This window comes from Bos indicus x Bos taurus, chromosome X (genome assembly GCF_003369695.1).
Source record: "Bos indicus x Bos taurus breed Angus x Brahman F1 hybrid chromosome X, Bos_hybrid_MaternalHap_v2.0, whole genome shotgun sequence".
Taxonomy (NCBI): Eukaryota; Metazoa; Chordata; class Mammalia; order Artiodactyla; family Bovidae; genus Bos; species Bos indicus x Bos taurus.
Window position 1 is genome coordinate 90,599,266 of NC_040105.1, and position 72,089 is coordinate 90,671,354.

Here is a 72,089-nt window from a genome sequence, read left to right on the forward strand (position 1 = left end):
ACCACTAGTGCCACCTGGGAAGCCCCTAAAAGCAGTATGACATATTGTAAAGAGCAAGTCGTGGGTTCTTGTGTGGGTTTCCCTGCTTATTAGCTGGGTAATCTTGGGAAAGTTAAATTGTCAGAGTCAGTTTCATTATCTGCAAAATGGTGATGGTAATCATTTCTTCCTGTGGGATAAAAGTGAGAAAATCTATATGTCATTGCAGGAAAAGGAGAATGCACAACATGAGGACTTATGGGGTGCTTCAGGATTTGGACTTATGTGATTTTGGAGAATTCTGAAAGAGATGGGAATACCAGACCACCTGACCTGCCTCTTGAGGAACCTGTATGCAGGTCAGGAAGCAACAGTTAGAACTGAACATGGAACAACAGACTGGTTCCAAATAGGAAAAGGAATATATCAAGGCTGTATACTGTCACCCTGCTTATTTAACTTATATGCAGAGTACATCATGAGAAATGCTGGGCTAGAGGAAGCACAAGCTGGAATCAGGATTGCCGGGGAAAATATCAGTAACTTCAGATATGCAGATGACACCACCGTTATGGCAGAAAGTGAAGAAGAACTAAAGAGCCTCTTGATGAAAGTGAAAGAGGAGAGTGAAAAAGTTGGCTTAAAGCTCAACATACAAAAACTAAGATCATGGCATCTGGTCCCATCACTTCATGGGAAATACATGGGGAAACAGTGGAAACAGTGTCAGACTTTATTTTGGGGGGCTCCAAAATCACTGCAGATGGTGATTGCATCCATGAAATTAGAAGACACTTACTTCTTGGAAGGAAAGTTATGACCAACCTAGATAGCATATTAAAAAGCAGAGACATTACTTTGTCAACAAAGGTCCGTCTAGTCAAGGCTATGGTTTTTCCAGTAGTCATGTATGGATGTGAGAGTTGGACTATAAAGAAAGCTGAGCACAGAAGAATTGATGCTTTTGAACTGTGGTGTCGGAGAAGACTCTTGAAAGTGCCTTGGACTGCAAGGAGATCCAACCAGTCCATCCTAAAGGAGATCAGTCCTGGGTGTTCATTGGTAGGACTGATGTTGAAGCTGAAGCTCCAATACTTTGGCTACCTGATGCGAGGAGCTGACTCATTTAAAAAGACCCTGATGCTGGGAAAGATTGAAGGCAGGAGGAGAAGGGGATGACAGAGGATGAGATTGTTGGATGGCATCAACAACTCAGTGGACATGGGTTTGGGTGGACTCCGGGAGCTGGTGATGGATAGGGAGGCCTGGTGTGCTGTGGTACATGGGGTCACAGACTTGGACATGACTGAGCGACTAAACTGAACTGAACTGATTTTGGAGAAGGTTTAAGGAAGTGTGACTCCTCTGTCCATGGGATTCTCCATGCAAGACTACTGGAGTGGATTGCTATGCCCTCCACCAGGGGATCTCCTGACCCAGGGATGAAACCCAGGTCTCCTGCATTGCAGGCAGATTCTTTACCATCTGAGCCACCAGAGAAGAGCCTACACTAAGGAAGTGGGGCTTTGCATGGTTTGGAGGCTGTCAGGAAGCAGGAGTAATTCTATAACTGGGTATCTCAATAAATCATCTAAAATGAGAGAAGATTAAAGATGTAGTTAAAGAAGCAGCAGTCACTCATATTAGCCAGAATTGGGGGGTGGTGGTCATTTCTGAGGTTTAGATAATGTTCATATCTTGTTTTTGCTCAGATCAGATTATGCAGTGGCCTTTTCAGTCTAAAGCTCTCCTACTGAGCTATTTTGGCCCTCACAGTGGTCTTTCTTGGCTTTGATCCATCATGGTCACAGGGTGGCCTTGTTTGATTTTGATGTTCTGTGAGGTTGTTTCGCAGAAGAACAGCAAGCCTTAGCTGATAGTATGAGGCTGAGTCCTAGCTGTCAGGGGCTACTTGTTTTTTCTTAGTGCTTCCCTTATAGCCAAGGGCAGATGAAGTTGGGTTGCAGGACATTAATCAATGATAGCCAGAGTTTTTCTTTTGCCAAGATTTTGCTCATCAGGAGGTTGCCTGGAGAATGTAGTCTATAGCAGGTATGCTGCTGTTGCTAAGTCGCTTCAGTTGTGTCCAATTCTGTACGACCCTATAGATGGCAGCCCACCAGGCTCCTCTGTCCATGGGCTTCTCCAGGCAAGAATGCTGGAGTGGGTTGCCATGCATGCAAGAAGTATTTGCTATAGTATAAAATTCCCCTTGACTAGTTAAGAGAAAATCAAGAGTAATGTGATTGCTTATAACAGCTCTGGACACTGAATTTTGACCAGGTTGTTGGGATTTCAGAGTTGAGTTTATATAATTTAAGATTTTTTTTCTAGGGTCAGAATCAAATTTTGGACTATCTTTGCTGGTTTCTAATGTGGGAATCACAGCTCCAACAGTATACATGAAGAGGCAATCAGTTATCCCTTCTGGGAGTTCTCCAAAGTGGCTGGTATATGCTTTATTTTGGAGGTGACTGGGTAATTTGGAGGCAATTTAAAAATTATTTATAGAGAAACATAATTTTCTGGAGGAGTGGTAATTTCAAATATCTGAAAATATCTAAAATTAGAGTGAATACACAAGTTAAGTTAGTGTGATGTCTGATGTCCACATATGAAGTACTACCCTAGTGAGGCACAGACTGTATTGGGAGCAAAACTGACACCTGCAACAATAGCAGAGAGCCCATTTTGTCTCCTTCTAACTTTATAGAGCTTTTTTTTTCTTTTGAGTCAGGTTAAGCAGTTCTTGCAAAATAGGCCAAAGTTTCTCTGAAGGTATTATATCAGTCTTTGTAGTTAAATATTAGTATGTTTCTTTTAACTTGAAATTTGTTCAACATAGAAAGATATTTACATTTGAATATTTTATTTATGCTGAAGATAAACTCTATTTTTAATTTGTCAGATTATTTTTAATTCTAAGTTTTGGAGACAGAGTTCTCATAATATTTCAACAATTAAAAGTTGGAGAAAATTTGACAGACTTACTTATTCTTCCTGCCTTTTCTTTTATAGAGTGAATGGGCAAATCCTTTTGTTACTTAATGTCCATTTTAGAAAACCCAAAGATAGTTTAGACATAAAAGACATTTTAATAGTTTTATCATTCTGCATTTGGGAAAGGGAAAATTAAAAATAGTTGTTAGAAGTGACAAGGTATAAGAAGACATAAATATCTAAAACCAAAAATATTTATAGTTAGCATGGTAGAATTACCTAGTGATAAACAACATCTATTAGGAAATTATTTTTTTTTAAGAAGAGGAATCTTTATAAAATGATTTCAAATTACGTCACAAAGCTCTGAGAATTAACAATAATTTGGGGACAAAAAGGAACCTCTACTAATTTGGGCACAGAAAAACTTAATCATTCTACCAAAAAAAAAGAGTCAAATTCTGCTTTTACTCTTTTGATACATTATTCATGCAGCAATTTAGAGCAAGGAATTGATTAATACAAGTATATATATATGCATTTATGCATATTCAGATACATAAATGTGAAAATATGTAATAATCTCAAGCTTTTAACTATAGCTTTAAATATAATTACTTTAGTGTGTTAAATTAAACATCATATTAAGCAACTGACAGCTTCTTAAACTGGAGCCTATTATACAGAGTGAAGTAAGCCAGAAAGAAAAACACCAATACAGTATACTAATGCATATAGAGGGAATTTAGAAAGATGGTAACGATAACCCTGTGTACGAGACAGCAAAAGAGACACTGATGTATAGAACAGTCTTATGGACTCTGTGGGAGAGAGAGAGGGTGGGAAGATTTGGGAGAATGGCATTGAAACATGTTAAATATCATGTATGAAACGAGATGCCAGTCCAGGTTCAATGCACGATACTGGATGCTTGGGGCTAGGGCACTGGGATGACCCAGAGGGATGGTATGGGGAGGGAAGAGGGAGGAGGGTTCAGGATGGGGAACACATGTATACCTGTGGCGGATTCATTTTGATATTTGGCAAAACTAATACAATTTTGTAAAGTTTAAAAATAAAATAAAATTGTAGTTGGAAAAAAAAAAGCAAAATGAAAATAATATCCATTATCTTTTATACATGCTTCTATTTCTCTGTAATTTCTGTATTTAGTACAACTAAACATATATATTAATTCTTACCCTTTAAAAAATATTTGTTTATCTTATTTTTGGCTCTGCTGGGTCTTTGTTGCTGCATGCAGGCTTTCTGGTTGCTACCATCGAGGGCTACTTTTGGTTTTAGGGTGCGCAGGCTCAGTACCTGCAGCTCACAGCCCTTAATTCTTATCTTTAACCAAAGTAGAGAACTTTTCTTTCTTCAAACATTAGAGAAAACTAGAGAACAGAAAATAAAAAGCTATTTAGCTATCTTTTCTCCATGAGCAAATTATTTCATATCATTTTAAAGTTTTAGGGGGCAAAAAAAAAAATGTATAAAATATCATCCAAAAGGTTTTGTATGTTTTGTTAGTTGATTTCTATCAAACATAAGAATATAACTATATTTGTATCTGGCTTATTTATTTATTTATTTTGGAACTGTCCAGACATCCAAAGATTATTTACAATGAACCCAGGTCTAAGGTTTTAAAATTAGCTAAGAATCTGGACCGTCTAGTCAAGGCTATGGTTTTTCCAGTGGTCATATATGGATGTGAGAGTTGGACTGTGAAGAAAGCTGAGCGCGGAAGAATTGATGCTTTTGAACTATGGTGTTGGAGAAGACTCTTGAGAGTGCCTTGGACTGCAAGGAGATCCAACCAGTCCATCCTAAAGGAGATCGGTCCTGGGTGTTCTTTGGAAGGAATGATGCTCAAGCTGAAACTCCAATACTTTGGCCACCTCATGGGAAGAGTTGACTCATTGGAAAAGACCCTGATGCTGGGAGGGATTGGGGGCAGGAGGAGAAGGGGATGACAGAAGATGAGATGGCTGGATGGCATCACCAACTCGATGGACATGAGTTTGGGTGAACTCCAGGAGTTGGTGATGGACAGGGAGGCCTGGTGTGCTTCGATATATGGGGTTGTGAAGAGTCGGACATGACTGAGCGACTGAACTGAACTGAACTGAACTGGAGAAACGGGAAATACAATTTAGCTAAGACACTGAACTCTTACAATACACATCTTTTTAAGAATTTCATAAAATTAAAGTTTTGAAAAGATATCTATTATTTTCATTCTGTTTAGTTGAATACAACTTTATACATATAATTTTAATTTAAACAAGTTATGGAAACAATACTAACTTATTTAACTTATAAAACCAATGTAAAAAATTTTGAAAATTAGAAAGTTTAGTTATGAGACATTTAAACCTGGCTTTGAATAAACCAAGATGGTGTGCTAAAGATATAAAATCATACCAAAATTCTTCTTTTATTTTGAAAATAAAGCGTCTTCTTATTTTCTTATAAACTATAGCAACAAGGCTATTAAGCTTTTCAGTGCACACAAAAAGTAACATGGTTTAATACATTAAAATTTTCTTTTAGACAAATCTGTGTTTATTTGAACTAAATATTCCTAGGGTATATGTGAAACAACTAAATTGTTTTGTGATAAATTAATATTTCAAGTTTCACCAAATAGGAGAAAGAGAGAGAGAGGAACAGAAAAAATAAAAATGAGAGGGTCAGCCACAGTCAATGTATAATTATCAACCATAAAGGGTTAGTTATGTTTCCTGTGCAAGAATAAGGTAGAAAGTTCACATACAGAAATACAGATTTTGAGGTATACACATACAAAAAGAGTAGCATGTAGCTGGTTTTGACATAACATGGGCTCTGGATAAGTTTATCAAACTGTATAATTTAAAAGCCAGCATTTTTTAATCTTCCAAATATGGAAACTGAAGAGGTGATTCCTACATTAAACAAACTGTTCTCTCTTTTAGACAAAAGACACATTCTCCTCCTGAGTTTCTTTTGCTTTTTGCTCTAAAGAACCTCTCCTGTTCATGTCCAAAACTCCCCAAAGAAACCACTGCAGTTTTAAATCATCCCTGGTGAAATTGTGCCAGTTAAGGGGCTAAGTGTACAAATTAGCATTACGGGGAGAAAGCATGAAGGAAGCAGGTCTTGAGCCTGGAAGAGGTGCATTTTTAGACCGAGAAAACCCTATGAGGGCTCAACAGTCTATAAAGATGGTGGTGGTGAACTTCATGCATTCAGAGTTTGGCCAAAGGCCAGTCACTACCAGTGAGGGGCCAGACGAAATCCCCTGACACTGGGTAGATGAAACTGACCAAAGCAGGTCTCAGGGACACAAAGACAAGATTGAGAAACCTTTATAATGCTTTGAAACGATGTGTGTGTGCGCTCGGTCATTTCAGCTGTGTCCGACTCTTTGCGACCCCATTGACGGTAGCCCTCCAGGCTCCTCTGTCCATGGGATTTTCATGGGAAGAATACTGGAGGGGGTTGCCATTTCCTACTCCAGGGATCTTCCTGACCCAAGGATCGGACCTGCTTCTGCTGTCTCCTGCATTGCAGGTGGATTCTTTACCACTGAGCCACAGGGGAAGCCCTTTGAAACGATCAACTGAGATAAAGTTTGTCAGAAAGACACTGGTCTGAGGAGACCTGAACTCCTCAGTCCCTGGAGCCAGCTCAAGGACAAGTTCATTGAATTTGTGCCATCCTTTCCTCACAGATTTTTCCTCTTATAAACAAACAACGCTAAGACACTTAGACAAGCAGACAAGTAGGAGCATGTGTTAGAAGGCTAGAAAACAATTTTACCGGGGAACAATACAAATCTGAACAGATAACCAAAAATATCCCAAGGGATCATTCATGGAAAAGCAAAACAAACCCAAAGCTGAACGACTTCAATGAACTATCAGAGCACAATTCAGCACAAACTTACCTCCCAGATATGGGTAGGCTGGCACCTCAAACAGGTAGACAGGAGTCTCAGATGCAGTAACTATTACTAAGTGGCAGATCTGGGTCCAAGGCAGCCCTCAGCTGAAGGCTTCAGCTGAATACTGGTGAACCCTCATTTCCGTTGGTGTCCTCTAGCCAAAGACCGCCGGAGCACACCTGGAGTTGAACAAGTAGGACTTACTTCTCTTTGCCTCCAGGGAAAATGCATACCTTGTGGGACAGTAGGGTGTTGCCCTTTGATCCCTGGTTGGCGAGCTGGAGTGCCACAGACCACATGGTTGCCTCAAAAAAGAAAAAGAAAAAACCAACAAAACAAAACAAACAAATAACGCCCTACCCACAGACAAACAAACAAACAAAAAACAAAAATGTGATAGCTAGGTCATGTCTGAAGTGGTTCCTAGGCTAAACAACTCAGGGATCCAGTTGCCTAGTGAATCTGCGTTAACTGATTTTTGTGTAGACAGCACTGCTTTGCTGCCTCTGGAGCTGGCCTGAGGCAGAGGCTTATAGGCTTCAGTGGGTTCTTTTCCAGTGGGCCATTTCCACCTGAGAGTAATTTCTCCAACCCCCATCTCTGACATATTCTCTAATAGCTTGTAGTACACAATTTAGCTCTTTCTCATATTTTTTGTCTGCAGCAACCCCCATGGGTAATGGAAAGAACACCAGACTTGGACTTGAAAGAACTGCATTTGAATCCTAGCTCTTCCTGTGCCAGCTGTGGGCTTTAGACACCTCAATTTGCTCATGTGCAAAATGCGTGTGTGTGCTCAGTCACTTCAGTCCTGTCTGACTTTTTGAGACCCCATTGGCTATAGCCCGCCAGGCTCCTCTGTCCATGGGATTTCCCAGGCAAGAATACTGGAGTGGATTGCCATTTCCTCCTCCAGGGGTTCTTCCTGCCCCAAGGATCTAACTTGGGTCTCCTGTGACTCCTGCATTATAGGTGGATTCTTTACCCCTGAGCCACCAGGGAAGCCTGTAAAATGGGTGTAACAACCCTAACTTATGTGCTGTGGGATTAACAGTGTTTACTTTCATGAAAGAGGAGTAGGGTGATATATTAGTTAACATCAAGGTTCCTCTTAAGAAAGGTATAGTCCTTTGTAAGGAAAATACTTGGATATGTCAGTTTCGGGGAAGGAGAAACTGATGGAAAGGACTGGAAGAGAACACATATGTGGCTAAATTGCTCTTTGTAAGAAATAAACATGAATAAATATTTGGACGTGGGAGAGAAGAAAAAAGAGGAAGTGAGAGAAGGGAGAAAGGAACAAGAGTGGATGCATAGCAGGAGGATGGAATTTGCAAAGAAATTCCAAGTAGCAGTGTAGTCAAGGACTTTTAAATACAGAAATGTTTAGTTATCACTTTTTAATTGTTTGTATCACTGTATGTCCCATCCATCTACCCAACCTTGATAAATTTGGTTACTTGTACAAATCCTTTATGGGAGTGGTTTTTCACAGAAATCCAGAAAGAAAAACAGCATTCCCAATCTGCTGTGACAAAAAATAGAAAGCAAGGAGTTGCTGGAAAGCAATAGAAAGCAAGAAGATGAATTGCGGATGAAGCAAAGTTCATTAGGAGCCCAAATTCAGAACCAGAATTGGCCATGGGATTTTGAGCTCCCTTAGAATTCACAGAAATCTTGGGGAAGACACTGATAAAGGGGCTTTCCTGATAAAGGGTAGTATGGGAGCTGTAGCCAATTTTATCTGAGTTTGAAAGGACAGGCCGATCCTCTGTTGATAATGGCTTCCATGCACACATAGGGCAGGCCAAGCATAGGTAGATGCTCACTGTTAGTTGTGTCTGAGTCTCCATTTGGTTAATATCTCTAATATGTTTTCCAGATGAACCTGTAAATCCCCTCAGGCAAGGCCTGTGTCCAGAAATCCTCCTATTACTCTGTATTCCCCAGGATACAGGAGAGACGGGAGATCAACAGGAGAAAGGTTAGGCCTTAAGTACTGACAACAAACACTATTATTATTATTGTGCTGTGTCCTAAGCTGAGGTGTGATGTGAATCCAAACCCCTAATCCCTGCATTGTGCAGCCCACCTCGGGATCAATCACATCTAGCCTTGCTCCAAATGATCTTCCCTAGCACCAGGCATGGCTCAGGGGGTCTGGTAAGGCTCACAAGATGAAGGAATTGGAGGACAGAATGCAGAGTAGAAGATGTGTCTATAGGGAACTGTGATTTATTTTTTGAGGTCTCCCTAGCAAGTTCCCTGGCTCCCTCCCCAGAAGCCAGCTTGACTTGCCATGGAAGATTGCTCTGGCTTATATGGTTGCCAGAATTAGCAAATAAAAATATAGGGCACCCAGTTAAATCTGACTTTCCAATAGATAAACAGTGAACACATTCTTTAGTATAAGTATATCCCAAATAGTAATTGGGAACATAGTTACCCTAAAAAATTTTTTGTGGTTTATCTGAAATTCAAATTTAACTAGGCATCGAGTAGTTTATCTGGCACGCTTACTTGCCTGGCATGATATGTTAGACAGTAGAGGAAAGTAGGGTGGGGAGCTTTCGGAATTTCTTATTCAGCAGATTCAGCATTGGGAAATTGACACAGGCTGTTTTGCACAGCCTTTGAGGGAACTGCTTCAAGGATCATGCTTATGGCCATGCATGGGTGTGAGTGCTGATGTAGGTTGACCAGCTTGTCTCAGTTTGTCTGGAGTTTACCCAAGGTTAGCATGGAAATTTCCACATATTGGGAAACCTCTTGCTTTTTGGCAAATGAAGACAGTTGGCCATCCTGGTGAGGATGATACCTACGGGAGCACATGGCTGAATTATTGAGTGAATCTCAATATTTCTTCTCAGCGTAGTTCCTTGAGTCCATTTAAAAGATGAACAGGTTCCAGGGAAGTCTAGGAATCCTGGATCTGAAAGGTGTTGGTTCTAGAGATCATTTAAGTTCAGACTTTGTTTGCTTAATGCTTATTAAACACTTCCAAAAATACTCTGTCACCTCTCCTGGTTATTATTGTTATTATTACACCTTAGCATAAGCACTGTGGTAATTATTTGATGTTCATTGTCTTGTGTAATCTTTTCAATAACTCATTATTATTACTGTACCTTTTTGGAATGAAAAATTGGAAACCCAGAGAGGTTGAATTGCCCAAAGTCACAGAACTGGTATTTAGTGGAGCTGCTACTAAAGCCCAGGTGTGTCTGACTTCAGAGTCTATGTTATTAATCAGCTCTCTATGATTACAGAGCTCTGATCATCTGGAAGGCCTCCTTGGTATCTTGCTAAAATCCTTCATGCTGCAATTCTACTACTTCCTTCTTGTTTAGTTATTAACAGAGAGAGGACTGCTACTCCCAGGACTAGCCACGTTCTCCAAACTGAGATTTAACTGGGACAGCCAGCCCACCCCCAGCATCCTCCAGCTAACTTCATGATCCTTTTTGGAAGAAATTTGAGGACAGCTGGGGATCTCTTGCCCCAGAATGAAGAGCCCTATTGGCTGGCTCTCTAGGCTTGTAATATAGGCTCAGTGGCACTTTCTAAGCCAGCTCCTTGGAGGGTGTCTCCATGGGCTGAGCATTGGACAGAGCTTCTGTGGCTGGGCAGCTGCAGTATAGCCAGGGTAGAGAGGACAAACCAGGGAGGATTTGCTTTCCTTCCTGAAGATTTGTGCTGCAGGGAGGAAGCAGAGGCTAAAGGAAGCTGCTGCCACTCTATCTTTTGAAACTCTTCCAAGAACTGCTGGATTCAGCCTGCGGAAATAATTGCAGCGCTTTAGAAAATTTGAAGGATTTTCAAGGATAACCCAAGGAGCATGTAAAACCCTCTTTGGATGGTCCTCTGGGGAAATTGCTTCTTAGACTTTATGGTTTTGGACTAACTGTACTTAAAAAAAGAACCTGGTTCCCTCCAAGGGCGAGGGTATCTACATCCTAGGAAGGGGCAAGTCAGGATGGAGGAGTACATTAACCCCTCGCTGCTGGGGATGCACGCATATCTATGGCTGATTCATGTTGATGTAGGGCAAAAACCAGCACAAGGAAATGGCAACCCACTCCAGTACTCTTGCCTGGAAAATTCCGTGGATGGAGGAGCCTGGTAGGCTTCAGTCCATGGGGTCGCAAAGAGTTGGACACGACTGAGCGACTTCACGAAAAATACAAAAATTAAAACAAAAACAAAAACCCTCCCTGCTTTGGGGACTGGGGGAGGGGCAGAAGCTCCACAGAGCCTGTACACAGCCTCAGCTCCAGGGCCCTGTGCCCCTGGGCCCTCCCAGTTGTCACAGAAAATCCCACAGCAATGGAGTTCCTAAGTGGGTGGGGGGTGTGTGAGAGTGGTTGGGAGGTGGGGGCTCCCCATGGCTCAGTGCCTGCCACGTGCTACTCAGTGGCAGGAGGAGCCCATGCTGATGGGGAAAGCAGCTGCCCAGGCTCAGCCAGGGATGGGGAGGAGGAGGTGGAAAGCAAGCCTCAGCTGGGGCAGGTGGGTCTCCCTGTGTAAGGCATCTTCTTTAAGTTCTGGCCCCATGATCTGTGCTTACCTGGAGTATATAGGAAGCACAGATCCCTGGTGGCTCAGACAGTGAAGAAGCTGCCTGCAATGCTGGAGACCCCAGTTGGATCCCTGGGTCAAGAAGATCCCCTGGAGGAGGGCATGGCAATCCACTCCAGTATTCTTGCCTGGAGAATCCTAGGGACAGAGGAGCCTGGCGGGCTATAGTGCATGGGGTCGCAAAGAGTTGGACACAACTGAGTGCCTAACACTTTCACTCTTTGCAGAATACGTTCTTAGCAGGGATAACTGAGGCTCCCCTTCCTCTCCATCCTGGATGCTGGCACAGTTCCTTAAGGAAGGCATCCCAGCCTCGAGGGTAGACAATGTTCTCCATAGGAGTGAGGCTTTGGGTTGAGGTATTAGTACGGCCCACCTCTGTTTTTTACAGGTGGTGTTGACTCCTTTGAACAAGCCAAGCAGCCAGGGCTGAAGGGCTTAGCCTGGCTTCTCTGAAGGGGCAGTCAACTTTGATGATGATGATGAGGATAGAGGGGGCATAATCATATTTCTGGCATCCTGGGCAGCAGCTTTGAAAAGAGGAAGCCTGAGAATCTGCCTGAGGGGGTGGCTTCCACGGCAGGCATAGGCCTCACTGTTCTTGGGGCCAGCAGCAAGGCAAGGAGGGGCCTTGTTCCTCTGGAAGGTGAGGGAGTGGCCTCTTGGCCTGAGGAACTTTCTCTCATTCAAGGGCTCACATCTTCTCTTCCCATGGGGAGCAGGCAAGAGCAATCCTCCTCTCTCCTCCAGCTGTGCAGAAGGGGTTCCTGGGGGTCATCTCCTGTGGCTGGAGCCAGCCCGTGTTTCAGAATAGGTCAGTGTTTTGGAAACACAGGCAGCTTGGGTGTGTGGGGGGAGTGGGGGCTGGCCAGCTTGTCATGGTGAGGACTTCTCTCTTGTGATCTCTTAGCATCAATGGAGCAGACTCAAGAGGCCTGCAGACTGCTGTCCCTCAATCTACCTGAAGCACATTTCAAATGAGATTTTCAACTGAAACACTAAGGCATGCATATAATTACAATTGTCCCTTGGTATTTGCGGGTGACTGGTTCTAGGACCCGTACAGATACCTAAATTTGTGAATGCCCCAGTCCTACAGTCAGCCCTCAGCCCCTAGTATCCACGGTTTCCACACCCATGTATTCAACCATTCACAGTGGTTGAATCCAAGGTTGTGAACCCGAGGATACCAAAGGCTGATTGTGCAAATTCCCATCACACAAAAATGCAGAGTGAAAAGTCTCCTTCTTACTCTTATCAGATTTTGTGAATCCTCCCAGGAATAGCAGAGATCGCTCTTGAAAATGTTCTCTTTCTTCTTTTTCCTGAGTTTGTTTCAAATTAACCATAAGGACTCCTCTTTTCTAACCTCAAGTTTAACCATACACAAAGTAGAGAAAATAGTATAATGAACCTCCATGTCCCCATCACTCAGCTTCAGTAGTTTTCAGCATTTAGCCAATGTTATTTTATCTCACTATAATTTTGTGAGGGAGGAAAAAAGTCCCAAGCATCATGACATTTCATCTGTAAGTATCTGGCTATGCATCTCTAACTGCTAAAAGATTCTTTCCCAAAACATAATTACCATGCTATTAGGGTCTTCCCTAGTGGCTCAGTGGTAAAGAATCCACCCGCAATGCAGGAGGCACTAGTTCAATCCTTGGGTCAGAAAGATTTCCTGGAGGAGGGCATGGCAACCCATTCCAGTATTCTTGCCTGGAGAATCCCCATGGACTGAGGAGCCTGGCGGGCTACAGTCCATGTGGTCACAAAGAGTTGGACATGGCTGAGCGACTACACAACAACCATGCTATTATCACACCTAACAAGTATAAGAAAGCTCTTAGTATTAACCAATCCCCAGTGATTGATTTTGAATCCCACTGATCTACAAAGTTCACATAACTTGCCCTGCCTCGAGTTCTAATGTGGGCCCTCTGCTTAGCCTGAGAAGTACAAAGGGTTGGAGACTCCGGCCATAGCAGCCGGAAACCTGTCCATGTTCCCCCTGGTTGTTCTTATTCAGGCCAGAGGCTTTCCGTGCAGACATCTTTTTGGAGCAAAACAATTTTCCAAGCAACTTCTCAGGTTATCAGAGTTTGGAGAGGCATTCTCTAGAAGTGGCTCTGTCCTTTGCTTCCTGGGTGGTGTTGGGAGAGCTGTGTCTGTACCCCATCAGCAAACTGTAGCAAATAACATTCATCCTCAGAAGTTAGGTGAGTATCTGATAGCCAAGGATAGTAGTAGTGTTTCTGCTGCACTCAGAGATTGTATCAAACGTACAGCACTCTGCAGGGACCACCGTACCAAGACTGGGTGAGTTTTCATGTTCATGAAGGTGGATTATGTGGACAACTGATTTCTGCATGTCGCTAGTAGCTGTTTGATGCTCCCCAGGCACTCATTTCCTGAGTTTATTCATCTGACTGTTCTGGCTTCCAGACTACCCCTCACTGTATCCTAAGCCATGGGCATCTCCCCATCACAAATGCACATCCAGCTCACCGCTCCCCCCCCAATTTCCTCCCACTCCATGCCAGCTCAATGTATGTGACATCTCTGGCCCTCAGTTCTCTTGGCCAGAAAGGGAAGGTCAAGCCAACTGGCATGAAGTTGGGTATGGAAAGTTCTAGTTGCAGGTGCTTTGGTTGTTGTTTAGTCGCTCAGTTGTGTCTGGCTCTTTACGACACTATGGACTGTAGCCTGCCAGACTCCTCTGTCCATGGAATTTCCCAGGCAAGAATACTGAAATGGGTTGCCATTTTTTTCTCCAGGAGATCTTCCTGATCCAGAGATCGAACCTGCATCTCTTGCAGGAGAAAGGCGAATTCTTTACTGCTGAGCCACCAGGGAAGCCCAGCCACAAGTGCATAGGATATATTGCCTGCCAAGCAGCCTCGGTGCCAGGGCCAGAAAAGCTGTAAGAATAAGCCACTTGCCTTTTAAAATTGGGTCTGGGAAGACATTATCTTGGGGAGAAGCAAAGCCTCAGCTCCAGAAGCCCCAGTGTTAGTAGGTGAGTTCAAGCTTTCACTGATACTGTGCCTTCTCTGTTCCCCTTTATGATCTTTTATGTGGACACGGAGAAGTGGCTCACCAGATTGGGTACTTGAGCCCTTATTTACTTTCCTGGGAGAAATTCACTGGAATTCCCTGAATTTCATAGTTTGGTTTGCATAATGGAGAAAATAGAACACTCTTGTCCCGTGGCTTTCAAGAATCTGGTTCTGTGTGATCACACAGCAGAGGGGGGATGTTTTATCTAAGCATTTGGAGTTATTTGCAAGAAAGCTGCATGACCAAAACAAGCGATGATCAAGGAGGCCCAGATCTTTGGAGGTAGCATCAGAAGTACATGAAGCAAACTGTTCGTGAGTTTCATACAATCCTATATTGTTCCCACAGGCACCCAGTGCAGGCAGTAGGCTACCACCAAGAAGACTGGTATTGCCCTCTAGGGGAATCCCTGGGCACTGCCAGGGATCCAGCTGGACTCTGGAGAATATTTTGTCTGCAGAACCACTGGAAACAGAATCACAGAAATATGTGGAGTTGGATAGATTAAAAAAAAAAAAAAAAGCCCACTTGGGGACGGAGGGGAAAAAACCCTATAAGAGCTGTGGGAAAGACTCAGAAGACTGGTGAGTGGCAGCTGAGGTAGAGTGTCAAGCCCTACACAGCCACCGTGACATACTAGATCCTGGAGAGCTGGGAACCTTAAGGCGCTGGGGACAGTGAACATGACACAGTCACCCGGCTGAGCCCGTTTACCATCCCAGGCGTAAGAACAAGGGAGACACAGGAAGACGTGCTCCATCAAGGAATGTGGTGAGTGAAAGAGAGAGACAGAGAGAAGCAGTGACAGAGCTGGAGAAACAGAGACGCTGAGAGATTGAGACCTGGGGAGAAGACAAAATGAATAGTGAGGCAAGAGAGTTGAAGGAAAGAGGAGAAATGTGTATTAAGGGGAATATAGTTGAAAAATTGGTCTCTGTGAGTTTATCAGGAGCACATCTTTTCTTCCCAATAGCTTAGCAGTCCCCAGGGCTGCTGGTAGGAGTCCGGGAACAGATTTGTGAGACGCCCAGGCTGAGTGATTTCCCTTGCATGTAGAAGTGTCTCACCTATTCAAGCTGTGAAAAACCATCTCCCTCATCATATCAATCAGATTGATGTTTGGACACAGCTCCTGCCATCTGAGAAGCGAAGGGCACGCATTTGGTGACTTCTTCTTTTTGGACCTCCTTCTCCTCCAGAGCCATTCTCTTGACAACATCCATCCAGAAGTTAATTGTTGGCACAGTCCCACAGCAGGCAGAGTCCATGGCTGGAGAACAGGGCTGGTGAGGTCAGAGATCCTGGGACCGTCTGCCATCAGTCGTATGACCTTAGTCTGGCCTGCTCCAGAAAACCACTATTATACGGTTCTGCCAAAGGAGCAGCATTTACAGGGATCCTTTCTTCTTGGGGCTGGTATAAGAGCAGAGGCTCTAAAGTTCTAGATTCTCTGCTCAACTATAGCAGGACTCAGGAACTTGGGGTACCCACAGGGGCATCTGCAGAAGACTCACCCATTTCCTAACAGCAGAGCCCAAGCCAGAAACGTGACCAAGGTCTCAACTCAAAGAGAAAACTGTAAGACACAATTTTGCCTCTCTCCCCTCATAGAAAGATTCTAGGCTCTGCTCAGTACCTCCTTCCTTTCCTTTCTTACCCCAAGGCAAAGCCATGGGGAAAATAAGGAAGGGAGGGCATACCTTACTTCCCTGGAGTTGTAGGGTAATCCTCCACTTATATGTCAACCAGTTTCCTCAAAGGCCATCCATGGGAGGATGCAGACCTCAAAGTCAAGAGAGTTGTGTCTTTCTGAGGCTCCTGAAGGGCTAGGGAACACAAACAAGCAGTTTGATAGACACTGGTTAAGATTCAGTTCTTTTAGAAAACCTTCCATACGTGAATCCCACCTAGTCCTGGGCACTCAAATACTTTCACAGTCTTTAGAAATAATAAATATTAGGTTTTGCATATTATTATTTCCTTGATTTGGCTATTTTTCATCATGCTTCTTTCTTTGAGGCAAGGACCATATTTCTTTCCCCTTCCCTCCACCCTCACTGACAACCATGGCTTTACCTCAACCCACTCCTTGCCTCTCATCACCCTGGATACAGCTCTCTCATGACACTCTATTCTCAGGGTGGGGTATTGACTACCTATTTCCCAGATTGTGTTCTTCTGTCAAAGTCAGTTACCTTCCATGGAAATCACCCACATCCCCAACTCTCACCTTTCCTTTAGTGTGTTCTGTGAACCTGCACAGCATGTCTTCTTGCCCCCTCCCTGGATCTCCGTTACTCTGTCTATAAAATGATTACAATTCTAGCTTTCTCCAGCTTGGTCAAAATCTGTTCGAGGAATCAACAGCTTGTGTTTTGTCCTCATTCAGTTAAAACCAAGAAGGATTTGGAGGAAATTATTTTTAAAAGCCAATTTTTTTCTCTATTGTGTTTCTAAAACTGGAATGGGAGGAATTGGGAGAAGTGCTTATTTTCTAAAGAGTGGTGGGGGAGGGTAAAGGTGGGTAGGGTCAAGGGCAGCTAGGTGTGAGGGGTGGTGTTGGGGCAGAGTTAGAAGGACTAGGAGATCACATCTAGGGTTTTGACCCTGACTGCCTCACCAGGGCTACCACCTTCATGGCCTCCGACACTTATGCTGCCACATCTCATACCAAAATAGACCCAAGGATCAGTTGGAGGCTTGCAGGACCTCTTTCTTTTATTTCCACCCCCAAACCACATTTCCAGATGTCTCTGCAGCAAAGCAAAATTCCACATAGGCAAGCCTTAGGGGAAGAGGGAAAGAAAAAAAGAAAAAGAGACAATTGGCACTGAAAAGCAGAAAGAGAAGATGGAGGTCTTAGAGAAGGGAGTATCCTGAGGAGGTGGGGACAAGGGGAGGAGAAGGGGAGGAGGAGAGGAGGAGGAAAGTGGGCCTGTCCCTTTAAGGGGGTTGGCTGTCAATCAGAAAGCCCTTTTCATTGCAGGAGAAGAGGACAAAGATACTCAGAGAGAAAAAGTAAAGGACCGAAGAAGGAGACTGGAGAGACCAGGATCCTTCCAGCTGAACAAACAGACTAGCCAGCCGGCTACCGTTGGAGTCAGAGTCCCAAAGACATGGGTGAGTTTCAAAAACTTTAGATTGGAAGATTCAAGCCAGAGCATAGGAATTTGCAAGAACTTTGGGGTTCAGAGTTTCTAATGGTTGAAATGAATTGTGTTCTGGCACTTGTTTTCTTTTTCATTCCTTAGCACGCAATTAGATTAACTCCTTGTCTGCTGTACTGAGAATGATGCTTTATTGCCAAAGAACTCCAGCAACACATGGAGAGTCCCACAGGTCCTTGGAGAGAGTGTCTGGAGGGCTGGATGTGGTCATGTGTCCTCCTACCCCCTTCCTTCCCTCTGCCTTCTCTTTTGCCCTGGTCCCCATGTACTGGTAATGGCCTGGTCAGCTGACATCCTTGGTTCTGCTGGAGGCAACTAATGTTGGCTGGCTCTCAGCTGTACAAAATGACTGCTTGCTTGAAACAAAATTTGGACCCTGTGGGGCATCAGAATGAAATTGGGTGACATGGATTCAGGCTTCGTCATGGCTGAGGAGGCCAATCTCAAGTTCAGGAAATGAAAATAAAGTCCTCAATGGCTTTACCATAAGGAAGAGATATGGGTACTGCTGTGTGTGTGTGCGCCGCACGCACCCGTTTGGGTGACCATATCTAGTAAATATTACAGTCTTAGCCTTCCTGAGGGCATGACTCAGATTCTAAATCCCTGCTATGACAAGGAGGCTACTGGGACCTTAGGGCTCTTGCTGACTTGGTTGAGTCCTGAGGGCATCTCCGTAGAGAGAAGCTACATGGTCTGGTCTCCTGTAGTGTCCACTCAGTGTGAGATGTACAGAGCACAAGGATTTTTGTCCATACAGGAGGCCACAGAAACATGTAGACATTGCTCACATTTGGCAAAACAAGAGCAACAGCTTGAATGTGTCCTAAATGAAATGAGAATCAACTGTCCTGTGCGTTCACCATCAAATGTATTACCCAGAAGGTTCCAAAAGCATCTATGGAGATGGGTTTTCAATTATATTAGGCTAGTGTCAGTTTTTAGGTTGTTTCATCCTGAAACACTGAAAGAGCTCTTGAGGCATGTATTCAGGCAAGATAATTAAGAAGGCATGAGCACTGGACTAGAAGTGAACATAATGAGGTTCAAATCCCAGATCTGCTACTTATGAACTTCGTGACATTGGGTAGGTTGCTATGAATTATTACGTCATCATCTCGAAAATAGGGATAATGATAATTGCTTTGTCTACTTTCAGAGTTATAAAAATAAAAAAATAATATGTGGGAGTACTTTGAAAATGGGCAAACTCTATAACGGTTATAAATAATAATAATACTAATTATTATACAATGATGCATGTACAGGCTGTCTCTTATTCTTCCTGAAATGATTGAGCTTTCTTTGCATGTACTTGGAGCACTTGGGCAAGAATTGTCCAGTTGAGTGGGGCCAGATGAGAGGTGAATATTGCAAGAACTCAATTCCTGTCCTAGGTAATGTCAAGAACCTTACCTGAAGTCAGGGCAGCTGATTGGGTAGGTTGTGAATGAAAAACAGAGAGGGAGTAAGGAAGGATGCTGAATATTACTTCCTCAGGGAGTAAAAGCCCTGAGGAAAAGGCAGGAAAAATCAGGTGACCATAGGGACATTTTCCTGTTACAGAGGCGGATAATTTCCTCCAGGGAAGATTATTGCAGATGAGGGCACAGTCGAAGCTGTATATGGGATCTCTTATTCTGAGGGTGAGCCATACTTGGGCTAGGTGCGCATGATGGAGTGGCCATTATGTTTTCAGTTATGCAATAGCAAAGTACTGATATTTCAAATACTTTGTAAGTAATAGACCATCTCTAGCAAGGTACTGGACTGCTACTGCTTCTGACAGGGAGTGTGTTGCTGTTTAACTACTGCACTAGACAAATTATATCATAGAATCTGGGATTGGACTGGAAGGAACTTTAGAAGCTGTCTGAGCTAATTCTCAGTGCAGAATTCCCTTCTCCAATGTTCCTACAGCTTCTTCTTCATCATCCCCAGGAACAGGAAGCTCACTACCTCCACCACAGAGAATCAAGTAAGAGGAACAGGGAATTCTGTAGTGTTCACACAAGAGATTTACAAGGGACATGATAGTTCATTAAACCTCTTCCTGATTTGGGAGAGGGATGTTCCAAATGAGTCTTTCGGATAACAATGGAACTGGAAAAGAGCCAAAGAGCAGTAGCTGATTATTCTCTGCTTAGCAACACAATGGCATTACTGAACAGCAAAATATTGGCTCTTGCAAAGCCTGATGTCTGAGAACAGTGGCTGTTACCCTGGTAACCAGACTATGATGCCTCCCTCCAAAGGTGGCTGTTTGCTGAGCAGTGTAGTTTTGGCTGGCTCACAGTGTGAGTGCAACCCAGGCAAAAAGTGTGAAGGCAGAGCAGGGGTCCAGGTTTTTACAAAATGCCTGAAGACTAACTGAATCCCATCATGATGGCAAGAAGTCTGCAAGAGTGCCAGGAGCTAAAAAGAAAGCAGATGAAACCAGCACATTTATGTACTTTTCCTAGAGACACTGACTAAAACTGACTAAAACGATCATATGTACCCTTCCCCACCCCACTCCTCACCTCGGCCCGGCAGAGCCAGAGGAGAACCAGGCAGATTGGAAGGTCTGCTCTGCTTCAAGGGCCTTTTGCCCTGGGTTTCTTCTAGGAAAGCCAGAAATTTACTCAATAACCTGACAACTAGAACTACGCTCTCAAATCTCTCTGAGTAGTAAATAGACCTAAGAAACCCTTGAGAAATGGGTAGGAGGGAAAATACAGTCTCCAAACCCATGAAAGCAGAACCCTAGCCAATGGCATCTTTTCCCCTTGTTGTGTGTTACCTTGAAGCCTTGAAAACCATCCCCAGGGTTCTTGGTGTTGAAAGAAAGCAACAGTAGAAATGCCCTCCTTGCCCACAGAACTTCAGGTCCAGAAAACTTCAAGTTAGGGCAGTAAACTGATTGGGAAAGATAACAGCAGCCTTGGCAGGTGAATAGAGTACCTTTCCTTTCCCTTCCCACTGTCAGGGCCTGCCCAGTGTCAAACTCTCATCAAAAACTCCTTGGTTATTTTAAAATGGTCCTAAAGGTGATCACTCAGCTCTGCACTGGCCTCTGAGCTTTCTGCCAGGCCAGGCTCTGGAAAGGAGTCAGTGACATCCCAAGGAAGAGAACAAGGTTCCCTAGATCAGCTTCACACCGCAACCAAGGGAAGAGCAGGAATTGGTGGGAGACTGGGCTAAGGAAGGAAGTATGGAAACTCTTGTCTCTCAGTTTAGTGCCAGTTGCTTCTCTTTCATTTTCCCAGAAGTGGGCAAAGTGAGGACAACATGTCAGGGAGAGAGTTTAACAATCCAGTCTCTACCCCAGCCTCCCAATGTTTGGGTACAAGTTGGCATACATCAATGCACGTGTGCACCCATGCATGTGTGCATGTGTGAGTGTGTGTGTTTGGGGGAGGAGTAGGGAATATAGGAAACAAAGTGGTCCAGATGCTGTTGCCATGGTAATAATAATATCTTTTCAAAGAGGAGGCTGTGTTTCATTTTTATTTAATTATGTCTGCATGACTTGACTATCTAGCAAGCTTGGATTTTCATGCCTCAGTGGCTACAGAGCCCCTTTCCAGCACTTGAACATGGTATAAGTGCTGATTTCATGTAGGAAAGACAAGATTACAAGCAGGGCTTTGTCTGATTTGGATAAAGCCAGAAGCAAAAGTCTTTGTCTCTGGCACGTCCTGATGATTGTTGTTTTACTCCTAGAACCCACCCATTCATCCCCATCCATTCCTGGTACCAGTCACGGCTGCTCTAGCATCTTGGCCCTGTCAACTGCGATAGGTCCTGATCAAGTGAGCCTCTGTTCATGGGGTGAGGTTAAGGGGTGGGTTCTGGGAGGAGGGTAAAACTGTAGCTCAGATTAGAGACTTAGAGAGATGGGGCCAGTTTTTCACTCAATGAGCCTGCCTGTTGTTTAGCTCTATTGTATAGGGTTCTTCTATCTCTCCCTTTGTCAGCTGGATTCAAGGGACAGGCTGGGATTTGTGCAAGGCACAATTGGTCTCTTTCTATCATCCCTTTTGATCAAAGACCTTCCTTTCCTCCCTTTGATGGGTTCCCAGATTCAAACTGAATTTCCATCATGGAGCTTGTCCTTGAGGCATGCCCAGGGCATGGGAAAGGAGGGAGGGCTTGGGAGCTCTTGGCTCCTGCTTAAAGAGACAGCATCAGAATCAAGCCAGTACAACCCAGTATCTATTTCTGGATAGACAGAAATATGGACGAGAGTCACAGCAGTCCTGTTGATCCTTGTCAGATTCCTGTGAAGAGCATTAATGAGAAGGACTTGAAGTTCTATCACAGATTGATTAGTTTTGGGAGTTCACAGATACATCTAGCCAACACTGAATATTTCCCCTTTGCTTACATTTTGCCCACAGGGCTTGGTTATACACATTTTAATACTAGATTGTAGGTAGCTTTGGTCTTTGATTTGCCGATATGTTTGTTCTCCCCAAGACTGAAAGGTTTCTGAAGGAAGGGACTAGGCCTTATAGTTCCCTTTTGTTTCCCACAGTATCTAGGTTATTGCCATATGCTTAATAATTGTACTGAATTCAATGAATGGAAAGGAAAACCCTGGGGAAGGTCATTATTTTTCTGTATGATCTCTCATCAAAGTCAGGTGGTTTAGGGACTTCCCTGGCAGTCCAGTGGTTAAGACTTTGCCTTCCAATGCAGGGGGCACAAGTTCAATTCCTGGTCAGGGAGCTAAGATTCCACATCCCTAAGAGCCAAAATCTCCAAGAAAACATAAAATAGAAGCAATATATTATAACCAATTCAGTAACGACTTTAAAAATGATCTATATAAGAATCTTTAGAAAAGGTCAGATGGTTTAATTCAATTCAGTTGCATTGGGTAATATTATTGCTATATAGTTCTTTTCTGCCAACTCCACCATGTTGCAGTCAATACTTAGCCTGGAAATATAAGAATGTTTCCTGAGAGGCCAAGGAGGTTCTACAGAATCCCTCATGGCCTTCCTGAATCAAACCGGTAACTTTTCAACCATGAAGTCTTCTGAAATGGAGACCTTTTGGCTTTAGGTTATTGTTCACACAACCCCAAATTAAAGGGAACCCAATGAACCTTCCTCAGAATGTTTTGATTGTAAACTCCTTTGATGACACAATTTCTTGCATGTTCTGAGTTTTTCCCAGTTGGAATCCAAAATTTGATTTTTTGCTCGGGCTGACTGGTGGAGATTCTTCACTTCTGCTGAACTTAAATGCCCTCAGAACAAACATTTCATTTCAATGTGAAGAGATGGACATCTTATGCTGATATTGTTGAACTATTTATAGCTGAAGAGTGATAGATATACTCAGGACCATTTAATTTCAGCTCCACGTTAGAGATTCATTAAAGCCTAGGTCTTTCTTGTACCTTGCTTCGAGTGACAGTAAAGCAGAAATGGGGGTGCTAAGTTATTTGAGCTCTAAGAAAATGGAGGAAAAATGGATTGAAGAAGAAAGAATATCAGTGGATGATTCAGAGTTGCTCCCAAGGCTTAGCCCTTTATCACCCAGTAAGAACACTATATATGATACTCTGGTTATTTGGATGATACAGGGATCAGATGGACTAACGAGGCTTTCCCCCTGATCTTTACAACCCTGGAGGGGGCATCAGCTGAAACTTAGACTGGAATTCTGTTTCGTTAGCAAGAGTTCAAGTTTTTTCATTCCTGATCTCACCTGCACCACCATTTTAGCCCTTTCCAGGATAAAAAAGGTGGGGTGAGTCAGTGGGCACAGGATGGTCACTTGCTTGGGAGGATGGTTCTCCTTACTTTGGGCTAAACAAACAGTTCTTCCATTGTTCCCTGGGTCTGACCCCCTTTCCACCCCCAGGCCTGGAGGCCCCTGCAGAATACCAATGAGGCTCCTGAGATCTCAGGGAAAAAACAAGGCTTCTTTGTCCAGGAGAGCTATGGAGGGTTCTGTCCAAGCCCTGACCCTGTGCTGGGGAGAGAGGGAACAGTGGGGTCATGCACCTTCCCCTCCCTCCACCCCCAGGCTTCAGAGACCTTCTTCAGTAGAAGATTCTAAGAGTTTGGGAGTGGGGAAGATTTGGATAGGCAGAGAAGGAAAATGGCAGCACTGTTTATTTCCAAGCTCCTTTTCTTGACTTACAAGATGCATCTAGTATCTTGACCTGTTAAGAAAGAGGAAGATCGATATCTGAATGTTTCCTGAGAACAATAATCAATTTCAAGTGCTGTGTTTTTCTCTCTGGTTTATATATGCGTTTATGTACATGTTTGCATTCATGCATGTGCCCCCTCTCTGGCACAAATGTGTGCATGTGGGAACACACACACACACACTCACACCCCATGCACCAGCTCTAATGAGGCACTCTTACCAAGCACAATTCATACTAAGTAAACTCTGCCTCCACTTAGAGCAGCGAAGCTACAAACTGATTGCTTTCCATAGGGGCCAAGTTTTCCGACAGCAGGCCTTCAGTTCTTAGAGAAGGGAGGAAATGCAGTTCTGCTTCAAATGTTAGCTATTTATTTTGCTTGGCTTGGGCTTCTATGCCTAATCTCTGGGGTGACACACAAGAATTTTGAGGAAGAGGCTCTTTGAGCACCAAGGAAGGGCTATCATTTTAGGGGACAGTGGGTAAGAGGACTCACTCACGCTGTGGCCCTGAGAGCAGAGACAAATGCCTCTACCTCAGCTTTCTCAAGATAGAGAGAATTTGGTCCTTCAGAATCTGTTCACATGGACATAGTTCAGGCACATCACCAGATGGTCAAGCTCTAAGGGCTACAAAGAAACTGTACTAGTATTAAGAGAGTCAGACAAAGGATTTTCCTGGTCCCTGGCATTAAAAAAATGAGCTTTGGATAAAGTCCAAATCTAAAAGTCAATACAATGCATTTTATTTGTGTAAGGAGTTTCAGCATGCTTTCCCAAAATAGCAGCTTCTTGGCACATTTGCTATTTATTTGTGTGTGTATATGCACGCAAATAATTTTTATATGCATATAGTATATCAATCCTGAATATTCATTGGAAGGACTGATGCTGAAGCTCCAATACTTTGGCCACTTGATGCATAGAGATGACTCATTGGAAAAGACCCTGATGCTGGAAAACGTTAAGGGCAGAAGGAGAAGAAGATGACAGAGGACGAGATGGTTGGATGGCATCATCGACTCAATGGACATAGTCTGAGCAAACTCTGGGATATAGTGAAGGACAGAGAAGCCTGGCATGCTGCAGTCCATGGGGTCACAAAGAGTCGAACACAACAGTGACTGAACAGCAACAATGCATATACTATATACAAAATAATTCATATATCATATCTATATGATATGTGAATAGATGGATAAAATTAGTGTATATATAACTTATTTTCTGAAGATTTTCATTTCTTTCACCTTTTGGGGTTGTGGCCAAGAGACTAGAAGGTGCCTTTCCCATCATCTACTGGACATTTGTTGTTTCACTCCACATGACACCTTAGAGCTCAGGGCTTATACTTGGGACACAGCTACTCTCAGAACCTATGACTTCTTATGTGCCCTTCCTGTTTCTCAGCAACACTTGCATGGGCCTGGGGTACCAGATCTGTGGAATTTCAGAGTCTCAGCATTTTAAGACACCTGTATTCCCAGGCCCTAGTGTGTTTTGTCACGCCAGAAAGACATTTCATGCTTTGTTGACTTTGTATAACGTGTCTTTGTAGTTGTTTTGACAGAACTCCAGGGTAGGACTAAGGGTGGGGACATTGGCCAAACTGTATCATAGGGGGACAAGTCAGCCACGCAAAGTGTCCCAAAAGCATTCAGCCTGTATGTTTACTACTGCGAGTAATAGTCATCCTCCCATGAACATCTCCTGTCCTCTGCCAGTTTCCTCCTTTCTTTGGAGTGCTCTCCAGACATCCAGACTAAGAATAAAGCATTCTGTGCTGCAAATGCAATGTTCAGAAATACCCAGGAACATGCAATTTCAGTTTTCCCACCTGAAATGCTCTTTAAGGGTCAACTCTTGTCTGACAATATAAATATTTCTATGAAATTGGAAGGGCATTTACCCTTTGTAACCATTTACTAGGCTGCCTGAAACTGTTGGTTGAAAATGTCAGGTCTACCTAGTTCATTCTCCTCCATAAACAAAAATGTCCCCATGGCAGAGTCTATGTCTTTTACATGTTCACACTCCATGTGACACCTAACACAATGCTGGACACATAGTAAGTACTCCATAAAAGTTGATAAATGGCGAAAACAAACAAATCAGAAGGATAAGAAAGGAGGGAATGAGAGCACCATCTTTCTAGTGGCCTACTTGAATACTGATTATTCAAAAACTCATGGACATTTTGGGAATTCAAGGCAAGGATTTATCTTCAAGAATGGAACAAAATATGGTTGGGGGGAGTCAGTCTCACATTCCAAAATTCTGAGGTTCTAGACTCTCCTGCTTTTGGTCTCTGAGGTGACCCCTCCTCCATCCCTGCATCCATGCATGTGAGCACAGGGCCTGGCTGGGCTGGCAGAGAGAGATGAGTGATGAACTATGTATTGTACATCCCTGACTGTTTGCCCTCCTTTTTCTTCAGGCTTATTAGAGTGCTGTGCAAGATGTCTCGTAGGGGCCCCCTTTGCTTCCCTGGTGGCCACTGGATTGTGTTTCTTTGGGGTGGCACTATTCTGTGGCTGTGGACATGAAGCACTCACTGGTACAGAAAAGCTAATTGAGACATATTTCTCCAAAAACTACCAGGACTATGAGTATCTTATCAATGTGTAAGTACCTACTCTCCCCCACCAATCCTGTCTATCTTCGAGACACAGAACTCATCAGTACCTTAGTGACTAGTAGGGGATTGGTGTGGAGCCAGACAGAATTCCTGGGTCTTCCTTCTTTTTTAAAAAACATTTTTTATTGGGGTATAGTTGCTTTACAGTGTTGTGTTAGTTTCTGCTGTACAATAAAGTGAATCAGCTATATGTATACACATAGCCCCTCCCTCTTGGACCTCCATCCTACCCTCACCTGCCATCCTACCCATCTAGGTCATCATAGAACACAGAGGTGAGCTCTCTGTGCTAATAGAACAGCTTCCCACTAGCTATCTATTTTACACATGGTAGTGTATATATAGTGAAAGTGAATATATATATATATATATATGGGGCTTCCCAGGTGGTGTTAGTGGTAAAGAACCTGCCTGCCAAGGTTCTTGGTTGGGAAGGTCCTGGGTTGGGAAGGTCCCCTGGAGGAGGGTGTGGCTACCCACTCCAGTATTCCTGCCTAGAGAATCCCCATGGACAGAGGAGCCTGGCGGGCTATGGTCCATAGTGTCGCAAAGAGCTGGACATGACTGAAGCGACTTAGCACACACACAGTGTATATATATGTCAATCCCAATCTCCCAATTTATCCACCCCCCACTCTCTGTCCACACATGTGTTCTGTACATTTATGTCTCTATTCCTGCCCCGCATATAGGTTCATCTGTACCATTTTTTCTAGATTCCACATACACACATTGATATGTGTGCAGATTCCACCTATAGCACATCTGAAGCCCTAAATGAAGGGGAAGTGCCACATTCAGGGGAGGAGGTCTGCCTGCCTGCCACCTCACTCCTACCACACCCACTCCACCCCTGCCCTTGCTTTGTCTCACATGTTCTCATTTCTGCTAAGTAGGGTTAACATGGACTGAGTTGGAGCCTCTGCAGTGGTCCATATAGAGAACTCGCGGGAGGCAGACTGATGAGACAAGAGTGGGGCTGCTGCTCTCGTTTCACCATACCACTTGAGTGTGCTCCAGCCCAATACTAAGCCTCTCCTGTTTCTAGAGCAAGTTAGGCTCTACTTCCTTCATCCGTCTTCCTTTTTACTTAGCTCCTCTCTCCTCTCTTCTCTGATGGAGCATCTCTGAAGGGTCAGGCCAAGGAAAGTAGGGTCCCAGTTCTTCAGGTCACAGGGTAAGACAAATGTGGGGGAGGAGCATCTTCTTTTACTTCAATAAGTGTTGCTCAGTCGTGCCCGACTCTTTGTGACCCTATGGACTGTAGCCCGCCAGGCTCCTCTGTCCATGGGATTCTCCAGGCAAGATACTGGAGTGGGTTGCCATTCCCTTCTCCAGTTACCTCAATAAGTACAAGGTAGAAGCCTAGAGGAAGAACCTAGTGATTCCCCTAAAGCATCCCTAGCCTTGTTTAGGAGCCTACTCAGGAGTCCAACTGACTTATGCAGCAAGGGAACCGGGTCCTCCATGCATAAGATTTTCTGGCTTTGTGTTATCTGTTAACACAGGATCCATGCTTTCCAGTATGTCATCTATGGAACTGCCTCTTTCTTCTTCCTTTATGGGGCCCTCCTGCTGGCCGAGGGCTTCTACACCACCGGCGCAGTCAGGCAGATCTTTGGCGACTACAAGACCACCATCTGCGGCAAGGGCCTGAGTGCAACGGTAACAGGGGGCCAGAAGGGGAGGGGTTCCAGAGGCCAACATCAAGCTCATTCTTTGGAGCGGGTGTGTCATTGTTTGGGAAAATGGCTAGGACATCCCGACAAGGTGATCATCCTCAGGATTTTGTGGCAATAACAAGGGGTGGGGGACAACTGGGCATGAGTCTGTGGCCTCATCCCCACCCAAGGCTGGGTCCTCTCTAGGGGCCTGGCTTCTGAGTGAGGACCTGATGGCTACGGCCAAATGAGGTCAGGAAGAACGTGGTGCCCAGCTGGCTTAGCCTCGCTTTTCAAAAGGTCCCTAGAAAATTTCATCTCAAAAGGGAAAGCCTGAGTTCTGTGGGGTGCTTCATACAATCAGACCATTTCTAAGCCATCTACTGGTACCTCTTTGATCCCTTCCTAGCTGGGACCACAACAACAGTAGATCTGACTGCCTAAGAATTTAAAATGTTACTCAGTGGATTGAGATGTAGGTTCCTGATCTGAGAGGGAAGGTGGATCATAGAAATTAAGTAATTGACTCCGAGATGGAATCCATACTATTCTGGGATCCTACATTGTTGAAGGTCCCAGAGGGAACTAGCATAGATCTGCACGTTTAAGGCCTTATCTGTCAGAGGGCTATTCTGCTTCTAGTGAGGTACACATTGGTTTCCAGCCTCTAGAGTTAAAGACCATTTGGGGGCTGAACATCTGGGGGTTGTGCTGTTATCTTTTGTGGCTAGTATTGGCTTAGAAAGGTTTTTGGATTGGAAATTGAAATCTCTGATTGGCTTTGTTCAATAACTAGGGATCCAAAGTCCTTTGACAAGGGGCATTTTTTAAGCTCAGCCTAAGGCATTTAAATGGCACGACTTTCTTTCAAGATCTCTTTTGATTTCTTCACACCTTATCTGTCCAAACAATCTCCCGAAACCTTTCTAACCCAGGGGTCCTCCTCACTCCAACCCCCACCCATTCTCCCCCTCCCCGTCATTACTTGGGGCCAATTCTCTAGTAGATAAGATACTGCCAATGACATTTGGCAGAGGTGCCCCGCTTACTAATTGTATTTGGTGGAGATCCCTGAAATCTGGTTTCATGTCTGGCACATGCCATTCCAGGATCTCTTTGTTTACATTTCAATATCTGCAGGCTGACACTGATTTCTAACCACTCCATGTCAATTGTTTTAGTTTGTGGGCATCACCTATGCCCTGACCGTTGTGTGGCTCCTGGTGTTTGCCTGCTCTGCTGTGCCTGTATACATTTATTTCAACACCTGGACCACCTGCCAGTCTATTGCTGCCCCCAGCAAGACCTCTGCAAGTATAGGCACTCTCTGTGCTGATGCCAGAATGTATGGTGAGTTAGGGTGGCTTGGCTCTCCTACTCCCTATAGAAGCATGATATATTTGGTTCTTAGGCTAAGGAGGGTGGTAATTATGGGGAGAAATAAGAAGTATGGATGCTCGTTAATCCCTCTCCACTGAAACCAGAGAGATTTCTTCCCTGAGAAGGGAAACCACTTGTTGGAAGTGGTGGGAGTTTTCTTGGCTGTTTGCACTGCTTTCTCTTAGTTGACTGCTGTTCTGAAACCAGAAGCAGCCCATTTCAATAACAAACAGAAAAATTTTCAACTGTTCAATACTACCTCTATTTTTTGAGTAAATCTTTAGAAAAGAAAATCCTGATAATTAGTAGGACCCAACTTTTCAGCCAGGATGATTAAAGATGAAAGTTCTCCAGGTAACCCCAAAGCTCTGTGAAGTTTACCTTGTGATATTTGTCTCTTACTTAGGTGTTCTCCCATGGAATGCTTTCCCTGGCAAGGTGTGTGGCTCCAACCTTCTGTCCATCTGCAAAACAGCTGAGGTGAGTGAGCCATTGGGTTATTTTACAATGAAATGGCCCAAACTGTAACATTTCTACCCATCTTGGATTTTAAGGACTACAGTTTCTCTTTGCTGGGTTTTGAGTTAGCAGATTGCCTTCTATGAAATATCGCCTGAGCCAGTGAGCGTATACTTGGTAAAATATCTAGTTTCCTAAAAACAGCAGATAAAACCTTCCATTCTAAGGCTTACTCTCTTAAAAGAGAAATTTGTAGATTTAGGTAAAGATAGAGCTTAATGGCAAAACCCCTCAAGTGAACATTTTTATTCTTAAAAACCTTATCAAGGAAATGAGTTGTGCACAGATATTCATCGATTTTATAACACACATTTCGTTTGGAACTTCTCAATCTCATTTAAAAAGAAAGTACATTTGAAAAAGGAAAACACTATTGAAAATGGATATTATGCACAAATGCAGCAGGGGAATAAAAGGAAGGAAGAAGGCAGTAAACTATTTCTTTGAAAGCAAAATGTTTTGGGATCCCAGGCACAACCGTGGGGAACCAGTTGATTATTTGGGAGGACTATGTTATTTTATGAGTATTCTGTGTTCTGGGTGCTATGGGTACACGGAAGAATGGGAGGCCTATAGATGTGACAAGTTAGTTAGAGATGCCAAATTAACACACAAAAAAATCAACACCTTCTGAAAGTTGCGCTTCACAATCTACAGCACAGCTTAGTTTTGCGGTTGCAAGACCCAGTTCTTCTGCATTTTCTTACAGTTCCAAATGACCTTCCATCTGTTTATTGCTGCGTTTGTGGGGGCTGCAGCCACACTGGTGTCCCTGGTGAGTTGTCTTTGAATGATCTTGGCAAATAAATGGTCCTGGGATAGCTTGGAGACAGCTATACTGAAAGGTAAAAAGATAGATTCCTTCTAAACTTGAAATGCTGGAGAGAAGCTCCTGGGCAGAGATGGCAGAGTATAGAGACTATGTCTTTCTACTTTGGGTTGGCAAGGAAGAAAAATTTCAAAAATGAGATAGGAACAAGTAAAGTGATATGAGGGAAGAGGAGGAAAGAGATTCGTGGTCAAGAAATAAGATATTGGGACTTCCTTGGTGGTGCAGTGGCTAAGATTCTGAGCTCCCAACACAAGGGACCTGGGTTTGATCCCTGATCAGGGAACTAGATACCACATGCCACGGCTAAGAGTTCGCATGCTGTTCCTAAAGATTCTACAGGCTGCAACAAAGATCAAAGATCCCATTTACTGCAACTAAGACCCGGCACAGCCAAATATACACATACATACATACATAATTTTAAAAAGAATAATAAGATATCACATTTACAGAGCATGTGACATTGCCAAGTGCTTTGCAGTCAGAAATTATCATTAATTCTTAACACATCCTGGTCAGATCAGTGACAAGAACACTGAAACCTTACTAAATGTGATTTTTTGTGGCCTGGAATTCTATACACTATAAATAGGAATCCATCTTGGATGCCTTCCAAGGGATTTAGTTACTCTCCTGAAAATACTGGAAGGACCTCTTAACACTATTAGAATTGTTATTATTGATGGTGTCGCGGCACAGTGTCAATGTCATGCCTTCATTATTAAGAACACGGGGTACTGAATAAGTGTTGATCTCCTCAGGATCAGCTTGCAGCACTCCTGGCTCCCACCACTGAGGGTTTTCTCCAGAGTTGAGTTGTTCCTCATCTTGTGAAATAAATGGCTGTATTAAGTGGGAGAAAGCTGTGCTGCACAGTGGGGCTATGCCTCTACAGGAAGTCTAGGTCACTCAGACATACAGATATGATGATGGCAGAGCCCAGGTAGTGTTCACTTCCCTGAGGAAAACTCAGTGCTGGGCAGAGCAGGGGTGTAGAAAAAATCCTTGTCAAGTTGATTCTCTGGGCCTGTCTCATGGAGGACTTCTAGTCAAGTATACAGGGCAAAAGCCTGAATGTGTTCCTTTGTGCAGAATATTTTTTTCTTTATTTACCTGTGATTTTATTTCTACCCTTCCTCATTCCCAAAAGGATTGGAAGAGAGAGAGCTGCCTTTTCTACTCTCACTAGTCTTCTCTCTTCTCTTCCCTACAGCTCACCTTCATGATTGCTGCCACTTACAACTTTGCCGTCCTGAAACTCATGGGCCGAGGCACCAAGTTCTGATCTCCTGTAGAAATTTCCCTTTCTCTAATAGCGAGGCTCTAACCACACAGCCTACAGTGCTGCGTCTCCCATGTTAACTCTTTGCCTTTGCCACTGACTGGCCCTCTTCTTACTTGACGAGTGTAACAAGAAAGGAGAGTCTCACGGTGATTAATGTCTCTGCGGACTCTCCCCTCTTACGTACCTCTTTTAGTCATTTTGCTTCATAGCTGGTTCCTGCTAGAAATGGGAAATGCTTAAAGATGGTGACTCCCCAACTGCAAGTCACAAAGAAGTGGAGGCTCTCATTCAATTTTCAAGCATCTCCCGAGGACCAGGAAGTGTTTTCTTCTCAAAGGGCACTTCCACTGATGAAAACAAAGTGGAAAGAAAGATGTTCAGGTAGAGAGAAGGGAGGCACCTGTCCCTGTTGCCATCTTGGGAGCCAAATATATTCTCTTTGGTGTACAAAACCGAGAACTCACTCCAGTCTCCCTAGTACCACTGAAGAGAGAAGAAAAAAAAAAGAATGCCAGCAAAACAATAAGAGCATTTGCCCAAATCTACCTATTGCAGCTGGGAGAAGGGGGTCAAAGCAAGGATCTTTCTCCCATAGAAAGAGAGCACTGACCCCGATGGCGATGGACTATTTAAGCCCTAACTCAGCCAACCTTACTTATAGCATAAGGGAGCATAGTGTTTGTGTAGACAAAGGGGGCGCTTGGCCTTATACCTCGTTAGAGAAGAGAAACAGGGTGTAGTCAGCATCTTCTTACTCCCTTCTCCCTGATAACAGCTACCATGACAACCCTGTGGTTTCCAAGGAGCTGAGGATAGAGAGAAACTAGTTCATATGAAAAATAGACTGGCCTAAGGAGCAGCAGTCGCTAGTGGCTAACAGTGTAAACTGGGCCAGCCCTCTGGTAGACACAGGATAGATAACTTTTTGGATAGCATGTTTTTTTCTGTTAATTAGTTGTGTACTTTGGCCTCTGTCATATCTTCACAATGGTGCTCTTTTCATGGGGTATTAGCCATTCAGTCATAGCAGGTGATTTGAAGATCTTGATTTGTTTCAGAATGATGCACATTTCGTATTTTCCAGCTTGTCTATCACTTGTTTGGGGTTGTACCAGAAAGGTCTGGAGAATGATTCTTTGATTATGATTCTCTAACAAATGAAAATTGGACATTAAACAGCACAAATGATATGTAAAATTGGCTAGTTCTTGCATCTGTTGGGATTTTTGACCAATGATTCCGTTCTTTGCAGAAACAGATTTGGTGAATTCGAATCTCAGTTTGAGTAACATATCTGATTGTTCTTTCTAGGTGGTGGGAGATAATTTGATTTAGTAATGTTACCTTGGTGTGTTAAAGAGTTAGTTTTAACATACAAGTTATTCTCTCCTGGTGCAGATCAAATAACTAAATGCACCAGCCATTAGCTATTCTGTTGGTGAGGTTCCATGGAAAAGGAAAGGGGGAAAGAGTTTGAAACTCAAATAGCTCCCAGGTTTCAGTCTTCCCTTTTTATGTTTGGGTTTTAATGTTGGGTTAAAAAACAAAAAGCTGATTGGTCTTTATTCAGGGAAAGATTTTACGGGTATGACTGTAGGCGGCTCTTTTGATGTAAAGAGTGGTTTTGCTTTCTCCCCCAAAGTGATTTCAACAACATTTAAGGAGATGTAAAATCGTTACCAAAAAAACACTTGATATTTGTTTTCAGCGAAGTATACAATATAAGCTTCCAGGCTGCATATAGGGAGAAGATGGAAAAGGTTCTGTAAGAAACCAATCAAGATCAAGGAAAGTGAAGTAATCCATACCTTGTGTTTTGTTTTGATTTAATAATATAACAAATAACCAACCCTTCCCCAAAAACTTTCTATGTATACATACACACATATACACATATGAACAGAGTTAATCAACTGAAAGTGTTTCCTTCATTTCTGATATAGAATTTCAATTTTAACACACATAAAGGATAAACTTTTAGAAACTTATCTTACAAAATGTATTTTATAAAATTAAAGAAAATAAAATTAAGAATGTTCTCAATCAAACAACTGTGTCTTTGAATTGAATTGTTCTGTTTGACTCCACAATAGCAGTTCAACTAATTGTACCTTTATTGTGCTTTGTTCAAGGACCTTATTTATTTTTCAGGTCATCCCAAGTCATTCTCACAATAATTTTATGAAATAAAGAGTAAATAAATCACTTCTGTTTTTATAGTTGGAGACACTAAGAAATAGAGGCAAGGTAAATTACCACAAATAACCAGTATATATCTGGGCTTGGGCTAGCACTCAACTCAGGTCTTGATACTAATTCATTGCATTTTAGGGTTTCTTTTCACTTAGAAATTGGGTTTCAGAGTGCTGTACAAATTCAGAGTCAAATATGACATGGGCTTTTATATGATATGACAATGGGCTTCCCTTGTGGTTCAGCTGGTAAAGAATCCACCTGCAATGTGGGAGACCTGGGTTCGATCTCTGGGTTGGGAAGATCCCCTGTAGAAGGGAAAGGCTACCCACTCCAGTATTCTGGCCTGGAGAATTCCGTGGAGCTGTACAGTCCATGGGGTTGCAAAGAGTCAGACATGACTGAGTGACTTTCACTTTTATGTGACAATAGTGCCCCAGCCCTGGTGTGTATAGGATTCAGTTATTGTTAATTTTTCCTTGAATTGTTTGTATATTCCAATAATGAATGCTTAGTGCTTCAGGCACGAATAATGCTTAGTTTTATATGAGAAGTACTGGGTGAAAGGTTTAATGTATGGGCAGAACAGATATAGTAAAGGCAGTGTAAATGTAAACAATCTGTGGCAGGGCAGTATTAAGCTAATTAGCAGCACATGCTATCCCAATGCCCCACTCACTAGCCCACTTAGGACACAGCATCCAATCCCTGTCAAAACCCTAGGCTATGATTTGGCACTCTAACGACCAGCCTAAAGAGATGGCAAGGAGCATCATCAGAGAGAAAAGAGAGTCTAGCTTGGGGGCAACAAGATATTCATCAGTTAAGGAGCTCTGTACAAAAGTAGTTTCAATGTAATCTCCTGGTTTCTGCTTCACTGCAATTAATATTCTGCAAGCAAGGCTAGTTGGATGACTTTAAGACAAAAAGAATAAAAATATGAAAAGGACTTATTTTTAGACACTGGCAAACAAGGACAGAGCACCATATTTTGGAAAACTGATTCAGGGTGCTATAAAGTGAATGTATTTTTGCCTCAGAACAGTGGAAAGCCAGTTCCCAAGAAAGCTGTGTTCTCCATCTGCCCTTATTTGGCTCTGCCCTCTGGGACCCATCTATAGATCGAGTTTTCATGCTCTCAGAAGCTGAGAGCACATCCAGTCTATCAACTGAGTGCATTGTTCTTAGCTCTCCCACACACCACAAACCTCCTTTCTCTGAACTGAAAGAGTTCTCTTTGTGCCTAGATCAGCCAAAGATCAAGATGCAGCAGTATAAACAAGAAACATTTTCTTACAGCGTCAATTGTATTGCTTTTCACATCTCCAGGGTCAGTACTGAGTGCAGTTATGCAGGGTGTGGAAGCTGTGGGTTTGGCCCAGAGCAACATTCATTCATTCACTAATTCAGTCTACAAATATTAATTGGGCCCTTATAAGCTTTGTGCTAAATCCTAGGAATTTCAGGTTTGGGGGTGATGTGAGTAGAAAGGGGATAAAGATATGATCTCAAAGATCTCAGTCAGCCTCAACCATAGTGGAGAAATCTCCCAGGGTGGAGCATGGGAGCAGTGGAGGCAGGGAGCATGCAAGAAGCAGTCTGACTGGCTGACTGCAGTGGGCATGTGAATTCTCCTTTCAGTATGTGGGAGAGGTCGAGGTTAAGGGCCATGACTTCACGTGGCTCTGGTTTTCTAGGGCCCTGATAAAAACAAAACTTCAATTTAGAGCCCTGACAACATGTGACTTGCTCTCTGTGTCACCCTGCTCCTGGCCTCACATGTGACAGTATTTATGCACACACTGTCACAATGAGTGTGTGTGCTTCCACCCACTCAGTCATCTGGGGAGTCAGAGGGCACACACATCAGAATTTACGTAAACACAGGCTATTCTGCCTGACTTTTTTTCCTTCCAGGCCAAATCTGAGAAGCCATGCATGGGTAATATGAGACACATGATACTTCTCTCTTTGATTTTTCATATTGAGAGCACAGACAGCGTGTCTATTTTGACATTCATGTCTAGCTTGATGAATATTAAGTAACAGAGGGAATAAATAGCCATTCTTACATTAAAAAATCAGTACTTGGCCTTTTCCTACATAGATAAACAGGTAAGGAATTCAAGCCAATATCTATAAACTGGGAAGATTTTCCTTGTCCGATTTGAAACAAGCAATCGTACTTTTCCCAATTTTTATTGTCCTGGAAAGTTTGGTGTCTATGTGTTCCAGCTCTCGAACTCTTGAATTGATCAACTTTATTCCAAAGGAAAGAAAATTAAGATAGAGTTATGAGCATTTTCCACATAACGAAATAATCAAAGGAAATCCAACCTTAACATGGTTCAAACCTTCGACAAATGTTCAACGAATTCTCTGTGCCAAGTGCTGTGCTAGTTGCTGGTAATATAGCTGTGACTAAAACAGACACAGTCTCTGCCCTCAGAGATCTCAACTAAAGGGAAAAAAGTTAAGGAGGGAGACAAGTAATGTGGTAAAGAATGAGAGTAACATCCTGAGACAGAAAAAGGTGGGGAAAAAGAGAAATTTGTACAGTCTCTTGAGAAACGGAGTCAAGTAAATGAAGACGGAGGCATACGAATCTGTGCCTAGAGAAAGGCCTGACATACTATGGTATTAGGGTCAAAAGATGTTAATGCATTTCTAATGTATTGTCCATCAACATAAACAGTAAACCTCCAGCTCTGGGCTCTGAAGGAACTATATTAATTGATACTCCAATCTATTATGTGAAGGTCTAACTTTCAAACATGAAAAGGGAAAAACAGCAAAGCTGGGTTCTGATGGTTATAAGAGAGTTGATACTTTAAAATTTATAGGTGTCTCAAATTTTTAAAAATATTTTTTTCTGATTAAGTTCTTTAAAAAAATTTAAAAGTATAGTTGAAGTACAGTGATATTTTATATAAGTTGTTGTTCAGTTGCTAAGTCGTGTCTCACTCTGCGACCCCGTGGACTGCAGCACACCAGGCTTCCTCGTCCTTCACTATCACCGGGAGTTTGCTCAAACTCATGTCCATTGAGTCAATGATGCCATCCAACCATCTCATTCTCTGTCATTCCCTTCTCCTCCTGCTCTCAATTTTTCCCAGTATCAGGGTCTTTTCCATGAGTCAGCTCTTTGCATCAGGTGGCCAAAGTATTGGAGTTTCAGCTGCAGCAAGAGTCCTTCCAATAAATATTCAGGGTTGATTTCCTTTAGGATTGACTGGTTTGATCTCCTTGCAGCCCAAAGGATTCTCAAGAGTCTTCTCCAGCACCACAATTTGAAAGCAATAATTCTTCGGCACTCAGCTTTCTTTATGGTCCAACTCTCACATCCATACATGACTACTGGAAAAACCATAGTTTTGACTATACAGACCTTTGTTCTCAAGGTGATGTCTCTGCATTTTAATACACTGTCTAGGTTTGTCATAGCTTTTCTTCCAGGGAGCAAGCATCTCTTAATTTCATGGCTTTACTTACTGTCCACAGTGATTTTGGGGCCCAGGAAAATAAAATCTGTCTCTGCCTTCACTTTTTCCCTTTCTATTTGCCATGAAATGATGGGACCAGATGCCATGATCTTAGTTTTTTCTGATGTTGAGCTTCAAGCCAGCTTTTTCACTTTCCTCTTTCACCCTCATCAAGAGACACTTTAGCTCTTCTTCACTTGCTGCCATTAGAGTGGTATCATCTTCATATCTGAGGTTGTTGATATTTTTCCTGGCAATCCTGATTCCAGCTTTTGATTCACCCAGCCCAGCCTTTCACATGATGTACTCTGCATGTAAGTTAAATAGGCAGGGTGACAATATACAGCCTTGTCATACTCCTTTCCCAACTTTGAACCAGTCAGTTGTTCCATATCTGGTTCTACCTATTGCTTCTTGACCCATATACAGGTTTGTCCAGAGACAGGTAAGGTGGTCTGGTACTCCCATCTCTTTAAGAATCTTCCACAGTTTGTTGTGATCCACACAGTCAAATTCTTTAGCATAGTCAATGAAGCAGAAGTAGATGTTTTTCTAGGACTCCTTTGCTATCTGCATGATCTAATGAATGTTATTCATTTGATCTCTGGTTCCTCTGCCTGTTTAAAACTCAGGTGACTCAGTGGTAAAGAATCAGCCTGTCAAGCTGAGGATGCAGGTTCAAGCTCTAGGTCAGGATGATACCCTGGAGCAAGCAGGAAATGGTAACCCACCCCAGTATTCTTGCCTGGGAAATCCCATGGACAGAGGAACCTGGCAGGCTACAGTCCTTGGGGTCACAAAGAGTCGGACACCACTTAGTGACTAAAACAACAATTGTGAAAGTTACAGGTGTGCAATATAGTTATTCACAATTTTTAAAGGTAATAGTCCATTTACAGTTATTACAAAATATTGGCTATATTCCTTGTGGTGTACAATATATCCTTGTAGATTATTTTGTACAGAATAATTTGTACCACTTAATTCCCTACCCCTATATTGCCCCTTGGAGAAGGCAATGGCACCCCACTCCAATACTCTTGCCTGGAAAATCTCATGGGCGGAGGAGCCTGGTGGGCTGCAGTCCATGGGGTCGCTAAGAGTCAGACATGACTGAGTGACTTCCCTTTCACTTTTCACTTTCATGCATTGGAGAAGGAAATGGCAACCCACTCCAGTGTTCTTGCCTGGAGAATCCCAGGGACGGGGGAGCCTGGTGGGCTTCCGTCTATGGGGTCACACAGAGTTGGACACGACTGAAGCGACTTAGCAGCAGCAGCAGCAGCAGCAGCATATTGCCCCTTCCCTTTCTCTCTCCCACTTGAAACCACTTGTTTGTTACTTGTATCTGTGAGTCTACTTCTTTTTTGTTATATTCACTAGTTTGTTGTATTTTTTCAGATCAGATCAGGTCAGTCGCTCAGTCATGTCCGACTCTTTGCGACCCCATGAACTGCAGCAGGCCAGGCCTCTCTGTCCATCACCAACTCCCGGAGTTCACTGAGACTCACGTCCATCGAGTCAGTGATATCATACAGTATTTGTCTCTCTGACTCATTTCACTTATCATAATGCCTTCAGAGTCTATCCATGTTGCTGCAAATAACAAAATTTTGTTTTTATGACTGAGTAGTATTTCACTCCACATCTTCTTTAGTCATTTATCTGTTGATGGACGCTTAGGTTGTTTCTATATCTTGTTAATTGTAAAAACTTAACTATGTTTACATGAAAATTTTGGTACATGTGTCTTTTCAAGTGAGTGTTTTTGGTTTTTTTTCCGGTATGTACCCAGGAGTGGAACCTCTGGGTCATATGGTAGCTCTATTTTTAGGTGTTTGAGAAACCTCCATACTGTTTTCCACCATGGCTGCACCAATTTACATTCCCACCAACAGTGTAAGAAGGTTCTCTTTGTTCCACATCCTTGCTAGGTAGCTCTCATCTTATTTGATGATTTGAGCTTACATCTAGAGCAACTTAAAAGAGAAGAAAAATGTGGCTCTGGCAGTCAAAACCCTCTTTCATGCCTTTAGATGTGCTAGTTATGAATTTGTTGAAATCTTATTTGATTTAAAATGTGAAATCAGCTAACAATAACCAAAAAAATGCTGACAGAAACATAAGCATTCTCCTATGTGTGTGCTCATTCACTCAGTAGTATCAGACTCTTTTCGACCCCATGGGCTGTAGCCCATCAGGCTCCTCTGTCCATGGGATTTCCCAGGCAAGAATACTGGAGTGGGTTGCTATTTCCTCCTCCAGGGGATCTTCCTGACTCAGGAATCGAACTTGAGTCTCCTGCATTGCAGGCAGATTCTGGAAGCTAGTTAGAAATGTAGACCCTCAGGCCCTGCCCTAGAATTACTGAATCAGATGCCACAATTTAACAAGATCTTAGAGAACATTTTTCTGTATGTAATTATGTAAAAATGCATTAAAATGTATAATATACTTACCTTAAAAAATTAATGTGATATTTGTGCACTGCCTTACTAATATATGCATTATAAAGCATGTAAAACAGAACATTTAAAATGTGAATATGAAATATTTTGAAATAAAGTTTCTTTCATTTGATCACATATGTAAATTTATCTCTTATTTGAAACATTCCTATAAATATTTTAGTGAGAACAATGTGATTGAATATGTCTCATGAATTTTGTAATGATGGTTGAACATTTTGGAATATAGCAGTTTAAGGCTTGGCTCTAATGAATGTCATAGCTGGAAACAATGTCTAACTAAGATTCATAGATCTAAATGGCTGTGGTATGACATTACCTGTGCTCAGTAAATCATGTTACTAACTTTTCACTTATGCAAAGGTTTTTATTAAAATTTGGGTATTAAATTCCTATTCTCCCTAGCATCAATCAGTGGCTCTTGCAGAGTAAAATATTTTTACAAATCAGTGCAAGCTATTGCAGGCTGTTTTAGGCAAGTTTATAGTATCTTGTTACATTTTTTTCACACAATTCTCAGCAACAAAATTACAAGAGGATAATAAAAAACACTCTCTGTGACCTATGCCTTTGAAAGACATTTCCTTTCTCACTTATTGTTAAAAAGACATCTTTCCTTGACAGACAGACTGAGTGATGACATCAGTCAATCTTTATATTAGATATTAATGAGATAGTTTCTTTCTTTTTTAAGATTAAAAATTAATATAAATGCTAGTTCTGATGAATCATATTTCAATCTCATAGAGTACACACATCCTACATTAGATACAATACTGTGTAGCAGTTTTTCCAAACCATGTTGAGTATGAAAATCTCTTGCTTTAAGGTGAAAACTTTTCTCAGGTATGACCATGATAGTGGTCATATTTTACTATTAATTGGTTGAAAAAATATTTAAAATGTACTGTTAATTTGGTAATACTCTTTTTTATTAATGTAAAGAGTTTCTCTTTTATTCTTCTTTTTAAAATTTAAGTGTAGTTGATTAAGAATATTGTGTTAGTGAGAATAATGTGATTGAATATGTCTCATTAATTTTGTAATGATGGTTGAACATTTTGGAATATAGCAGTTTAGGGCTTGGCTCCAATGAATGTCATAGCTGCAATTAAGAATATTGTGTACAGCAAAGTGATTCAGTTACACATATGCACATATATCTACATTTTTTTCAGATTTCTTTCCATTATGGTTATTGAAAGATATTGAATATAGCTATACAGTAGGCCCTTGTTATTTACCTACATTATATATAGTAATGTGTACTTGTTAATCCCAACTCCTGATTTATCTCTCCCTCCCCTTTTTCCCCTTTGGTAACCATAAGCTTGTTTTATATGTTTGTGAGTCTGCTTCTGTTTTGTAAGTTCACTTGTATCATTTTTTTTAGATTTCATTTATAAGCTATATCATTTGATGTTTCTCTTTCTCTGTCTGACTTATTTCACTCAGTCTGACAATCTCTAGGTCCATCCATATTGCTGCAAATGTCTATTTCATTCTTTTTCCTGGTTGAGTAATATTCCTGTGTGTGTGTGTGAGAGAGAGTGTGTGTGTGTGTGTGAGTGTACACACCACATCTTCTTTATCCAGTCACCCATTGATGGACATTGAACATTTAGATTGCTTCCATGCCTTGGCTATCGTAAATAGTGCTGCTACGAACATTGGAGTGCATATATCTTTTTGAATTACAGTTTTTGTCTTTTCTGGATATATGCTCAGAGTGGGATTGCTGGATCATATGGTAACTCTAGTTTTTTGAGGAAACTCCATATTGAATAACACTCTTTTAAAACATTTTCTTATAGAAAATTTCTAATATACACAAAAGTAGAGAATCAATTTCATATATTGTTTACTCAACTTCAACAATCAACATTCAATAGCACTTTAAAGCGAGTTTCTATTTTGTTGCTGTCCACATACATGAGGATATTCATTGATTTATTATAGTGGCAATCCTTGGTGTTCAGCTGGATGTGGTGACTCCTTGCAGAAATGCTGCCATTTTCTACCCTACATGCATGTGGACAGACGAACAAAGCTTAGAGAACTGTGTCACTCTAGAGTTTAAAATCTTTGTGAGTTAAACTAGGCTAGGAGGTGACAATATACTTGAATCATTTCATATTGGCCCCCACAGAATCACTTTTAGTAAACTGCTCTGCTTTGTGATATAAGGGACCTATACTAAGGAGTGCTTCTAAAAAGCAGTCTTATGCAACAGTGACTATGTTTACTTTGGGTATGTTTCTGTGGGTGTCATTCACTATACTATACTATATTTACCTAGAAAGCAACAGTGGAGACATTCCACAATCTCTGAATCAAAAATAGCTGAGCCTTATTTGAATGGTGGGGTAATGCAAATTCATTATGATTACTGATGTTGCTGTGTTTTGGATGCTTTTTTTCTGGAGCACATTCAAGCTTTAGTAATTTAATCAATTTTTGAGTTGTTGAAACCATTTCAGAACAACCTCTCGCTTCGTTGGGTTCTCTTTGTTTCTCTCTTTCCCCTCTGGAGCTGCACAGGGTGGTCGGGATTGAAAGATGGAAGAAAAAAACAGTTCTAGGTCTGTTTTTTTTTGTTTGTTTTTTTTTAAATTTTTTCCTCCAGCCTCAATTTCGAACTCCAGAATACAGAAATAAAAGACTGGGCTCAGGTGTGGTTTTGGAGTGAGTTAATACGTGGATTCAAGTATGGTGAATTAACATCTCTCAACCAGACCTTGGCAGATTTGATATTCCAACCCTGAGATGAACTCCAGGTTTTTTTGTTTTTGTTTTTGTTTTTGTTTTTTTTTGCCATTTTTAATATATCATCCTTGAAGGTACTCTATCTGGAAAACACTTCAAGAAATAGATATAAATTTGAGTTAAAATGGCTTCATGCCCAGAGTTTTTATTTTCACAGTTTGGGAAGGCTTTTACATTGTTCATTACTCTCTTTCCCATAATAAGAGCTGAGGGGAGCTAATTCCCAGGGCTGTTCTCCACATTCTTGGGTTCTGCAATTGTTTCAAGGAGTATAAAAAATATTAAAAAGATTTTAATGCAATTAAAATTTTAAAGGCATATGACATACATTTTAAGGAAAAGATGAGATAAACTAAAATAAAAGAAGCAATAATTTTCAGTTCTACAATATCTGGAAATTACTGCTTTAAACAGTTACCAAAGGAGTGGATTCTGCCCCATTTCCTCCACTTCTGCCTTCCTGGGCTTAAGGGTGGGTACATTGATGTCGCCAGGAATAGGTTTTGCTCTGACCCCCTATGTTGATAGTCATGGCCCCTCCTCCATAGTGTTTCTGCACCCCATTCTCACAGCCTGAGTATTCACCTTGTACCCCAGATATAATAGGACTGTCCCAATTTTGGATCACTACAACAGTAACTTGTAACTCTGGTTCCCTCCTAGGAGTGTGGCTCAGAATTGCTGTTACCAGTTGGTTCACCATTCCTGTTCAATGGTGACAGGCCTAGCAACCACTGGCAAATCTGCCTGAACCTCTCTAGATTCTATTTCTGCACTCTGTTCACCCTACTGGCTTACAGAGAAATCCCCTGCTCCACCAGACAATCTGGTAACATGAATAACAACCTGGAACTATAATAACAGCAAGCACATAGAACTTCTGCTGTGGGTCAGCATTATTCTTAGTGCTCTGCAGATATGAACTCATGCAAGCTTCATAACAACCCAAAGGTCAGTACTATTAATATAAATGATATAGTTGAAGAAACTGAAGCATGGTACAGGTTAAGTACATTGCCCAAAGTTATAAGCTGATAAATGGTGGAACTAAAACTTTTTGAACCACTTTATTGAGGGATGATTGACATATAAAAAGCAGTATATATTTAATATATTACAACTTGATGTGTTTGGAAATAAGTATACCTTGTGAAACCATCATCACTCTCAAAGCCATAAACTAAGCCATCATATCCAAAAGTTTCCTCTGCCCACTTTGTTTTGCTTTGTTTTTCCTTTTGCCATAAGTGAAAGTTGAAGTTGCTCAGTTGTGTCTGACTCTATGCAGTCCATGGAATTCTCCAAGCCAGAATACTGGAGTGGGTAGCCATTCTCTTCTCCAGGGGATCTTCCAAACCCAGGTATCGAACCCAGGTACCCTGCACTGCAGGCAGATTCTCTGCCAGCTGAGTCACCAGAGAAGCTTTGCCATAAGAACACAACATAAGATAGAACTTAGGAAAATTTTAGCTACACAATCCAGTTAAAAGGGCCTGTTAATCACAGGCCCTGTGTTGAAAGTAGGCTTCCAGAACCTATTTATTTTGCATAACTGAAACAGTGACAGACTTTATTTTCTTGGGCTCCAAAATCACTGCAGATGGTGACTGCAACCATGAAATTAAAAGACACTTGCTCCTTGGAAGGAAAGCTATGACCAACCTAGACAGCATATTAAAAAGCAGAGATATTACTTTGCTGACAAAGGTCTGTATAGTCAAAGCTATGGTTTTTCTAGTAGTCATATATGAATGTGAGAGTTGGACTATAAAGAAAGCCAAGAGCCAAAGAATTGCCACTTTTGAACTGTGGTGTTGGAGAAGATTCTTGAGAATCCCTTGGACTGCAAGGAGATCAAACCAGTCAATCCTCAAGGAAATCAGTCCTGAATATTCATTGGAAGGACTGATGCTAAAGCTGAAGCTCCAATACTTGTGCCACCTGATGTGAAGAACTGACTCATTGGAAAAGACCCTGATGCTGGGAAAGATTGAAAGCAGGAGGAGAAGGGGACGACAGAGGATGAGATGGTTGGATGGCATCACTGACTCAATGGACATGAGTTTGAGCAGGCTCTGGGAGTTGGTGATGGACAGGGAAGCCTGGCGTGCTGCAGTCTGTAGGGTCACAAAGAGTCGGACAGGACTGAGTGACTCAACTGAACTGAAACTGTAGCCTTGACCAATGCCTCCCCATTTCTCTTCCCCACCCCCAGCCCCTGGCAAGACTTAAACCTAGGCAGTCAGATTCCAGACTCTTTGTACTTAACCACTGCTCTGTGGCTCTCCCGGCACAAGGACATATCCTATCATAGGGGATCAGGGCTTTGAAATTAAGAAAAACATTTTATATATGTATATACTTACATATATATACAAACACATATATGTGGAATCTAGAGAAATGGCATGTGCATGAATGTGTGCTCAGTGACTTCACTCGTGTCTGACTCTTTGTGACCCTATGGACTTAGCCATGGCTCCTCGGTCCATGGGATTCTCCAGGCAAGAACACTGGAGTGGGTTGCCATGCCCTTTTCCCGGGGATCTTCCTGACTCCGGGATCAAAACCAAGTCTCCTGTGTCTCCTGCATTGCAGGTGGATTCTTTACCACTGAGCCAACTGGGAAGAAAAATGTTATAGGTGATCTTATTTGCAAAGCAAAAATAGAGACACAGACATAGAGAACAAATATAAGGATACCAAGGGAGGGATGTGGGATGGATTTTGGGATTGAGATATATATATATATATATACACACACACTATTGATACTATGTATAAAATAGATAACCAACGACAACATACTATATACTACAGGGAACTCTACTCAGTGCTCTGTGGTGACCTAAAGGGGAAAGGAATCTAAAAAAAAGAGGGGATATGTGCATACATATAGCTGATACACTTTTCTGTACAGCAAGAAATACAAGGTTGTAAAGCGACTATACTCCAATAAAAATTAATTTAAAATAAATAAATGGATCGGATCAGTTCAGTTCAGTCGCTCAGTCGTGTCTGACTCTTTGCGACCCCATGAATCGCAGCACGCCAGGCCTCCCTGTCCATCACCAACTCCCGGAGTTCACCCAGACTCACGTCCATCGAGTCAGTGATACCATCCAGCCATCTCATCCTCTGTCGTCCCCTCTCCTCCATAGGTATATTAAGAAACACTTTATATAAGAAAATTGTCCTGTTTCTCCTGAAGAGAAAGTGAGATTAGCGAGAACAGGATGTGAGGGTCCAAAAAGGCTAATCAGAACTTGGAATACCCGGTTCTCACTATGAGGAAGAACCTAAGGCAGAAATGCCACTGTGCAAATTATGTAGCCACTAAGTACAGAACAAGTTTTATCAAAAAATAAACAGCTAAAAAATATGTACTATGTAAAACACTAGCACATGATTTAAGGGGATATCAATATGTTTCAGTTCAGTTCAGTTCAGTTCAGGCCGTCAGTCACGCCTGACTCTCCACGACCCCATGAATTGCAGCATGCTAGGCCTCCCTGTCCGTCACCATGTTTAAAGACTATTAAATACTTTAGGGTGGATGCCTGGGGTGGGAGGGGGATCTGGGAGTATAAATCATGGAAGAAGGAAACAAAAAAAGAAAGACAGGGAGAGAGAGAGAGAGAGAGGCCTTGCCTGGAATGATGACAAAAATTTACTAAGAACTAAGGACTATGATCAACTCAATTCTCAGCCACCTGAGGTCCAATTAAACAAATAAATAGTTGCCCTGCAATAGAATCCTTTACTTTTGAAGATGCTTGTCATTTTTCTGGTTGTCTATATAGAGTGTCTGATACATGTCAAGGGTAAGTAAAATCTAGTAGGTGACTGTATAGGAATGAACCTTAGTGTAGCCTTTGCTTTACTGGGAAATTACTAGGCTCTTCTTTGTTTCTTCTTTTCTTTGCAGTTTGACTTGAAAATAAACTCATACCCCAGGCTGTCAGTGTACGAGAGGTTACTCTTCAACAATTTATGGAGATGTAATTCACAAGCAACTGACCCATTTAAAGTGTACAATTCAATTAGTGATTAGTGTGTTGGCAGGATTGTGCAATCATCACCATAATTTTAGAACATTTGCATCACTCCCAAAAGAAACCCGATATCCATTAGCAGTCACTTTCTATTCTTTCATCCTCACCCTTCCAGCCCCAGGCAACCACTAATCTACTTTCTGTCTCTAAGAATTTGTCTATTCTGGATAGTTCACATAAATAGTAACCTACAGTATGTGATCTTTCATGATTGGTTTCTTTCCCTTAGCATAATATTTCTGAGGTTCATCCGTGTTATAGCATATATCAGTACTTTGTTCTTATTTATAAGGCCAATAACATATCTTCCAATTGTTGAGTAATATATCCAATTACCAAATATATATTCCATTGTATGGATATACCACATTTTATTTATTCTTCAGTTAATGGATATTTGGGTTTATTTCCACTTTTGGGTAAGTATGCTGCAATAAACATTACTGTACAAGTTTTTGTGAGAAAATATGTTTTTAATTCTTAGGAGTATATACCTTCCAGTAGAATTGCTGAATCATGTACTAATTCTATGTTTAACTTTTTGAAGGACTGCCAGATTGTTTTCTGCAGTGGCTGCAATATTCTATATACCCAACAGCAAGGTATCAAAGTTCTAATTTCTACACACCTTTGCCACAAAGTGTTATAATTTGATTCGTTGATTATAGCTATCTTAGTGGGTATGAAATGGTATCTCATTTTGGTTTGATTTGCATTTCCCTGATGACTAATGATGAGCATTTTTAATATGCTTATTGTATATTTATAGGCCACTTTCACATCTTTGAAGAAATAGCTATTCAATCCTTTGCCCTTTTTAAAACTGGGGAGTTGTCTTTTTATTATGGAGTTTTAAGAGTATTATATAAAGTATAGGAGCTACAAATCCTTTATCACATACATGACTTTCAAATATTTTCTTCCATCCTGAGTTGTGTTTTCACTTTCTTGATGGTAGTTTTGAAGGAAAAATTCTTTGATTTTGAAGAGTCTAATTTATTTTTCCTTTGAGGCTCTTGATTTTGTTCTTATTATCTAAGAAATCCTTGCATAACCCAAGTCGCAGATTTTCACCTGTGTTTCCTCCTAAGAATTTTATCACTTTTAAAATTAATTTTTATTGGGAGATATTGGCTTCACAATGTTGTTAGTTTGTGTTGTAAAGCAAAATGAATCAGCTCTTCATATCTATATATCTATATCTATATCTATATGTCCCCGCTTTTTTGGATTTCCTTCCCAATTAGGTCATCACAGAGCATTGAGTAGAGTTCCCTGTACTATAAAGTAGGTTCTTATTAGTTATTTATTTTATATATAGTAGTGTATATACGTCAATCCCAATCTACCAGTTCATCACCCCTCCCCCTCCTTCAGTATCCATCCGTGCATTCTCTATGTCAGTGTTGTTTTAACTCTTATGTTTAGGTCTATGAACCATATTGAATTACATTGCTGCTGCTGCTGCTAAGTCGCTTCAGTCATGTCCAACTCTGTGCGACCCCATAGACGGAAGCCCACCAGGCTCCCCCGTCCCTGGGATTCTCCAGGCAAGAACACTGGAGTGGGTTGCCATTTCCTTCTCCAATGCATGAAAGTGAAAAGTCAAAGTGAAGTTGCTCAGTTGTGTCCGACTCTTAGCGAGGAGAGCCTACCAGGCTCCTCCATCCATGGGATTTTCCAGGCAAGAGTACATTAAGTCCCCTATATACGAATCTTCAAGTTGCAGACTTTCAAAGATGCAAACATGCGCTCCATCACCATCAGGCATGAGTGAAACTGCAGCTGGCCTTCCATCTCCTATTGATGATCCTCCACCTCTACCACCTCCCACCCCCTTCTCCCTGTTCTAGTCAGTAACTTTTTCTGCCTGTTCACTTGATGCAAGCTAGTCCCTGTTTGCCAGCTGTTGTACTGTACCACTATACTTGCAAGGAACTATACTGTAAGATTAAAAGGTTTTCTTTATTTTTTGTGTGTTTGTTTATATGTATTATTTGTGTGGAAGTATTGCAAACTTTTCAAAATGTGGTGCTGGAGGAGACTCTTGAGAGTCCCTTGGGCTACAAGATCAAGCCAGTCAATTCTAAAGAAAATCAACCCTGAATATTCATTGGAAGGACTGATGACTGAAGCTGAAGCTCCAATACTTTGGCCACCTGATGTGAAGAGCTGACTCATTGGAAAAGACCCTCATGCTGGGACATATTGCAGGCAAGAGAAGTGGGTGACAGAGGATGAGATGGTTGGATGGCATCATTGACTCAATGAACATGAGTTTGTGCAAACTCCCAGGAATAGTGAAGGACAGGGAAGCCTGGAGTGCTGCAGTCCATGGGGTCGCAGAGTCAGACACAACTGAGCGAATGAACAACATGGTAAACCTATTACAGTACAGTACCATATAGCTGATTATGTTAGTTGAGTACCCAGGCTAACACTGTTGGACTTAATGAACAAATTGGACTTTTGAATGTGCGCTCAGAATGGAACTCATTCATATGTACAGGACTTACTGTAATTTTTGCATATTGTATGAGGCACAACTCCATTCTTTTCTACATGGATATCTAGTTGTCTTTTGTTGACTATGATGGCTACTCCATTTCTCCTAAGGGATTCCTGTTCACAGTAGTAGATATAATGATCATCTGAGTTAAATTCACCCATTCCATTCCATCTTAGTTCGATGATTCCTGGAATGCAGATGTTCACTCTTGTCATCTCCTGTTTGACCACTTCCAATTTGCCTTGATTCATGGACCTAACATTCCAGGTTCCTATGCAATATTGCTCTTTACAGCATCAAACCTTGCTTCCATCACCAGTCCCATCCACAACTGGGTGTTGTTTTTGCTTTGGCTCCATCCCTTCATTCTTTTTGGAGTTATTTCTCCACTGATCTCCAGTAGCGTATTGGGCACCTACTGACCTGGGGAGTTCATCTTTCAGTGCCTTATCTTTTTGCCTTTTCATACTGTTCATGGGGGACAGCATATTAAAAAGCAAAGACATTACTCTGTCAACAAAGGTCTTTCTAGTCAAGGCTATGGTTTTTCCAGTGGTCATGTATGGGTGTGAGGGTTGGACTATAAAGACAGCTGAGAGCTGAAGAATTGATGCTTTTGAACTGTGATGTTGGAGAAGACTCTTGAGAGTCCCTTGGACTGCAAAGAGATCCAACCAGTCCATCCTAAAGGAGATCAGTCCTGAGTGTTCATTTGTAGGACTGATGTTGAAGCTGAAACTCCAATACTTTGGCCACCTGATGCAAAGAGCTGACTCATTTGAAAAGACCCTGATGCTGGGAAAGATTGAAGGCAGGAGGAGAAGGGGAATGACAGAGCATCAGATGACATGGTTGGATGGCATCACCAACTCAATGGACATGGGTTTGGGTGGACTCTGGGAGTTGGTGACGGACAGGGAGGCCTGGAGTGCAGCAGTTCATGGGGTTACAAAGAGTTGGACATGACTGAGCGACTGAACTGAATTGATCCAGTTGTCACAGCACTATTTGTTGAAAAGACCATTTTTCCCCCCTTGAATTATCCTGACACCTCTGCTGAAAGCCAACTGACTGAAAATGTAAGGATTTATTTCTGGGCTTTTAATTCTATGCCATTGATCTATATATCTATTGTTATGTCATTACCACACTGTCCTGATTACTATAGCTTTGTAATAAATTTTGAATTTTGGAAGTGTGAGTCATCAAAATTTGTTCTCCTTTTCCAAGACTGTTTTAGTTGTTCTGCATCCTGTGTGCTTCCATATCAACTGCAGCATCAACTTGACAAGTTTTGCAAAGAAGCCAGCTGGGACTTTGCTGGGGATTGTGTTGATTATGTAGATCACTTTGGGAGTATTGCTATCTTTGCAATATTAAGTCTTTCAATTCATGAATACAGGATGTCTTTAATTTCTTCCAATGATGTTATGTATTTTTCAGTGTACAAATCTTGGACTTTTTAAAATCAAATTTGTTTCTGAGCATTTTTTTTGATATTATTATAAATAAAATTATCTTAATTTCCTTTTTTGATTGTTCACTGCTAGTATACAGAAATACAACTGATTTTTGTGTGTTGATCTTGTAACTTGGAACTTTGTTGGACTTTATTAATTCATAATTTGGGGGAATTTCCTTAAAATTTTAAATAGTAACAGTATGTCATCTGTGAATAGAGATAACATTAATTCTTCTTTTCCAATGTAGAAGACTTTTATTTCTTGTTCTTGCCTAATTGCCTTGGTTAGAACTTCCATCACCATAAAATAAAAGTGGAGAGTGGACATCTTGTCTTGTTTCTGATCACAGGGGCAAAGCATTTGGTCATTCCCCTACAGGCATGATGTTAACTGTAAATATTTCACAGATGCCTTTTATCAGGTTGAGGAAGCTCCCTGATATTCTGAGTTTGCTAAGTGTTGTGTCTCTGTGTATTTTATCACAAGAGAGTGCTCAATTTTGTCATCTGTTAAAGTAATCATGTGTTTTTACTTTATTCTATTAACATATTACAATGTTTTATGTATGTTACCAGCCTAGTATTTCTGAGATAAATCCCAATTGGTCATGGCATATAATCGTTTTTACATGCTGCTTGATTCAGTTTGCTGGTGTTTGGTTGAAGTTGTTTGTTTATATATTTATAAGGGTTAAATGGTCTGTATTTTCTTTTCTCATAATGTCTTTATCTGACTTTGGTATCGAGGTAATAATACTGACTTCATAGAATGAGTTGGGAAGTGTCCATTCCTCCTCTATTTTGTGGATTGTTTGTGAATGATTGTGTTAATCTTTTTTTAAAGTTTAGTGGAATTCATTACTACAGCCATCTGGTCTTGGGCTTTTCTTTGTGGAAAGCTTTTTTAAAATTACTAATTCAATCTCTTTACCTGTTATAGATTTATTCAGATTTTCTATTTCTTCTTGAGTCAGTTTTAGCACTGTGTGCCTTTCTAGAAATGTGTCCATCACATCTAAGTTATTCACCAGGAGTTGTTCATAATTTCCTCTACAATTTTTAAAAAAATTTCTATAAGATTATGTTTTGTTCTTGATTTTAATGAATTGAGCCTTTGCTCTTTTATTCTTGGTCAGTTCATCTAAAGTTTGGTAAGCTTTTTTGATCTTTTCAAAGAACCAGCTTTTTTGTTTCATTAATTTTGCTCTTTTTCTACTCTCAATTTAACTTATTTGCACTCTAGTCTGGGTTATTTCCTTCTTTCTCCTTGTTTTGTTTTTTATTTACTCTTTCTTATTTATTAAGGTGAAGGCTAAGCTATTGATTTGAGACCTTTCTTCTTTTAATGTAGGTGTTCCCTCTAAGTGCTGCTTTTATTGCATTCCCAAGTTTAGGCATGTTGTACTTTCATTTTTCACTCATCTTCAAGTATTTCTTAATTTTTCTGTGATATTTCCATTTATCTATTTATTATTAGGATGAGTAGTGTTTAATTTCCACGTCTTTGTGAATTCCTCAAATTTCCTTCTGTTGTTAATTTCTAATTTCATTCTGCTGTGGTCAGAGAATATTCTTTAGATAATTTCAACCCTTCTGAATTTATTGAGACTTGTGCAATTGTGTAACATATGATCTATCCTGAAAAATGTTCCTTGTGCACTGGAGAAGAATACATTTTGGTTTGAATCATTAGAGATGCTTTGTTAGGTCTACTTGGTCTATAGTGTCATTTTAGTTTTATTTTTCCTTATTGATAATTTGTCTAGTAGTTCTATCTATTGTTGAAAGTCAAATATTGAAGTCTCCTGTGATTATTGTTCAATTGTTTATGTCTTCCTTCAATTCTGTCAGTTTTTTGCATCATGTATTTTGGGGTTCTGTTGTTAGATGCATATATGGGGTAGATTCTTGAAGGTTGCTCAGCTCCCATCTATACCAAAGTAATAAAAGAATATATCCAGACTTCAAGAAGAAATTTAACTGGAACTCCTCACAACAGTTTGGCAGATAACATGGAAAACATATTGATTATTGGATGATATAATTAGGTGGGTTTGTAATAAGTTGAGTGATTGTACCATAATAGTGCTAACTAGTGGGGGTTTATGTCAACCTGAAAGGCTCTGTCCTTCAGCATGTCCTGTTCGAAATTTTGATTAATGACTAAAGTTAAAAAAATAAGACCTGCATATTAAATATGTCAATGACAAGAATTGAGAGTGACAGCAAATATAGTGGCTGCTAGAATTAGGTTAAGAAATCATCTTAACAAATTGTGACCATGGGATGAGTCTAACAAGATGCAATTTAGCAGGGGTAAATGTATTGCCACAGTATTAAGTACCCTATCTCCTCCAGTGAATTGCATTAATACAAGATAGCAGTACAAGATTGATTAGTACCACATGAGAAAGCCATTTAGGGAGTATAATTAATAATGAGTAGCTACTTGTGCCTAGCCCAGTGCCTGGCAGTAACTGCTCAAGGAAAGAAAAAGGAAAGAAAAGAAGGGAGGAAGGGAAGGAGAAAGGGAAGAAAGCTTGGTACAAATACAAAGAAATATAATGTGATTTTAGGTTGAATTAGCAGCAGTTGATTATCTCAAGAAAATCCCACTACAATGATATTCCTAGGGGAGGAATAGTTGGAAGGTGGAGGAGGCCTTGCCACCCAAATCTTGCCCCATCTTCCCTCTATGTGCCAAGACGTAAGCTATCACTAGATCCTGTGCTGGTGAGGAAAGTAGCTGATGGTTGAAATTTACTCTGTGGTGCACCAAGGCACCCAAAATGACACATTTTACCAGAGGAACACATTAGAGTTTGCTCTGAGGTCAGAGCTCAGGAACCAAGGGATCACCCTAGACTATGCCTTAATGACCCACACCTCCTATCCAGTCTACCTTTTTCCTTTCATTACAATGGAAACTTGAATGATTGCAATAGCTTCCTCTATGCTCTTCCTGTCTCTATTGTAGCCCCCATTCACATTCACCCTCTCACTGGAGTCAGAGGACTCTTTAAAAAGGCAATTCTGGTCTTCAGTAACTTTTATGTTTAAAACTTTACTGAAAGTCTGCACTCTTAGTGATTCCCATACAGTCTTCTTTCTCCTCCTCCTCCTCTCTTGCACGGCGGTCACCCCACCCGCATCCCTCCCATAATAAGATGCTGTCCTTCTCTGCCTCTCCTACTGTCAAAGTACTCTTCTGTGGAAGAATATTTCTTGAGCTTCCTTCACTGAATTATTTATCTATGCTTCCTGGAGCATGACAAAACATCTCATTAAAAGCCCTGGGTGGGGATGACACCCCCTGGCCCCAACCCACACAGCTAACAGGAGAAAGAGCCAAGAGGAGGAAGAGACATGGTGGCTGGGGTGAGAGTTCCCCCCCAAAGGGCCTGTAGAGAGAGTCCATGGGACCCGGGGACTCAGGAGGGTGATGGACGCAGGCAGGGTCCTGACTCCAGGGTGACCAGCGTGCTGGTCTGGGCCATTATCCTTCTTGAAAGCTTTGGACAAACAAGAAGGCCTGAGCCCACCATGCCTCTCAGTCTAAGACTGTTCAAGTGCTGAGCAGTCAAAGAAATAGTCATGACACTGAGGAGAACTCACCCCTGTCTCTGCCATCAGGACTCAGTAAAGTAGGACAAGTTATCCATCCCGATTGTACCTAGAGGGACAGAGCCATGCAGGGAAGAGAGTGGAGTGGGGACTGGAGACCTAATTTCCGGTTCCAGCTCTGCCATTATCCAGCTGTGTGACCTTGGGCACACCACTTGGCTTTTCTGTGTCTGAGTTTTCACTTGTACAAGGGAGGCAGCACACACGGTGCGGTGATTCAGGGCGTGGGCTCTGGAGCCAGGCTGTCCGGGTTCACATCTCAGCTCTGTATGTGACACTGACAAACCCATTTGGCCTGACAAAGCCTCAGTCCTCTTACTTGTAAAATGGGGACAACAAATAGTGCCCGCCTCAAAAGATTGCTGCAAACTGTACAGCAGCCAGCACACAGCCTTGAGAGACACTCAGAGATGGTTGCTACGTGCATCTCATCAGAGATCCTCGTTCTCCAGAGTCTGATCTGTTCAAGTCACTGGGGCCTGGCTCTTCGTTCCAGAGGAAGCATGCCATTCTGGTGGTGAGGAGACGTGGTTTGCAGGTGGCCTGGGCCAGCCCTTCAGAGAAAGATGGAGGCACATCATGTGTGATGTTCTGCAAACCTTCCTGTGGCCCTCCTCATTTTGAGGCATCCTGGGGAACCCTGTGGTGGAGACCAGGGCTCCCAGGCTTCCAGGACATTTGCCCATGACACTGCATAGGATAGAGTAAAGGCTGTGAAGGAGGAAAAATAATTTCCTCTCTATCCTTCCAGGTTCTTGACTGAGGCCCCTCAGTTCACTTCAGTTCAGTCACTCAGTCGTGTCCGACTCTTTTTGATCCCATGGACTGCAGCATGCCAGGCTTCCCTGTCCATCACCATCTCCCGGAGCTTGCTCAAACTCATGTGCATTGAGTCAGTGATGCCATCCAACCATCTCATCCTCTGTCATCCCCTTCTCCTCCTGCCTTCAATCTTCCCCAGCATCAGGGTGTTTTCCAATGAGTCGGTTCTTCACATCAGGTTCCCTGAGGTCTCTGGCCCTGTAATAAAAGACAGATTAACAGGAGAAAAACATACAGACTCTGGAACCTATGTACCTCCTGCATTCACGGGAGAGACCCAGGAAAATTGAGTGACTCTCCAAAATGGTCTAAGCCTCCAACTTATATACCATCACCAGCTAAAAACAAAAGAAGATGATAAGGGAGTCGGGGAGAGCCAGTGATGGGAGGTTTTCAGGAAAAACTCAGGGAACAAGGGTAAGATTGTCATGCATATTTAACAATTGCTGTCTTCTCCACTGATAAGAATTTCTTGAGATTAAGCCATCCTTCTCTTCCTGGTCCAGGAAGGGAGACTCCCTTACAAATGGAGATTTCCCTTATAAATGTAAATGTTTCTTACAACATGGTAACTTCTACTAGGTTTCCAGAGCTTTCTTAGCTCTGCTGTTCCTTAAAAATAACCAGCCTAAAATAATCCTTATGCCAAAGAGATATATTTTGAGGTGGTGAATTCTGCCCTTGCTCTGTGCCCACCCCCGGGGAGCCACAGCAAGGGAGGTCAGGGCCAGGGCAAGAAGTCAGCAAATCCAGGCCTCTCCTCCCCTGGCCTCTGGGTACTCAGACAACCAACCAGAAATGTGCAGCTTCCCTTGACCTCTTACCCCAGACCAGACTGCCTTGGCTTTGGTTTGCTTTCCATTTGGGGAGTCACCTATGATTCTGACAAGATTTGGGAACCTACAGAGAAAGGGCCTGTGCTTCAAGCCATTAATGGCGTCATGAGCAACCTGGCCAATAGAGCAGCCAGGACTAGCCCCACAGAGGTTTGCCACTCAGCACTGTTGTCCAAGCTGGGGCTGCCACCAGTGCCTCCCCATTCATCCACCCATCCATCCATCCTTCCACCCAACCATCCATGCACCCACCCATCCTTCCATCCACCCAACCATCCATCCATGTACCCATTCATCCTTCTATCCACCCACCCCTCATCCACCCACCCACCCACCCATTCACCCATCTATCCATCTAGGTACCCATCTATCCTTCCATCCACCTTCCCAGCCACCCGCCTATCCACCCATCCATCCACCCATCTATCCATCCATCTCCAAATATTTAGCTGCCATTTATCTTGTGCCTGGCCCTGTACCAGGTGCTGTGGGAACTCAGCAATGAGAACAACACAGGCCTGGACCTAAGGGAGCTTATAGTCTCTTCAGGGGAGGGGAGGGCCTTTATGAGGAGCCACACACATGGATGTGAGATTACAGATTGTGAGAAACAGAAGGAAATAGAGAGGTGTTCTGAATGCCTGTAAGAGTAGGAAGACAGGGAAAAAGCCTAAAGAGGTGATGCTTAGGCCTGACCCCAAGGGAGAGAAGGCACCAGGCAGGCAGTGATTGAACGGAGAGGATGAAGGAGGGCCGAGTTGTATCCCTGCCCCGGACCAGGGTGTTTCCAAGCCCTTTGCCTTGGTGGGTCAGGCTCTGGGTTCTGGATGTCCATTGACTTTCACTTGACAAACAAACTCTCTGACTGCCACCACTGAGGCTTTTCAATACCGAGCCCTCAGACCATGGGCCTCAGAGTCCAAGAGAAAACTTGATATAGGTACGTGCCTGAGCTGCACAGCCCACAGAGACCTGAATTTAGCAGGTCATGGTGAGTTCAAGTATTTGCATTTTCAATAAGGTCTCTCGGTGGTTCTGTTATAGGTGGTCTGCTGCTCTGTGGGCCATTCTTGGCCATTCTATGTCTATAGACATAATCGGCATGTCTATAATGCAAATTTGAGTTTCGCATCTGTTTGTTTAAAAACCTTTCATTTGTTGCCTATTACTTTCAAAATACATCCACATTCCTTAGTAAAGATAAATGGCTTTTTGTGCTTTTGCTTCTGCCTCAACTTCTGCTCCTGCTGCTTCCCATTTACCCTCCTCATCCCCACACCTTTAATAGTGCCTGGTACAGGGAGACACAGGACAAAAATTTACTCATTACCATGAAAATGAAGAATTTAAAACATATCATATTTTGCTTAGGGACCTGGGGATATTTCAAGTCAAAAAAAAAAAAAGAGCTGTTTTCAAATACTGGAAGTCTACTTCATGTAAAACACTTGTTTCCTTTTTTTTTTTTTAATTTAGAGAAGAGATATTTTTATTTTGGACTTCTGTATTTCAGATTTGGAATATGCAAGTCTAATTCTCTTCCTGTACACTGCATATATGTGGGATATATACACAAAGACCTGTAAAATACTTGTTTTGAATAGCCCTGGGACCAATCAATAGGAGAAGGCATTGGCACCCCACTCCAGTACTCTTGCCTGGAAAATCCCATGGACGCAGGAGCCTGGTGGGCTGCAGTCCATGGGGTCGCTGAGGGTCGGACATGACTGAACGACTTCACTTTGACTTTTCACTTTCATGCATTGGAGAAGGAAATGGCAACCCACTCCAGTGTTCTTGCCTGGAGAATCCCAGGGACAGGGGAGCCTGGTGGGCTGCCGTCTATGGGGTCACACAGAGTCGGACATGACCGAAGTGACTTAGCAGTAGCAACAGCCGGACCAATCAGTGGAAGTCATAAGAAGTCAGATTTTGACTCCACGTAAGGAAGCTTGCACCATCTTTACAAAGATTAATCACCTGCATTGTAAAAAGGTTACATTTCCTGCCCCCTGCAGTATTCCAGCATTGATTCTATGGCTACTTGGCAGGTATTTGGTGAAACTGGGAAGAAATAACCTACCATTCTTGAAATAGGATTCTATGGGGTAATAAAGCTAAACAGGAGAAGGAAAGAAAATAAACTCCCCGTTTCAGGTAAGTAGAGCATTATGGTTTACATTACCATACACACCATACCCATATACATTATATATGGAGTACCTGTTTTTCATACTACAGAATAGACCAAACGAAATTAATATCCCTTATTTTTTTATTTGTTGTTCCAATAATAATTTAGCCTCTTACAATGTCTATGGGTCACCATTACAAACATTAGTTCTCATAATATTGAAGTGTGGAAATGCCAGGTAACAAAAATCTCTGCCAAAATGTTCAGCTTTTGTTACTGTAACAAAAGAAATATTCTAGAAAAAACAGTAAAGACATGCATCATGCAGAGACAATAATTCTTCAGCTCAATTTATTATGTTCCAATTTTTTTTTTAATTGTGACAAACTAAAAAATAACACTACAAATCAGAAAGCTAGATCAGAAAGCTCATTGGCTGCTGCTGCTGCTGCTGCTGCGTCGCTTCAGTCGTGTCCGACTCTGTGCAACCCCATAGACTGCAGCCCACCAGGCTCCCCCATTCCTGGGATTCTCCAGGCAAGAATACTGGAGTGGGTTGTCACTTGGCTGAGATACAGCTAATAACAAAAGCTAACACCGGTACACAATTAACAGCAGTTTTTACGATTGATTGTCAATAACTTTTCTTATTGTAGCTACATAAAATAAAGGAGGAGAACGTGGGACTGAAGGACAGGATTTTCTTTTTAAACTCTCCATCAGGTATCTCTTTCCTTGCTCTGTTTGTTAGGAACTTCGATTTTAGTCATTTGTGTAATTTTTAGTCAGATTTTAAAAGACTTGGGATGCTAACAAAACCCGACAGCTATGATTTCAACAACAATTTTCAGCAGCTTTTGTTTGTTCAGTAAGGCAGACACTGTGGGGAGGCACACCTTCTCAGTAGTTCCTAGGGTTGCTTCCTTGGGAGGAAGAGTAAGGCATGACTGACTCAATATTTCTTCCAGAAAAGAGCTACTTGCTATTTTTTTGACTTCTTCTTCCACTGTCTGAAGACTGAATCTTGCTCTGCTTAAAAACTTACCTTCGTTTCCTTGAAACTTACCTACCGTTCCTTTCTTTGCCCCTCTGGCTTCATTTCCTCCCTGTCTCTATCTCTTCTGCATCTTTCAAACTACATCAGATGAATAAGTTAGGGGGATCTACTGTGTGTCGTGGTCATGTCAGTCATGTCCGATTCTTTGCGACCCCAGGGACTGTAGCCTGCCAGACTCCCGACCAGTAATGCTGAAGAAGCTGAAGTTGAATATTTCTATGAAGACCTACAAGACCTTCTAGAACTAACACCCAAAAAAGATGTCCTTTTCATTATAGGGGACTGAAAGGCAATAGTAGGAAGTCAAGAGATACCTGGAGTAACAGGCAAATTTGGCCTTGAAGTGCAGCATGAAGCAGGGCAAAGGCTAATAGAGTTTTGCAAAGAGACTGCACTAGTCATAGCAAACACCCTCTTCCAACAACACAAGAAAATACTCTACACATGGACATCACCAGATGGTCAACACCAAAATCAGATTGATTATATTCTTTGCAGCCAAAGATGGAGAAGCTCTATATAGTCTGCAAAAACAAGACCAGGAGCTGACTGTGGCTCAGATCATGAACTCCTATTGCCAAATTAAGACTTATATGGAAGAAAGAAGGGAAAACCATTAGACTATTCAGGTATGACCTAAATCAAATCCTTTACAATGATATGGTGGGAGTGACAAATAGACTCAAGGGATTAGATCTGATAGACAAAGAGCCTGAAGAACTATGGACGGGGGTTCGTGACATTGTACACGAAACAGGGATCAAGACCATCCCCAAGAAAAAGAAATGCAAAAAAGCAAAATGGCTGTCTAAGGAAGCCTTACAAATAGCTGTGAAAAGAAAAGAAGCAGAAAGCAAAGGGGAAAAGGAAAGATATACCCATTTGAATGCAGAGTTCCAAAAAATAGGAAGGAGATATAAGAAAGCCTTCTTCAGCGATCAATGCAAAGAAATAGAGGAAAACAACAGAATGGGAAAGACTAGAGATCTCTGCAAGAAAATTAGAGATACCAAGGGAACATTTCATGCAAAGATGGGCTCGATAAAGGACAAAAATGGTACAGACCTACCAGAAGCAGAAGATATTAAGAAGAGGTGGCAGGAATACACAGAAGAACTGTACAAAAAAGATGTTCATGACCCAGATAATCATGATGGTATGATCACTCACCTGGAGACAGACATCCTGGAATGTGAAGGCAAGTCGGCCTTAGGAAGCATCACTACGAACAAAGCTAGTGGAGGTGATGGAATTCCAGTTGAGCTATTTCAAATCCTGAAAGATGATGCTGTGAAAGTGCTGCACTCAATATGCCAGCAAATTTGGAAAACTCAGCAGTGGCCACAGGACTGGAAAAGGTCAGTTTTCGTTCAAATCCCAAAGAAAGGGAATTGCACTCATCTCACATGCTAGTAAAGTAATGCTTAAAATTCTCCAAGCCAGGCTTCAGCAATACGTGAACCATGAACTTCCAGATGTTCAAGCTGGTTTTAGAAAAGGCAGAGGAACCAGAGATCAAATTGCCAACATCTGTTGGATCATGGAAAAAGCAAGAGAGTTCCAGAAAAACATCTATTTCTGCTTTATTGACTATGCCAAAGCCTTTGACTGTGTGGATCACAATAAACTGTGGAAAATTCTGAAAGAGATGGGCATACCAGACCACCTGACCTACCTCTTGAGAAACCCGTATGCAGGTCAGGAAGCAAGAGTTAGAACTGGACATGGAACAACAGACTGGTTCCAAATAGGAAAAGGAACCAGTATGTCAAGGCTGTATGTTGTCACCCTGCTTATTTAACTTATATGCAGAGTACATCATGAGAAATGCTGGGCTGGATGAAACACAAGCTGGAATCAAGATTGCAGGGAGAAATATCAATAACCTCAGATATGCAGATGACATCACCCTTATGGCAGAAAGTGAAGAAGAACTAAAGAGCCTCTTGATGAAGGTGAAAGAGGAGAGTGAAAAAGTTGGCTTAAAGCTCAACATTCAGAAAACTAAGATCATGGCATCCAGTCCCATCACTTCATGGCAAATAGATGGGGAAACAGTGTCAGACTTTATTTTTGGGGGCTCCAAAATCACTGCAGATGATGACTGCAGCCATGAAATTAAAAGACGCTTACTCCTTGGAAGGAAAGTTCTGACCAACCTAGACAGCATATTAAAAAGCAGAGACATTACTCTGCCAACAAAGGTCCATCTAGTCAAGGCTATGGTTTTTCCAGCGGTCATGAATGGATGGGAGAGTTGGACTGTGAAGAAAGCTGAGTGCTGAAGAATTGATGCTTTTGAACTGTGGTGTTGCAGAAGACTCTTGAGAATCCCTTGGACTGCAAGGAGATCCAACCAGTCCATGCTAAAGGAGATCAGTCCTGGGTGTTCATTGGAAGGACTGATGTTGAAGCTGAAACTCCAATACTTTGGCCACCTGATGCAAAGAGCTGACTCATTTGAAAAGAGCCTAATGCTGGGAAAGATTAAGGACAGGAGGAGAAGGGGACGACAGAGAATGAGATGGTTGGATGGCATCAACGACTCGATGGACATGGGTTTGGGTCGACTCTGGGAGTTGGTGATGGACAGGGAGGCCTGGCAGGCCTGGCATGCTATGGTTCATGGGGTCGCAAAGAGTCAGACACGACTGACTGAACAGAACTGAACTAGGAAACTTGTTTGTCTTAAAGAGGGTCTTTACGTCTATTGAATACCACAATCCTTTGCCAATTCTATCAGAAGAACCCATGTTGTGAAGTTTTTAAAAAACCATTTTTAACCTTTGAGCACATTTAAAATTCATTGTAAATACTGCAGTAATAGTCATGAGAAGAGAAAAAAATCTACTCTGGAATGTGTTTCTGTTCTTAATGTGAAATAAATATAGATGGGGGAATTGTTGATTAATATCTTGAAGGAAAGAAAGAATTTCTCATCTACTCTGTGCCAAGAACATTGCTAGGTCCTTGTGAATATTGTTTCTGGTAATCCTCAAAACAACATGGTAAGGAAGACATTTTATTACTACATAAGCTGAAGAAAATGAAGATCAGCAAGTTTACAGGAAGTGGCAGGACTGGGATTTGAATTCAGAAGATTAAAACCTATGTGATTGCAACACTGTGAATATACTAAATGCTACTGAATTTTACACTTTAACATGGTTAATTTTATGTGATTCTTACCTGAAAAGACAAAAACAAATTTAAAATCAGAAAAAAAATGTATATGTTTATAGTTTGTATCAATGTAACTAAATCACAATACGGTCAACTGGAAAATGCTTAGGATTCAGCTCTGACTGGCCAGCTCTGTGACCACGAGCAAGTTATTTCACCACTCCAGGTTCCAGTTTTCCTCATCTATAAAATAAGGAGAAGTTGGACTAGTTGGATGATTTCTAGGCGTCCCTTCAGCTCTTAACAATCCGCAGTCTTGTGTTTCATCTACCACTGAATACTGGTCTTTATTGCCCCCTTGTGGGTGAATGCTGAACTGTCACTGTTTCTGTATTTGTGTAAGATTTCAGAATAATATTCATTTAAATAACAGCAAAAAACACAAATGGAACCAGCCTTTGACATCATGCAGATAAAGAAGTTGAATATTTTTCTATCAATTTTTTGTCATGATGACACAAGATTAGACTCATAATCTCTCTAAACAAAAATAAGTGCATAGTTTTAAATGTGGTCAAGAACAAAGAACAGATCAAGTAGCATTTCTCTCTCCTCCACCACCCTGCTAACCCTTTCAATAATCTTTCAACATTTAAAAAAATATTATAAACAAAATTAAAAAGGAAGAGGTATGGGAGAGGACTGCAGAAAACCAGTAATACAGATATGATGAAAGGTTAATGCATATAATATATATATATATAAAGAGATTCTAGAAACCAATAAGAAACAAAAATGACTGTTCCCCAAATGTTCTAAGGATTAGAATGGGCTGTTCACTCGAGAAAAAATAAAAATAGTCAATAAATACATGAATAACTATTTATTCTCAAAGATTGAAAGAAATGCAAATCAAAACATGAGATAATTTTTCATTCATCAAATTAGGCATATGTGGTTCACAAAGATAATATTCCATGAAAAAATTGAGTGTTTATAAAAATAGGCCTTCTTTTATTTTACTGTTATTGATGTAATTTGGGACAACTTTTCTTCTAGATGACAGTTTGATAATGCATATTAAAAATCATAAAAATATTCATTCTCATTGACCTGGAATTTTACTTATAGGAAATAATAGAAATGTGAATTGATTAATATTAGGGACATGCACTACTACTTTACTTTGTAAAAAGGAGACCATTGGAAAACAACCTAAATGTCTAGCAATAAGTGTCTGAAATATCTTTTTTTTTTTTTTTCAGAAGCAAAGGAAAACTTTATTCTTCAGTCAAAGAATGGAGAGATATAAGCTCCAGGTTTAGAGAACCAACTCTTTCCTGATTACATGTATAATGGCAAATCCTTCAATAGACTATTATGCAAGCATTAAATATAATCCCTAGAAGAATATATAATGACCTAGTGAAAAATGTCATGTTGCTGCTGCTGCTGCTGCTAAGTCGCTTCAGTCGTGTCTGACTCTGTGCGACCCCATAGACGGCAGCCCACCAGGCTCCCCCATCCCTGGGATTCTCCAGGGAAGAACACTGGAGTGGGTTGCCATTTCCCTCTCCTATGCATGAAAGTGAAAGGTGAAAGTGAAGTCGCTCAGTCATGTCCGACCCTCATCGACCCCATGGACTGCAGCCTTCCAGGCTCCTCCATCCATAGGATTTTCCAGGCAAGAGTACTGGAGTGGGGTGCCATTGCCTTCTCTGAGTGAAAAATGTCACGTTAGGTAAGTGAAAAACATTACAATCAGCTTGTGCAGTATGATATCAATTTTCTTTATTACATAAATATATTAAAACACATACATACGCACTAAAAAGTAATATTTAAAAATCTGATTACCTCAGAGTAATAAGATTAAAGGAAACTTTCATTTTCTGTATCTTGATTTTCTGTTTCTTTTTTTCTTTCAGGTTTTTTTGGTTGTTGTTTGTTTTTTACCATGGGTGTGTATGACTTTTGTAATCAGAAAAAAAAAAAAAAACAAATTTTTAGTGTCAGATGGTGATACTGTTTTCCTGTTGGGAACAAATGAAAAAAGAGACAATTCAAAGGATATACCAACACTCATTCTTCCAACTTTATGCTGAACAATATATTGCAGGACACACCCTTGGCCATGATGTTTCTAAGTCAGCTGGGAACAATGAAAGAGAAGAGAGAAGAGATGAGCCTCCTTCTTGCTTCCTCATGAATGAACCACAGGAAAGCATGATTTATATTTTAACTCTAATCAATAAAGCTAGCATTTCTTTCATCAAGGCGGAGTTTCTCAATTCCTTTTCATCAATTAAGTAAAAAAAACACAGTTTGGCATGTCTGCCTAAAATTCAGGAGTAATGAAATTCGTTACACATTGACCCATAATTCATAAAGTATGAAAAGAATTGACAGATTGCTCAAAAATACACATACTTGCCCTCACAAAACCCACCATTTAAAAGGGCACTTAAATATGGCTGAATCAAAATTCTCTGTGTTGCCTTGGAGAAGACAAACTGATTTATGAAGACACATGGATCACTGTAGCAATTCCTATACAACTAAAGGTGATGATTCCTTCACATCTTGATCTGTGAAGACACTTGTTCTAGCTGGGAAAGCACGAAATAACCATTCACCCCCTTAAAAAAAAAGAAAACCATAATAACTCTCCTACATACATCACCACCTCCATGCGTAAAATAAAAGCTAGATCCTTGCTTACCAGTTTTTGCAAACATACCACTAAGGAGACATTTAATAATTTAATAGCCTTATTTTCATTCTTTATACCTAGTTTCTATCATTATCCTTTCCTTTTCTTAAAGGGAAAGAAGTAAAAATGAGGGCTTTATTGGTGATGTTAAATTGAAGGAACTAAAAAGACAGCCAAAAACAAAAGGTCACTCTGAAAGGTGATGGATATATTAATTAACTTGACTGTGGTGATTATTTCATAGTGTATATGTATATTGAATCATCAATTTGAATACCTTAAGTATATACAACTTTTATTTGTCAATTATACCTCAATAAAGCTGGGAGGAAAGAGAGATCAGATTGTAAAAAAAAATGCACATATATGAATATTTAATCAAAAAATTGTATCACAGGTTACCTGCCCTAAAGATCAAATGTAAGAACAGCGCTCTGTGGTAATGAATCCTATATCTCCATAGCAAAGTGATAAAAAAGTGATATGATTATGTGGATCACAGAGGTTAAGGTACATATATATACATTGCCATTCAGGAGATGGGACTGGAGCCGCTGGTTCAATCTCTGGGTCAGAAAGATCCCCTGGAGTAGGAAATGGCTACCCACTCCAGTATTCTTGCCTAGAGAATTTCACGGACAGAGAAGCTTATGGGCTATAGTCTATGGGGTTGCAAAGAGTCAGACACAACTTAGCTGCTAAACAACAATAGAACTACTTCAGGTAATTCAAATGAAAGTAGAGATGTCACTTCCAGCCTTAAATTACTCGTATTGGTGCTTCAATTTTCCCAGTGTGTTTTAAATATTCAGTTATAGAATTGAGGAGAAATCATCTATTCCACATTTCCTGGAAGAACTATAGCCAAACTATTTCCACAGCGGATAAGAATCTGCCTGCCAATGCAGGGGACATGGGTTCTATCCCTGGTCAGAGAAGATTCCACATGCTGCAGAGCAACTAAGCCCATGTGCTGCAACTTCTGAGCCCATCCTCTAGGGCCCATGAACTGCAACTACTGAGTCTGTGTGTCATAACTATGAAGCTCATGGGCCTAGAGTCTGTGCTCCACAACAAGAGAAGTCACTGTAGTGAGAAACTCACACATCATAAGGAAGAGTAGCCCCCACTTGCCACAGCTGGAGAAGGCTCACGTGCAGCAATGAAGAGCCAGTGTGACCAAAAATAAATAATTAAAAATTAAAACAAAAGAAAACCTGCACAGACAGAAAACTAGTTTTTAAAGTATCAGTTTTGGATGAGCAAATCCTTTATAAGAGCTTAGATATATGACAAGATTCAATGCTTTCTGAATGGTGGTATTGGAGAAGACTCTTGAGAGTCTCTTAGACTGCAAGAAGATCCAACCAGACAATCCTAAAGGAAATCAGTTGTCGATATTCATTGGAGGGATTGATGTTGAAGCTGAAACTCCAATACTTTGGCCACCTGATGCGAAGAACTGACTCATTGGAAAAGACTCTGATGCTGGGAAAGATTGAAGGTGGGAGGAGAAGGGGACGACAGAAGATAAGATGATGGGATGGCATCACTAATGTGATGGACATGAGTTTGAGTAGGCTCTGGGAGTTGGTGATGGACAGGGAAGCCTGGTGTGCTGCAGTCCATGGGGTTGCAAAGAGGTGGACACGACTCAGCAACTGAACTGAACTGAGATCTATGACCTTCTAGCTTAAAAGTGACATTATTCTAGCCCAATCAAAAGGATTTCAGATGCTTGTAGTTGAGCTTGGTCTGATAATTTATTATATAATTTTCCTTAGTGAGGGAAACAGTACATGTGGCAAAAAAAAATCAGTTTGTTTTTCCCTTTGTGATTTTGACTGCTGAGCGTTCCAATAGGCAAAATAGAGGGCGGGAGGGCAGAGGACTAAATCTGTGACAGATGGAATGATGTGGAAATGATGTGCCGTGGAGAGACTTGTGCTGATGTACTGGATATTCAAATCACTCAATCGATGCTAATCCAAGTCTCTTTAAAGTCCAATATGTGAGAGGCAATAGAATATTTAACAAAATTATCCTTTGCTTTCAGATTTGTTTTGTCTATATTTTCATATTTTCCTAAGATCTGGACAGTAGGCCAGTCAAGAAAATAAAGGGAACGTGTAAGCTCTGTTTCTATTTTGTGATGGCTTACTTTTGTTCTAAATGATGAATAAATAAAGTGGAGAGTCAAGATCCAATTTCTAGTCTCAATACTCTTAATGTATTAAAAACTGGCATAAAATAAAAGGAAATTTCCCATCTTAATCTTTCGAGTTTGCTTCCCAATCAGTAGAACAGTGTCTGTCTGATCAATAGGTAGTGGCTGCTTGAAGTACCACGTGAAAAAATGATCCAGGGCCACATGTAGGACAGTCTGAAAGAGTGACTTGATAGATGAATATGTGCTGTCACACTCACCAGTTGCTTGAAAAGGGAAAGGGAAAAAAGAAGCACACACATTGTATACTGGTTATTCAAAATGCACTTTTTATTCACTTTAACACAGACGATTTTTTTTGTACAGTTGAAACAAAATATCTGATACACAATTTTGAGTTTTTAGCAGCACCTGCAACAAGAGGATTGTGGAATACCTCAGGGTACAATAGAGATGGCTGAGGCAGGCACAAATTAACCTGAAATTCATCAGTTCACTGAAGATATATGAAAACTGAGGCCCCCTGAATGTTAGCCCAATACATGAAAATAAATTAAGAGATATTCTGTATGATGTTTTAACGGACCGTTGAAAACAGTATAGTTTCAATTAGAAACATCTTGTTCCAAAAAATCCAGTGTTCATGAAAAAAACACCTACTGAAAATATTGCACTGCACATTCTAGAGTACACAATTTTCTATATGCACAGTTCCTGGTACTCACAGATTTCAGCCTTTGGTGTTTTTTATTTTTATTTTTTTTAATCTTAACCAAACGCTATGTCAGCACCCCACTAAGTATTACTCACCAAAATGCCACCACTTTTTGTCACTTAATATTAAGTGTTTTTGTTAATATATTATGTAGTGATTTGGTAGGAAAAAACTGGTATGGCTAAGAGAAAAGGGGCTTCAACTGACCTGCCAATAAAATTAACACTTGTCTTGGATGGACAGGAGGCCTATGAATGGGATACCCAAGTAGTTTTTATTTTTTTGCTTAGATGATCACGTGCCATTCTCATAGTGACAAGTACTTTTGTGAGTGGATGGAGGTCTTTATGAAGGCCTGAGATCTACAAGTAGAAACTATTATAAGCTGAGTGCAAGTAGAAAGAGAAGGCCTCAGGTCTCATGCACTGAAAAACAATTAGCAATTAACAGTTCTGATGTACAGATTTTCACTCTAACATGATTGTAGCAAAATGATCATAGTACTTGGAAACCAGTGTGGCTGGCTATAGGCATAGGCAGGATAGGGACCAATACTTAAGAGCTGTGGGGTCCCAGTTCTGGCTTCGACTTCTGGCATCAAAGTTAGTTAGACAATGGGGTCAGGACCATATTTATATTGGAAATACTGAGTATGACTGGATTAAAATATCATCTTCCACTTATCAATGTTGCCAAAAAGTCCCAGAGCTCTTAAAGCACATAAGGTCCCACTTGTAAGGCTGATTCCATATGTGGCTACATTGGAGAGTTCTAGGCTATATTCCTGTGAAAGCTCCGGCCCCCTTCCCGACCTAGGTCTTTTTTGCGGTCATTTTTAACTGTCCCTCACTACCTTGGGTCACTATTTTATCATTGATGTTGTAAAAGTACAGATTAAAAGCTATGCAGGACAAATAAATCAACTGACAAGAACTAGACTGCATATTTATAATAAAGTATATAGCTGGCAGTCATGGTAATCAAACTCTGACAAACTGTTTTTGTATTTTAATATGGTATCCTCAGGATGTTTATATTGGGCATGTAATGATTACTTGGAGTTCAAGAATTTTTCCTGACATAGTGCAAAAGCAAAAGAAAGAGCTATGTAGTTGCTGTTAAAGGCTGATCCCAGAATAGTCCGAGAAATTTTAAAGTCCCTTTCCATAGTCGTAGCTGTTGTCTTAAGATATATCTAACTATAACATGGCACTTAAATGTAGTTTGTAGCTCATAGATTCCTAGAACTTAGAGCTGAAAGAGACCTTAAACCAAACATCTAGCCAGTAAAGAAATTCTTTTTATGGTATTTTAACAGATGGTCATCTAGCATCTTGAATATTTTCACTGGAAGAGGGTTCACTATTAAGGCAGACCATTCCACTACTGGACAACTCTAATTATGAGTTCATTCTAATGCTGGGTTAAAGCATGTTCTCTTGTTACTTTCAACATCCTAGTTTGGCCAGCTGAACATGCAGTGCAACATACAATAAATCAGTTCCTTCTTCTACAATAAATATTCGAGTTAAGGTACCTTATGAGAAAAGCCCAGTATCCTCGAATCTGTTCTGAAGGCTTCTCTGAGAGCACAGTATGGTAGACCAAAGGACCATCACAATTATGAGCAGAGTGCACTGGATTCAAAGCCGTATACTAAGCAGCATTGCTAGATAAGAGGTTGTCAGAGAAGCAACACCCCTGTGCAGCGGAAATAAAATCAGACCAGCCATCTATTTGCAAGGGTGGTTGGCATAATGAAGCATAATCCATTCACAAGGACCCTGTTACTTCAAATACAATGAGTGTAATAAATTTCCAGAGTCATTAGTGTATCTCTTATCGAGATGGCATTTTTTTAAAGCTCAGATGGGAGCAAACCATACACAAGTGTTTAAATGAGGCAGTGTACATCATTATATTTTGCACTCTTAATCTTTACCACCTCTTTATAATTCATTCAAGCTTAGGACATCCTAGTTTGCATTATTGTGTTTATTGTAGTACATCTCAGAGTCTTATTTTTTTTCCCCTTTGGCAGACATGTCAGAAACTGCTTGGCAAGTGTCAATGGTGACATTTGTTAGTTGATTAATGGAACGCTTTAAGGGATAGCTGTAGCTCTTTAACTCCTTCATGCGGCTGGTTCTAAGATTAAACTGTGATTTGAAAAATATTTAAATCTGTCAGGACTAAAGTTTTCTGAAATGTCCTGATACACACAAGAAGGAAATAGCAGAAATTACACAAAATACAGTTGGCTTGATAAAGCTTTTTTTTCTTTAAATCACTCTACAACTTCAACTTGAAAGGCTCTGGTTCACATCAGAAACTTATCTCTTATCCTTTTGTATGTGTGTGCACTAATAGAGGGGCACAGTGAATCTCACACTACTGACTGATCAATTTGGGGCACATTTTAAAACAGCTTCCTACTTTTAACAGCATGAAGATCCTGCTTTGGAACCACTGTTCAAGTCAATAGTGTGACCTAACATGCAATGCTCCAGTTGTTCCTCTACAGCCAACACCTGTCTGACAGCTTCTTCAAAGGCCACTGTCACATTAGTATCATCTTTGGCACTTGTTTCTAGATAAGGGTAATCTCCATTCTCCATGCACCAGGACTGCGCCTCCTCAGTAGTCACTTGCCTATCCTCTTTGTCTACTTTGTTCCCCAGAACTACAAAGGGGAAGTGCTCAGGGTCTTTCACATCTGCGTAGTAGATGAATTCTTTCTGCCAATTACCCAGGTTCTCAAAGCTCTGCCGGTCATCCACGCTGAAGGTCAAGAGGCAGCAGTCTGCTCCCCTGTAGAAGGGTGTCCTAAGGCTCTTGAAACGTTCCTGCCCTGCAGTGTCCCAGATCTGGAGAGTTACAAAACGTCCATCTACCTCCAAATCTCGATTTAAGAACTCTACCCCTATGGTGTGAAAAGCCTGGGAGTCAAATTTATTGGTTACATAACGGTTCATGAGTGAGCTTTTCCCAACTCCACCGTCACCCAAGAGAATGACCTTTAAGAGCAGGGATTTCCCACTCATTGTTGCAGCACCAGATGGAGAAGAGTTTATAACCAAGAGATCCTGAAAATAAAAGAAAAAGTAGGAGGGAAAACAGTTAAACCTGAAACTGAAATCAACTTCATAGTAAATCAATTTCTTCTGAATTATGAGGCCTTCTTATTTACCTTTTCTCTTATTTCATGTTCATTAAATGATATAGTATAGCAGAAGGAATAAAATTCTTTTTTGTATAAGGGAGAAAATAGGTCTTGTTTTTCTGAAGTCTCTTGCCTGTGTCAGGAAAAATGGCTGAATGCCATGGATAAATGGACTAGCAGATGGTGCTATAATCTGGTTCAGTTCTGACCCTATTCTAGGGAGAAACCCTAAAACAGGAATGCTACTCAAATGTGTAACATCTTAGCTTCTGGTTTGGACAATTCCAAACAAGAGGCAAAGAGTATGAAATTGATTAGAGGGGTCTGAAGTCTGTTCCTGACGGACCCAAGAACAACTGAGGAGAGAAAGCTGTGTAGGCTGGAATCTTGATTTTGTTAGTAGAGGTTTTGGTTAGGATTACATTGGACCCCAGAACTTGGGAAAGAGAAAAAGACTAGCTTTCTTCAGGAATTTGCCCCATTATATTAATACTTGCATTGTTATGGATACCCTCACAAGTAAAGGATCTTCCATAATCTTTTCTTCATGGAACAATGGTACTCAAGTTGATGATTGTAGACTGATATTATTATAAACAGCTATCATTAAGGAAGAGAATCTTGGATAGCTTATTAAATTCTGGATTTAGGTTCTAATTCCATAATGACACCAA

The 72,089-nt window shown here is 41.4% G+C and overlaps 2 protein-coding genes across 6 annotated transcripts in view; one reads left to right on the forward strand and one right to left on the reverse strand.

The window, feature by feature from the left end:
• The first annotated feature begins 17,446 nt into the window (after positions 1 to 17,446).
• Positions 17,447 to 34,174, forward strand: PLP1 (proteolipid protein 1). Of its 3 annotated transcripts, none has more exons than XM_027533207.1 (7): positions 17,447 to 17,611; positions 26,249 to 26,435; positions 27,958 to 28,114; positions 29,292 to 29,460; positions 29,897 to 29,970; positions 30,719 to 30,784; positions 32,055 to 34,174. In XM_027533207.1, the coding sequence occupies exons 1-7, from the start codon at positions 17,608 to 17,610 to the stop codon at positions 32,124 to 32,126; spliced, it is 729 nt and encodes a 242-aa protein (XP_027389008.1). In that variant the 5' UTR covers positions 17,447 to 17,607; the 3' UTR covers positions 32,127 to 34,174. The 3 variants fall into 3 exon arrangements, 2 of the variants coding, with proteins under 2 accessions (XP_027389008.1, XP_027389007.1); XR_003509548.1 differs by having other exon boundaries at positions 17,451 to 17,611; positions 27,958 to 28,219; positions 30,719 to 30,854; XM_027533206.1 differs by having other exon boundaries at positions 17,451 to 17,611; positions 27,958 to 28,219.
• Positions 34,175 to 67,843: 33,669 nt separating this feature from the next.
• Positions 67,844 to 72,089, reverse strand: part of RAB9B (RAB9B, member RAS oncogene family) — a 9,994-nt gene continuing 5,748 nt past the window's right edge. For all 3 annotated transcript variants that reach the window (XM_027534330.1, XM_027534329.1, XM_027534331.1), the window contains one exon: positions 67,844 to 71,338. In XM_027534330.1, coding sequence (XP_027390131.1) covers positions 70,691 to 71,296 — 606 coding nt within the window. In that variant the 5' untranslated portion in view covers positions 71,297 to 71,338 and the 3' untranslated portion in view covers positions 67,844 to 70,690. The remainder of the gene's footprint in view (positions 71,339 to 72,089) is intronic.

Bases quoted from the DNA above. Each gene is read 5' to 3' on its own strand.
- PLP1 (XM_027533206.1), top strand. The intron at 26,436-27,957 runs GTAAGTACCTAC...CTGTTAACACAG, and splicing joins TATGAGTATCTTATCAATGT to GATCCATGCTTTCCAGTATG. The intron at 29,461-29,896 runs GTGAGTTAGGGT...TCTCTTACTTAG, and splicing joins TGCTGATGCCAGAATGTATG to GTGTTCTCCCATGGAATGCT.